Genomic DNA, 60860 nt, shown 5'->3' with positions numbered 1-60860 from the left:
TAAATTTAAAATTTTTTTCTCTTAAATTTAATATTTATTGTAGTGATAATAGCAAATAAATCTTATTTCAATCCACTTTCCACCAATTTTTGGAATTCCACTTGCTCGTATGAACTCATCGGAAATTCATAATTATTGTCGACACCATATTTTGGCCGACCCCCAAAAATCAATAGATTTTGAAATCAAGCCCCAGCACCAAGTCTCCATTCATTTCCGATCTCTCTTTGCCAGTCAATCACATTGCCGATCTCTCTTCAAAGAAATCGAACCAATACTAAGCTTCCATATAGTTTAAATCCTTACCGATCTCTCAAACCAATTATCAAGTATCCTGGTCAGTCAATCACATTTCCGACCTCTTGTCAAAGGAATCGAACCAACATTAGGTCTTCGTGCCACCCAGTCTTTATTTCTGATCTCCCATTCATAAATATTATAGATAGTTGCTTAATAAAGTTAAGGTTTTAATCCGGATTAATGGTGCTTCCGATCTTAAGTGTTCAAATCAGGTTTCCAATTTTAATAATCTTAAGTTCCGTTCAATGTTTGTTCTCGGTTTAGGCCGATCTCATGTTTACAATGTTTTACCGATCTCTCATACATAGATTAATAATTGCTTTCAAGTTATTCTAATATGTTCAGACAATCAGGCGCTTATGCAACTTAGATACTTTCCGATCTCATCCAGTCATTGAACAAAGAAAGAACTTCATTTCATTTCAGAGTAAAAATATACAAGTCATTCGGCCGGAGGATCACCCCCAGCCTGTTCTACATTTTTTTCACCCCCTCTATCACCCTCAGCCTCCTCCTCGCTATCCTCTTCGTCTTGGGGAGCCAGATCCACCATCCAGGAAAAGTCCTCCTCGGGATAACCCTTCTTGAGCTCGGCCAAAAGATCCCCGTGGGTGTTCACATAAGCGCTGGCCTCCCTCGTCACTGCCTCTTCTTCTTTTACTCTAAGTTTTTCAGTGAGGCGAGCGATATCAGCAGCTCGAAGTGCCCGAGCTTCTTCAAGGGCATGAGCCTGCTCGGCCAGTTTATCCTCATAGAACTTCATCCGCCCCTCAATTTCAGCTATGTAGTTTCGGGCTGATGAAAGTTGGGATCGGGCGGAAGTTGCTTCCTGACCCACCTTCTCGATCTCCTGCCTCAAACGGTGAGCCTTCTCCCGGACAATGTATTGGTTCACCAAACTCTCCACGCTCAGGCTCATAGTCCGGGTCAGGATATCATCGAGACTGTTCGGGGTCAGCCTATCCCGATCCTCCTGAAGGCAGATCGAGGCCCCCAAAACCTTAGCCAAGCCGGAATTTTCTCGAACAGTGCGGTTCTTCTCCAGGGAATGGATTAGGGCTTGAGTGCCACGGGAAAGGGTCCTCACAGGAGGTTGGGAATGACCCCCTTCCGCACTCGAAGCAATCGTTGGAGGCGGTGGTTCCTCTTGTCGAGGAGGAGATTGGACCACTTCTACCTCAGGGATCGGCGGTCCCGAGGGTTGGGACGAGCCTCCCTGCATCTCCCTTGGATCGTGCCTTGGCGTCTGAGAGGCCTCAGTGCGCTTCATCTCCCGCACTTTCCTGGAGACCTCTCTCTTCCGCTTTCGGCTCTCTTTTGAAGCCTCGCCTCTAGCCATGCCTGCACAAAGAAAGAGTCAGTGAGTTCGCTAAGGCCCAAAGATCAGAGATATAGAAAGTACCGAGGCCGAGGTCAGAGAGCTGGAGCACGCGTTCTTTGCTGGTAATCAGCTGCATTGTCCAATGATGCAGTTCGGCCGTCACCGCATCTAAATAGGAGAACTTCTGAGTGGCCGCCTGATCTTTTAGCTCCATTACCATTATGCCCTCCTCCCTATTCAGGGTGATGCGCTTCAGAAGTGAGGGGCCCAGATGCAGCCAGCTACGTGGGAAACCCTCAAAACCGTTCGGAATTTTACTCCTCAGGATAAAGAAGCGATTCTTCCAATTCTTCAGTGGGGAGGGCAGATCGGTAAAGAATCCGCAATGCGGCTTTGCCTGAAAGAACCAGTACTCGTCATCCTTTCGACGAGTTAGCCTATGTAGCTCGGCGAACACCTTCGCTGTAGGACTGAGTCCCTTAGCTCGGCAGAGGCCTCTGAAGGCTACCAGGATCCGCCATGAGTTCGGGTGTACTTGGGCTATGCATACTTCATGGAATTTCAGAACTTCCTTGAAGAAGTCATCAAGAGGGAACCGTAGCCCGGCTTTCAGTTGCTCTTCATATACCATGATCATATCACCTTCTTCGAAGAAGTGATCGGCTCGGAGATCGCCATGACACTTGATAAGTTCATATGAATCGGTCCGAAGGTTATATTCTTGGCTGAACGACTGCAGATCGATTTCTTGGAGGATTGACGGCAGCTCGTCCACGGGAAGGTTTTCTCTCCCTGAAGAATGCGTTTGCCTCAAGGGTGCCACTTGACCCCGGGCTCGAACGGAGGTTATAGGAGGTTCGGATCGTTCGCTTGGTCCGACCACTTCAACTTCATCTGACGATCATGAGACATGAACGGAAGGGGGGCTCGCAGCTCTCTGACCCTCGGTGCCGCTCATTTTAAAGAAAAGAGAAAATTTAAACTAAAAGAAAGATCAAAACCCTTACCGGAGTGTAATCGGTGTCGGAAGAACTTGAAGAAAACGAGAGAATTTTGGAATCGCTCGTGAGAGGCTGAAAATGACATAAGGGAGCAACTGGCTGACCCATCCCCTATTTATACCCGTTCGAGCATTTAATGCTCACAGTGTCCCAAGCGGCGCATCGGTTAGCGGGATTCGCTAGCCTTTTCTGACACGTCTCACGAATATTCCGGAAACTCCATAATTAAATAAGGAGAGATCGGCTAGTTAAAGATTGGCAGATTAAGGTAGATGTTTAAGAATTACAGATCGGCTAAGGACTATTCAATTAGGAGTCGGATCGGATAAACACATCAGAGATCGAAAAATAACCAAAGCAATAATAATAAAATGATAATTGTCAAAATAAAATTTCATTTTTAAAAGGTCAGATTACATCATTTGGGCGATCTCAAGAGATCAGATTACATTTCCAAAAGGTCAGATTACATCATTTGGGCAATCTCAAGAGATCGGATTACATTAAAGGTCAGATTACATCATAGGGGCGATCTTTAGAGATCGGCGGTACATCCCATCAAATAAAGACCTATGTCAAAGCCTAGTCTTGTAACACCCCTATTTGTATAGCCTGGTATATTTTACTGCTCCGGTGACCCGTGTCGGTCGGGACAATTAAGGGGATTAAAACCATACTTAAGACAATTAGATAAACCATAAACACAAATAATTAGTAATGTTCAAGTAGTTAAGTATAAATAAGAAAAACAGAACATAAGAAGTTAAACGAGCCGAGAGTCACAGCGATGGGTGACCTTTTCAGAAATGACTGCGAAGTCATTTTAAACTCAAATTTCGAACCGTAAAAAGTGACGCTGCGGTCCTTAGGACCCTTATGAATATAGTGGAAAAGAGAAAATCACGAAAAGAATCAAGCTACCAAATAATTAGGTCAGGGAGCCGAAAGAAATATGGAATTATTTGTAAATCGGGATGAACCGGCGAGGGGCAATTTGGTCAATTGACCCCGAGAGCTGACTCCTGACCTAACTGTCAAATAAAATTTGAGAAAAGAAAATTTCGGGATTAAGAATTAAATTAAAGAACTATTGAAGAATTAAAGAAAAAGAAAAAGAATAAAAATGATATTTATTAAATCATGATGATGACATCATATAAGATGTCAAAAATTAATTTTAATTTTCCAACCTTTTTTGACCAAGTCAATTATGGGCATAAAAATAAAAATTGAAAAGCCAAATTTTATCTCTTCTTATTTTTTTTTTTTTTTTTTTTTTTTTTTCTCTCTTTCCCGTAGCTCCTCATCCCTCCCCCTTTTCTCACTAAATCCTCCATGGCTACTTAATTTCAAGCTTTTAAAGCTTGAATCAACCCCATAAATCCCATAATTTTCCTAAATAAAACTTGTTCTTAGATCTTGGCAAGCCTATTGAGAAGGAAATTTGAAAGAAAATAAAAGGGAAATTGAAGCTTGGGGAAACTTCACAAGAGGTTAGTGACAAATTCTTCAAATTGTCTATTGAATTTTTATTTAAGTAATTGATATAAGTTAGAAATTAACTTTAAATGGAAAGAAAACAATTATTGAGGGACTATATATGAGTTCAACCAGCTAGGGTTTATGTTTGAAATGGGTGATTTGATGCATTAGAATGAGTTTAAAAGTCTTAATTAGTTGAATGATTATAGATTGGAACTTTGAAATTGCTAATGGTAATTAAGTAGTGAGATTAGGGTTTGGAGGCCTAGGGTTTGAGGCAAATTTTGAAAAAATGCATAAATGATGACTTTGACCTATTATGAAGAGAAAAATGGTCAATAATGACCAAAGGAGATGTGTGGGAATTGTTAGAATGAAAGTCAAATTCGTAGGGTAAATGGTCATGCTGCTGGCAGCACGACCAAGCCAACTTTGAAGGACCAAAGCGGAAATTTTACAAGTCCAATTGATATGCCACTAATTGGGGATGAAAATAGACATAAAATGACACAATTTTCATTAAGGAACCATGCCCAAAAACTGACCAAAACCTAGTGAACCAATTGACCAAAGTTGGTTAAGTGCAGGCTGTCATTGCATAAACTGACCAAATGAACAGTATTTATTCATTTGGTCATAACTCAAGCTAGGAAGATCAAAATGACCTGAAATTTTACCAGTAATTAGATAAGATATAGATCTAAAACTTTCATGAAGAATACCAACCCAAATTATGCCATTAACCTAATCAAAGTATTGAGCAAAGTTGAGTTACTGAACCTGCAAAACTGCAGAATTGCCATTTAAACAGTAAAGTTTCAATGGCTATAACTCTCTCTAGAAAACTCCGATTTAGGTGAATCTTGAACCGATAGAAACCTAAGACATAGTAGAACATTTCGTATGAAGGAAATTAGATCAAATTATGGACTTAACTTGATCAAATTATTGAACGAAATTAGATCAAAAATCTGCCAGAACCAAAATTGCAGCATGAACAGTGCACGTAAACAGTAACTGTATTTTGGCTATAACTTGAGCTACAAAACTCCAATTGGGGTGATTCAAAAAGGAGAATAAACTTAAGACAATGGGGAACATTTTCTATGAAGAAAGTTTTGCCAAATTCCAACAATAAAGTGACCACTGGAACAGTGCAACTTAGGACTCCAAAACTGAAATTTACCAAATTTGCCTAAAAGACTTAGGATTTGAGTAAACAACCAAAACCAACAAGTTTAGTGACCAAAATGTGGTATGTGGGTGAAGTTGGAGTTCCCATACCTATCAATCCTTAGAAAGTCAATTATTTGACTTGAATAGTATAGTGAATAGTAACCCAAAACACAAAAATTTCGAGAACGTCGAATTTAACACGTTAGAACTAGGTAAATGTGAAGCTAAATTTATTTTGGGATTTATGTTAAGTTCTAGTACTGAAACATTGTAAAATTGTGTGTTTCAGTTGAAAAGAATACCGGGAAAAAACCCGAGGAACCGAGTCAAGGCCAAGAGGCGACTCGCTTGAGGTTTGTGCACAACGTATACTTTTTATAATCATCTTTTGCATACTGTTTTGAATAATGTGAAATATTGAATTATGGCATTCTTATGATGTTTTGATTTAAATTGTTGAAAGTTATTATGTATATTGAAATGACAATGTTTAGCAAATTGTTAAGATAAGTTTTGAAACCACAGTGTCATGACCATATATTTGAACACCTCACTAGCACGACTAGTGGAGGTAATTAGTTTCGAATTTTGATTCCTTCTCTGGAGAAGTGTTGAGGTGTGCCAGTAGAAGAGGATGTGAATGGATATCCATATATTTGAGCTAGCTAGCCTTGTGATGTGATTTCTCTTTAGCCTCTGGCTATTGAGATTCTATTTGTTTCGAATGGCATGATCTAACTGTGGGTTTTATGAAATGTATTTTGATACTTCGAAATGAACTTGGTTTGCATTAAAATTTCATAATTCATGTTTTGTGTTTAATGCTTATGTTAGTCAAATTTTTGAATAAATGTGATTATATTCTGCATAAAGATTATTTTAGTATGTTGTGCACCACTGAGTCCTAGTACTCAGCGATGGCTTCTATTGCTGTCGCAGATACAGAGACTAGAGGAGCAGCAGACTGAGCTGCTGAGGTGTGAGGAGCTATCAGCTTAAAGTCTTCGGGTATAATTTATACCCTAATTGTAAATATTTCTTTTCATGTATGTATTGCATATAAATGTATGGACGTGCAAATGGGTCTTGACCAGCTTGTACAAAAATTTGTATGAAGTTTGTAATAAAGTTCAGTTTGTATTTCTTTTGATGTAAATTTTGTAAGAATGTACATAAATTGTGTTGTCCCTAATGAAATATGAGTACAACTATTTTATTTAATTTAAATGAAATGTATTGCTAGTATGCTGAGGATTATTGAATTTTGAACTTGAGAAATTTATTGAAATGATTGTGAAATTGATTGAGTTTGATTGTGAAATCGAAGTAGTGGTTGAGAAAAACTTTTAGAAGTGCTTTTTACAGGTATTTAAAGAACTGGTTTCTCAAAATGCAGACAGAACTCTGTCAAAATTTTTATAAAATTTGCGGAAAACTAAAATGGACCAAAAATATTAATTAGATTTACTTTTAATCATATGTTTTAAATACCTATTAGAAAATGCTCACCACTTGTCAAAAGTAAGAAAATTGTTTAAAATCCCTTGTGGGGTACTTAATGAGTTATCGGTAGGTGAAGTTCAGTAGTTCATTAGGTATTCTACGGGATCATGTTATGCCTTACAGAGGGGTAAGGTGTGACAAGTCTCGTGGCTGAATCAAAAGATGTGTTTGATCAGGAGACCAGCCATCGACATCGGATAGATGTACAACTCAGATGGGGGGACTATGACTCTCATGAGGATGAGAGAGGTCATCATCAATGTTATCGCTCGGAACCGAGCCGCTGTCGAGACACCCAATGTGGTGAGAAGCCAAATGAACTTCAAAGGGCGGTCACCAATGATAGGAGGGAAATTAGCAGTCTTCGCGCCCGAAATTGGTTTGCCGATTATATCGGTCGACCGACTCGAGATCGACACGATCGATATTCTCAATCTGGATCGGTAAATTAGTCCGGTTCTCCCACTGTCATCAGAGGTGGCCATAGTGATTTGCTGATCACCGGGGTCGTAAATTTTCAGTTGATAAACAAGGTGAACGGCCGAAAAAAGATCAAAAGCAGCTATCATGGCCGGGATTGTTGCCGGAGCGACTAGAACAGGAAAAGTGAGAAAGAAAGAGGAGAAAATGAAATGCGAAAGGATTTCCCGTCGAAGGTATATATAGAGAAGGTCTGAGCATTTATTGCTAGCAAAAAATGAAGTGGGCGCCTCGAAAACTGAAGGAATAAATGCCTTGACTGAACAAGACCCGGATAAAGGAGAAGACTCTGGAATGAGAGAGATCGGGAGAGGGACCCGGCATGAGAGATCGGAAAAAGATCATATCGGAAAGGTCGGAAGGAATAGGAGATCGGAAAGCAAAGAGAGAATAAGACAACTTCCAATAACTGTCGTCATAATCAGAGCTGAGGTGTTAAAGCGTTGCAGACGAGATCAAATCTCCACCGCACGCCTCATCTGCAAAATCGCCCACATTACTGACAGGTGCCAGAGTATGTCATGACAATTCTGTACATTCCGATCTTCACCGTTGATCTTACTTGTAAGGACAAGCCTAGAGCCCTTGGATCAAAGAGAAGACAACAAGACCGGCGCCTTTTATTCCTGGCCCTTAGATCTCCCTTGATAAGAGGATTATGAACCGTCAGATTAGAAAAGAGAAAGGACAAATATTCCGGATAGGATCTCAGCCATTTATTTTGATTCTCTTCAATTCTCAAGCGTCAGATCATGTCCTTTAAAATCCAAACCTTCCATCTCCCTCAAAGAGAATCCTGACCCTTCATTGGAAGCACACGTTCCCTATAAATACCTGCATGGAAACTGTAGAAGAAGAAGAAGAAAAAAAGGTGGTGAATATAGCGGAAGAGCTTTGAAACTTAATTCAGTTTGTTACTCTGCTATTTTTTTTTGACACTTTCAAAAAATAGAAAAACTTCAGAAACCAGTTTTTTAAAGTATTTTCTTTGAAGGGGATTGAATACTGAAACTCTCTATTTTCAGTTTGTTCATTACTCCGTGATACCATCCCTCAGTTTCAGTTTTTTCTTCATCATCTTTATATCAACCTTTTTAAGATCCATCTCACTCCAATCCGGTCACTGTCACTTCGGTTCAACCGCATTTTAACTTGATATTCTTTATTTCAAGGCGAGCATTAGTCCCCAGACTATTGGTGCGCAGCTCTACCATATTTGTGATTTCGTAGTTAGCTCAATAGATTCAACTCCCCACAGGTGAGCGTCTAAACCATTGTTTTATCAAGCTTTTTTATTTTCCTTTGTCATCAAGTTTACGTCATGTTAAAGAGTTCCATGAGGATAGTTATTCTCTTGAGTTTACCTTTTTGTTCATCAGTTCACGGTACTTATTTTTAGCCTTTCATTAACTTCAAATATAGGAGTTTTGGTCACGAGTAATATATAAGTAGTTTGATAAAATGTTGGTAGCTGTATCTTAACACAAGAGTTTCTTTAAAATAATAAAGTTTGGATAATAAATCAGAGAAAATTATGAAGTCGGACCACTAGGCCAGCTCAGAAGATGACTGTGTATGGTAGGGGGTCAGAGTAAAATCGAATCTCAGACTAGCAAACGAAAGAGATCGAGTATTGCATGCCGAAAGGTACTGGTAAGGCAATCACATAAGAGATCGGTAGAAATTAAGTCTGGTACCCCCTAGCTAGTTAAAAGGTACCAATGAGTTAAAAGAAGCCTTATTCAGGTTCTTAGCGTCTTCGGATGCCAGAACCCTTAGTCTAAGGACCTTGTGATATACGATCGCAATTAAATCCCAAGAGGTCGGGGGAGGGTTCTTACCCGATCCTCATCCAAACAAAAGAACAATATAGGAGATTGAAGGAGAGTTCTTATCCGATATCTTTTTCTCAAAATTCTAAAACTGCATATTAAAAGAGATCGGAGAAGAGTTCTTATCCAATTCTCAACCAAAGTTATAAATATTAAAAGAGATCGGAGGAGAGTTTTTATCCGATTCTCAACCAAAATTATAAATATTAAAAGAGATCGGAGGAGAGTTCTTATCCGGTCTTCAATAATTCCAAATACTCAAAGAGATCAGAGGAGAATTCTTATCCGATTCTCATTCAGATTTTAATAAATACGGGGAGACCGGAGGAGAGTTCTTATCCGAAATTCCCCATCCAAACATTAAACAGACTATCCCTAGAGATCGGGAGAAGCTTTTACCCGGATTCTCTCAAATCCAAACATAGATAACACAATGCGCGAAGCAAACCTCTAAACAAAAATAATTACGCGATATCAACTCACTAAGGGTCGTCTCCTGTACTTATGTATTTGGGTAATCCTAAACAGTGAAAAATTAAACATTCCCTCTTATCAAAGGGATTAACATCTTCATTCTAACCCTCCTAACTATCGATTTAAATTTACAAAGAATATAACATTAGATCTGCTTGCCCTCATAGAGGGACGAGGCGGGGTGCCTAACACCTTCCCCGCCTGTATACGGACCCCGAACCTAAAATCTCTGTTTTCGAAGTGGTTTCATTTTAATTTATTTTCACGAATGGTTTTCTTTAATTTCCCTCAAAATTAAAGTGTCGACTCCTCACTCTTTTCCACTTCGGTGACTGTTCGTTCAGGCGACCGCAAAATACCTTGCTACAATTATTTACATTAAAATTATTACATTGAATTAATATAAATAATTGTATTTATAATACATGTTAATTTTTCATTAACTAAATATAAAATAGTCAAAGTATTTGACACTCTGACTTTAATTTAGCGCAAAATGGAAGAGGGCTTTGTTGAAGCTCTAGTGTTACTTGTTTTCTTTGGTTCTTTGATTTTGAGGCTTTGTATGTAGGATTGGTGGATCTGTTTCATGGGTGTGAGTTTATTTGTAAGGTGTTGGGAGAAGATGGCAACTTAGGATCTCTACCGACATCTTATGTGTTCGCTGACCTAGATCTAAGGGCTCTGCTCTTTTCTCTTTTTGTATTAGCGAAAGCAGATACAAAGTTACCACAAGAGCTTGAGAGTCTTTTGCTGTCAAGTTCCTTTCCTGGTCTTCCAAGAAAGGGATCTTTTGTTTCCTTTGGCTCCAGCAGTTTGACGGTGGTAGTTTCTATGGTTGTGCTTTGTTTTGGTTGGATTCCAACTCTTTCTCGAACCTCTGGGGTTCTAGTTTTGGGGGACCTCCTCTTAGGCTTTCTCAGCCGTAAATGGTCCTCTGGTAATACTTCAATTGACGTTTTCTCCCTCTAGTATTAGCCTGATAGTTACTCTGTTTCTCGCTCAGGATTCCTCTAGAATGTTTCTCGGAGGCGAGTTGAGGCTTCTTCTAGTCAGGGGTTTCAGGTTTCGATCTGAGTGGGGTAAGCTTTTCCTTTTAATAGATTTGGACTAATTTTTTGGGTAAAGTTGAATTTCTTATAGTTGAGTTTATTTTGCTTTGGTCGTGGACATTCTTATGTATGTAGGCCTCTGACCTTTGTCGTTTAATAAAATGCATCATTATTTTTAGAGAAAAAAAAAAAATTAGTGCGACGTTCGTGTTCTTGGTGAGATAGCTAGCGAATACTCCACACTTTTTTGCATTTTTGGCTACTCACAGCCTAGTTACGTGGCTGCTGTGCCCTGCACCTCATCATCCACACGCCATCTATGATTTGCTAGCTAATTTTTTTTATCCTGCAATTACTAATCGGTTGTCTATTCTTTCACAGTTAAACGCTTTCCTTGTCAGCCATTTGCACATTTGCAGACGAAATCTGCTCACCCTTTTAACCTAGCTAATATCCATCTAATTAAGTGCATGATCCATGAACTTAATCTCATCATAGTTTCTTGGTAGCTCATGGCATACTGTGTTCACCAAGAGCAAAAGGATGGAAACCCTGGAATTGAAAAGCATGGACTTTTGTTCACCTAATGATGTTACCAAAACCATAGGACTAGTAATTCAGAAGTCAAATGTCTGTTCTGATAACTCTTTAAAAATTTACAAGTGCAAAAAAAAAAAAAAAAAAACCTTTGACAGACGACCATGGTAGAGCGAAAAGATTACAGCATAAAGAGCAAATATTTGAAGCAAACCACAAATTGGAAGTGGGATTTTCTCTTCACTATATTACAAAACCATGATCCCTCTTGTGTGCTGATTTTGTGAAGTGCAGAGCATTACAAAATCATGATGCCTGAATTTGGTTTTCTTCTCTATAATCTGTTAATTTAAAAGAACATGAAAGAATATCAAGTATAACTGGTCTTAGCTCAAATCTTACTGGCAATACTGGGGACGGACATCCATTGCTTAGCTAAAGCAATTAATTCTCCATTATCCTTCTTCCTTACTTCTACCACCACTGACACTAGCCTTCCCTTCTCTCCTACAACCTTTGCCTCTATCTCTACTTCTTCCTGCCATATTTTCTTAACATGAGAAGAAAAAAAAAATGCTAAAAAAGGAAGAAATGATAGGAATTACATAATTTTTGCTCGCTCTAATCTATCATTTGGCTTCACAGTACAAGGCTACTTTTGTAGCAGATGAAAACAAGCTTGATTATGAGTTCTATACATTAAAAAGGTCTAATTTCAAAACAATTATGAGTTCTATATATTAAATTTCCTCAACAAATTAACAAATCCAAGAAAAACCCAAACAACAACTAAATAATCCCAAATTAATTGGGGAAGAAAAACCCAAAACCTAGAAAAAGAGTTGAAGATAAGAAAGTGTACTTGAATCTTAGCTGGGAAATAAAAAGAAATGTTGAAATCAAGTGATCCTTTAATGTGGCCAGTCAAAGACAATATAGCAGCTGCACCAACATCATCAATCAAAGTAGCCATAGCGCCCACATGCCAATTCCCATCTCCATCCTATAAATCATGTAAAAAATCAAACATCACAACCTCCACAAACGGAACAAACAATAAGAAGATTAATTAAGTTAAAGAAAAATAAAACTAACAGATATGCGATTGGAGACCACGAAATTACAGCGTATAAAACCCCGATGCGCCTGCACAATTTTCAGGCCATGGAGAGAGAACAACTCCAGTTCGTGACTTGAACCCCTGGATAGACCTTGAAGCCATTCACTGGATATCCGTATTCTGTGCTCTTCCATTTTTCTTTGTTGTGGAACTCCATTGAGTCTTGATTATAATAGTGAACATCAGGTTATCCATCCATCGCCGTCGCCGACCGTCCGCCTGAACAATATTAATTTATTCATTTTTTTTAAAATAAATTATTTATTCATTTATTACAGACTCACGGGCGTGTTTGTATGTATGATTTTGCCTTTTTTATATTAGAATTATTGAGAGTCAATTAAAAAAATTATTAATTAAAAATTATAAATAATATTTTTAAATTTTTTAAATAATATTTATAAAAAAATTAGGTTGTAGATAAGCATACTTTTTTTTTTTTTACTTGTACCAATTGTTTTTTTTTTTTTTACTATAAAGTGTTTTTCAGTGAATTTTTATGGGAATTTTTTATTTAACAATTAATTTAGTGATATTAAATTATGTATTTGTAAATAATTTAATGGGAAAACAAGCATCTTGGTTAGCAACAGACAAGACTGAAGCTGCTCAAGATTGGGCTGATGAAAAGGCGTGATAGGATACCTATCAGCTGCATTCTATCAGCTCTAAAATAGGAGCTGTTTAGAATTATTCTATATATTTTTTTATTTTTTGATTAAAATATCCCTACTTTAATATTTACGCAGTGTCCTTCACTGTATTATCTTCTTGATCCTATTTGAATTAAAATACCGATTTCTTTTTAATCTGTCATTTTCCTTATTTTATTTTCTTGCTTCTATTTTCATCAAAGCTGTGATTTCTTTTCAATTTCTGTGCCATCATTGTGTCTCCTTCTTGAGCTTATCAATTAAAATTCTAATTTCTTCTCAAGGCAGGTCCAGGTACCAGATTGCAGACCTCTAACATAAAAACACGTGTTAATCATCATTTTTTTCATAAAATTCATAATTAATTAAAAAAATCATATTATACATTTAAAATTTTATTTATTTTAAAAATTGTACTCAGTTTTTTTTAACAATAAATTTTATCAAAATAAAAATAATGTAATTTTACATATAATAAATTAATTGATAAATATTTTGATTTATTTATATAGAGATATGTATTTTATAGAATAATTTAATTTTTCTTAATTTTTAAAATTATTTATTATAAATTTTATTTTTTTAATAATATTTTATTATTTATTTATTTGGCTCTTATTAACAAACTCGCTTTCTACTTTTCTAGTTCCTCTTTTTGGGTTCCCAAAACTGATTTAAAACTTCGAACTTTAAACACGTATAGCGCTTCTTAAATCCAAAATCCATTCAAATTGGCGATGGAGAGCTCTTTGTAAAAACTTAGAATTTAAACTCCATTTATTTTGTATTTAAAATACTTAAAAAAAAATAATAAAAAATATTTTTTTATTAAAAAATTAAATAATTTTTTAAATTTTAATAACCTTATTAAAATATAAAAAAATATATATATATAATAAAATAATAAAAAAAATACTTTTTTAAAAAATATATTTTTCATGAAAATATTTTCAAAACCAATGGAGCGTCGTTCTGATTTCTTGCTTTCAACTCATAAGATAATGTAATAGGAAGTTCAAGAAATCACAAAATTTAAAGCGGGCATCATATTTCTTACACTTGGTTACGGATCCATGAATGGGGCAGTGGGACAATTGCCCAATTACCTACTATTTCTTTATAATTTATTTTTTTTTTAATTTTAAAGAATTGCCACACTCAATTAGTTTAATTACCCCGTTATCGATATAAAATCATCATATACCATTCATAGTTTTATAAAATTGCTCCCATCAAATTTTAAGCTCTCCTCCTCCTCCTCATCAATGCCAAACGGAACCCAAGTCTTAGTGCACAACTACTGAGCATCAGCCTAAATTACCATTCCTACACTAAAGTTTCATTTTATTTGCAAGCTATTGCATAGCCTAAAAATAACTATGCCCCTATTACTTATGAAACTTATTTATTCTATAAATTTGCAAAATATCTATTTTATATTAAAACTACTATGTATTTATAAATTTAATAACAAAAATTGACGTTGTGGAATAACTATAATATGAAATGATTGTTCCCCTTATTAAATTTGAATAGAAGTTAAGAATAACTATTCAACATGAAAAAACTTTTCCATTTCTATCCTATTCATGCTATTATACGATTCAAATGAAGCCTAATTCCAACATCTGTTTCTACCCACAAGCCAGAAATAGGAGAATAGGATAAGCAGAAGCAGCAACAAATTTCGGTATTTCCTTAATTCCTGTTTCAAGAAGGAATGCTCCAGATTTTATTCTTCAGCTGCCAGCACCTTTTTCAACTCTTTCTTGTTCACCTGGAATTGAAATAAAATGTCGGTTAACTGATTTCTGGTATATGAATGCAAATTGCTGCAATATTTCTGAGAAAAAAAAGAAAAAGATGAAAGTAAAATACCTTCCCCATGGCATTACGAGGTAGTCCGTCCCACAAGAACAATCGAGTAGGTAGCTGGGAAAAGAAGACATGTAGTGACAACTCAAATACAGTTTCATCATTTGATGAATCAAAATAAAAACTGAATGGATAGATAAAACATCAAGTTCATGTTTTGAATCGATACTTAATTACCGACAATAGGAATAAAAGAAAAAAGGGACTAAAACTACCATGAAAAGAGATAGAAATAACTAGAGACCTTGAAAAATAAACTGAGAAGAAATATTCTTTTTGGGGACCCAGAAATTGGCTGTGTTTGGCCAGCTCTGCCAGAGAAAAGTTCTTGCAGCTTACTGCTTAGAAATATTGTGCGGTTGATTAGAGTATTCTACCCTACCAGGGCTTCATCTCATAAGAGACAAAAATCACTTGAAGGGACACACAGCAATCCTTAAGCTTTGAAGAGATCTTAGTTGCACCACAAAAATGTCCCCCCCTCCTCGCCCCCAATTACCAAACAGCCCTTGCCCAATTAAAAAATTATACCAGCAAAAACCTTTTAACTAGGAAACTACACCTGATACAGACAGTATTTCAATTTTCATCATTCATGAATAAAATTAACAATATGCATAAAACTGCCATAATCAACTGGAAGAGGAACTCTTAACAAAATAGATATGTACATGGAGAAAATAGGGAGTTGTCCATGCTGCAATACCTTGTATGGTGCAAGCTTTCCTTTAGCCCACTCACAGAGTTCTTCCAAGATTAGAGCAGGCTTTAACTCTTCCTCTCTTTTTCTTTTTTCTGCTTCCTCTAGCACAACAATTGCACACACAGCATCTCCATAATCTTTGTCCGGCAAACCCAAAACACAGCATTCAGCAACAGCTGGATACTGTACAACAAGTGAAATTTTATGTTCATTTTTTCTTAGAACAGATATTATACTATTTTTCTTCCATATTGCACAAACTATCAAGACAAAAGCTTTGAGAAAACAGAAAACATGACATGCTGCAGTAGAAAAGCCTCCTGACCATGGAATCAGACTATCAGAACAGAAAGAATGAGAAATAATCACCTCCAAAAGGACTGATTCAATTTCTAATGCTGATAATTTGTATCCCCCAACTTTCATGATATCAGCACTTGTTCCTGAAATGTAAAATCAAGGTGTTATGGGTTTCAACAGGAAGGACTATCACACCAGAAGTTGGACCTACTATATTTTCCAGCCATAGTACTTCCATACTGGTACAACTTTGTTGTTCTATGGTTATCAACAAAATCAATAGAAGGCATATCAGCAGTGAAATGAAGGGTGGCCACATCAGCAAGAGGATTTCATTTTATTTTTGGATTGCGGTTGGGCGGGGGTGTGGTGTGAGGTGTAGGGAATTGAGTGTTCTTATTCAATGTCTTTTGATGACACTTGATCAATTTGTTTTTTACAGATAACAGTGTATCTGAACTGAAGAATATTGTACAGGGCATTGTCCATTATGAATCAGATAGGCATGAGCACTACATTGAACATTGTTGTGAAGTTATGACATATGCAGGGCCAAATTATTAGACTACTAGATATTGAAGTTTGCAAGGGCAATAAAAGAATTCCTTCCATAAACTATAAATATGACTGCAATAAAAATGGGGGAAAGGGTCTTGTCCTATGCAAAAGGCATACATAGCAAGAAAGAAAAAATACAACAGATCAATAAGAGCACAAAAAATGAATATAGATTTGCTTACGTCCCAAAATTATGTAGTAACCATCTTCATCTATTTTGCCAGCATCTCCTGTCTTGAAAAAGCCATCATCAGTAAATGATTCACTGGTTACCTGCAAAGTAATTAAAAGGTTAGTGATTCAGTTAGTTGAAATATACCTTGAAGCTAAGGAATTATGATCCTTAATTAGAAGTAGAATAGAATATATCTGTGAGAATATGTAGCATAAACAGGTTAGTTGACATAAAACTTATACATTTCTACCTTAAAAAATGATTAACAAGTGGATATTCATCTACAAGGAAATATTGCTGCCCAAGACATTTAAAGAAAAAAAATTATAGACTAGGGAGACCATCACCTAGGTTTTTTCAGTAGCCTTTTTAAGCAAACAACTTAATTTTGATGTGATTCAACGACATAAATTAGAACCAACAGAAGCTCGAATGATCAATCTTTTATGTTTTTCATCTATCAAATTAGCACCAAAAATGTCCAGACCAAAAATTACTCCTACTATATCCATCACAGGATGGAAAGAAATATTACAACACTTAAGTTGTACGAGTTTCATAGAAGTTTTGAACTTAAAGAAATTTAAAATCTGAAATGGGGTTAAATGGCACAATTATAATTAGGAAACAATGTAATCATGATTAAGTTCCACAAATACAGATGAAGAGCAAATAGAATCATAAATGTCATAGAAGCTAATTCTTCTAAAGTGATAAGCACCAACTTCTTTAGGAGAAGAATGCTGAAGTCTAAACTATTTTATTGATTACAGGTTTCATGTGAAAAAAGAATACACAACCTGCAAAGTACATCATTTTTCTCAGTCATAGTGGTGTGAGATAAATGCGAAGATAGCAATCAGATAACAGAATCCATAGGGAGACCATCACCTAGCCTTTTTAAGCAAACAACTTAATTTTGTTGTGATTCAACCACATAAATTATAACCAACAGAAGATCGAACAATCAATCTTTTATGTTTTTCATCTATCAAATTAGCACAAAAAATGTCCAGACCAAAAATTAGTCCTAGTACATATATCATCACAGGATGGAAATAAGTTGTACAAGTTTCATAGAAGTTTTGAACTTAAAGAAATTTAAAATCTGAAATGGGGTTAAATGGCACAATTATAGTTAGGAAACAATGTGACTTCTTTAGGAGAAGAATGCTGAAGTCTAAACTATTTTATTGATTTACAGGTTTCATGTGAAAAAAGAATACACAACCTGCAAAGCACATCATGTTTCTCAGTCATCGTGGTGTGAGATAAATGCGAAGATAGCAATCAGATAACAGAATCCATCCTCAATGGAACACATTACTAACAAAACATTTTGAGAGCGAGAGAGATAGCAAATGCTAGTCTGCCATACCTTGGGAAGTTTCCAATACTCTTTGAACAATGAAGGGCTTTTAACGCAAAGCTCACCCACCCCTGTTGTATCATTTTCACTTTCATCTTCTACAATCTTGACCTACAGAACATATGGAGAAGTTGCAGAGAAAAAGGCAACAAAGAACTAAAATATAAAACTATTGAATAAAAAATAACAGTGCATAAACCTGCACTCCAGGAAATGGTTTGCCTACAGTGCCTGCCTTTCGCACACCTTTTAAGGGATTTGATATTGCCATGACAAACTACAGATCAAACCATGAAAATAAGAATATCTGAAACAAAATTATAACATACTTCTCCATTATATAAATAAATCACTTACCTCGGTCATGCCATATCTTTCTAGAAGGCGATGCCCTGTGATGGTTTCCCATTGTTCCATGACAGGAAGAGGGAGGGCTGAGGAGCCACACATCTGGGAAAATAGGATAACAAAATTGACTGATGATGAAGAATTCAGCAGTTGGCATTCACAGGGAAAAGCAATGAGATTGTCAATGACAAATTGACAATGTACTGATACTAATAAAATCCCAACAATCAAAAATTTTATTTGCAGAATAAATTATCATATAATCTAGCCAAAATCAATTGATTAAATGCAACCCTGCCAATGCCGCCAGGTGTTTTGAATCAAAATGGGTAATGAACATCATTTTCTGTTCTACTTACCATTAGCCGCAATTGTCCTGCAGCAGAGGCAGAAGCTGCCTGAAGCTCTGGGTCCATTGCTTCATAACCTTGTATCAATCGAGTGTACATGGTTGGAACCTGTATGTCACAAAAACATATGGTTCTATGAAACTTCATGATGACAATTTTACCAGTATATGCATAACATCCATAAATTTAGGATTTAAGTACAAACACCACAAGAAGAAAGTAGGGTGTGCAGTAGAAGATTGTACTAAGGTTTTCCTTTTCACACTTAATATTAATACAACTGACAAGCAATAGCTAGATGCTGCACCTTGTTTTGATTCCATACAGTGAGACAAGAGCCAAACATTTATTTAAAGAAGAGAGCACAAATCACAATAGCTGATGTGCTAAGAGAAGATAAATTTGCAAGTTCAGAGATATCATGAAAAAGAGTAAGAAATTGAATATCTGCATAAGAATACCTAATATAAAGAATATACTTACTCCTGTAAACACTGTTATAGCATCATCAGCTTTTTTCCCTTTTATTTGATATGATTCTCGCCATCTTTGCCAGATTCCCCTCACACTAAATTTTGACATAAATTCAACCTTCAATAATTTAAAAAGATTATTCAAAACAAAATCAATCTCACCTACCAAAAAAACTAAATTTTCCAATAGGAACATGCGTGCATGTGTCTATATTGGAACTAGTAAAAACATTAAAATTACAGTGGAACCGGCATAGATAGGGGCAAATAGAGCATTGAAAAGTCCATGAACATGTATGTTATAAGTTAAGGATCCATTTGACACAAAATCTTCTGCATAATGCACTAAAGAAGCAATGGCATCATCAGTATGAAAAGAATTATCATTGCAGTATAAATAGGTATGATTTCAGGATATGATGCAGTGGTAGACAATGGAGAAACTGATCAGCAGATGTATACTCCCAAGCTTCTGCCAAAATTTTAACCTGAAATTTAGCCAAACTTCAGCATAGTTATTGCTAAAATCAATATTAAAATAGAAAATGAACTCAAGAAGGGCATGTTATCATTCACACATACTATGTTGACAGTATAATTGCATGCCGCTAAAGTAATTAAAATAGTAAGAAAAGTGCTGCATGTCTGCTGCCCTAATTATCCCACCTGACATGACATATGTCTATTGCTATGTTTTTCGCATTGCAAGCTCAAAATTCATGGGTGGATGCGGATTACTGCCAATAGAATGATGCCATGTCAAGTGGGATAATAAAGGTGGCACAAATTTATTGAGCTATGTAGCATATTCCAATAGTAATAAGAAAAAGAGTATCTGGCAGTGTATGCACCATAAGATTTGTATACGATACCATGCATTATTTTACTGTTCAATGCTCGCACCATTAACTCATAAGTTGCACAGACAGCCATATCATAAGGGGTACTAAAACAGAAAGAGATGCTCAAACTAAGGGAGTATGTGGTGGTCAGGCAGTTACCTGTGCAGTAATACTTTCGTGAGTATGGACAACACCTTTAGGTTTACCTGTTGTGCCACTTGTATAAACAATTAGTGCTGGATCTTCATCTGCACCATAAACATGACACAAAAACCTTTAAAAACAAAATGGAAAATTGAGTATATATATATATATATATATATATATATATATATACACACACTACCATCTTAAAATGGTAAAAGATCTATCTTAAATGAGTTCAGAATATTCATAAACAAACCTCTATCTGCATCCATAGCTCCAATTTGTGAAGGATAATGTTCACTTTTTTGCGAAGAAATACTGGGAACAGAAGGAATGAGGGAAAATTGGGCAGCGCATTTAGCAGCAATATTTCGCATCAACTCACTATGATCTTCGGTGCTCAGTACCATAGATATTTCCTATCAATCAAACGAAAATCAGAGATTGGTTCACAGTAAAGGAAAATAACTTAATTAAGATTTTGTGGGATAGAATGAAGCAAAATTGCTCCCGACACACACAGGCCTTTCCCTCCAGTACACGTATACACACATATTTATGAGCCTCAAAAGGGTTGCTTAACAGTGCACCGAAGTGGTTTTATGTACAATAACCTAAGAGTAGGTGTAGCAATTCCACAATAAAAAGAGAGAGGAGAAGGGAAGCAGGGGGTGTGTTTGCTGGAACAAAAAGCATTTCATACATACTGAGTCATTCATCACATGCAAAAGCTCAGTCTCAGGGTAGCTGAGTGCGAGTGGAACTGCAACACCTCCACTAAACCAAGTTGCTAGCACTCCAGCAACAAACTCAACTGAAGGTTTAGCCACAATTCCTATTCGAGCTCCACCTAGATGTCCATTTCCTCTGATACCATCAACCTACAAAGAAGAATTTTAGTCTTGCTAGCTTCACAAAGACAAAGGGTTAACTAAACCCCCAAGCGAAGAAATCCATTTAAGAATAATAGACTTGAATCATTAACAAATAATTAAATCGTGTAAAATTCTTCCCACAAAGCTTCAAATTCAACTGAAGGTAACAATGCTAATAACAGATCATACAGTTTCCTCTACAGATTCACAAAAACAAATCAATGAGTTAATTTCAACTCACAGTCTTTAATCCAGCGTTACACAATATATTAGAAATGTTCCAAGCAGATGAGATGAGTTGTGCGTAAGTGTAATTCTTCTGGTCAGCCCTGATAGCAATGCTATCTGCAGCTGCATTCCCCTGTCTATACACCGCTTTGACTACCTCCATAAATGTACCAGAACGAGGCGCTGCAAATCTAATATAAGGTCAGAGGGGAATCAAATTAAATTTTAATCATAACTATTAAAATTCGCTTCCTCATTTGCACTGTACAATGGGATAGGATTACTTTCTAAAAATTCATAGAAGAAGAAGAAAAAAATCGAATGCTTCGTAGATTCATCCGAGATAATCTAAGATATATATACTAAAAAACTAAACCGCGTTCATAAGCCAGTCATTTCTTCAAACAGAAGAGCCACAAAAACCCAAAACGAGGAAAACATAAGCAGAGAATTCCAAATTCAATAGGCGCATAAGGGATGTGTCTTACAAGTGTAAAAACGATAAGCAAAGAAGCGAAAGGCAAGAGTCGATAGAGATGAAGAAGACAAGGATGGAGGTTTAAAAAGGGTGAAACAGAGATAGGGGTAGTAATGAAGGCATCGGTGACAGGTAGATGTGTGATTGTAATTGACAGAGAGGTAGGTGTTCTTCAAGTGTTTGTTGAAAGCTTTAAATGAGGAGTACATTATTTAGGAAATTTTAGGTGGAGAAGAGAAGTTTCGAAACGACAGAAAATATTAGTTATATGCGGTTGGAAGTCGGTGACCTTCGCAAGCCGCAGTTACGGTTGGGGGATTGTCCTCCGGTTTTTAACTTTTTTCTCATCACCGATGCTACAAATTGGAATGATCTTGTTAATGCGAGCGTGGGAGAGGCAGGTGATGACGGCAGTCAGTGGATTTTCATGGGCATCCGATCCTACTAAATTTTAGTAAGACGGATTAAAGCAGTTTATAATTGAATTTTGAATGGATTTAATTTAAAATTTAATATTTATAAAAAGTTTGAGCAGAATTTAAATTTTATGTATTAAATTTTTATTATCTGAATTTATTTATAAAAATATTTAATTAAATATAAAATATATTTTAAATAATAATTATTATAAATTTTTATATATTTTATTTTATATAAAATAAAATTAAAATATTTTATTAAATTATTAAATTTTTAAAATATAAATTATTGATAAAAATAATTTTTATATAGATTATTAATTAAAATATATAAAATTAAATGAATTTAGATATTTATTGGATAATAATAATTGTATTTGAGACGGATCCAGATAATTGAGAATAAATTTTAATCGAATTTAGCATTAATTCAGATTTTGAAAATATTAATCAAATTTGAGTTCGAGCAGGATGATTTTCGCAAGTATTTTATCTATTACCATCCTTAGATGTGATCTTTAGACGAGAAAAACACACTGCCAAATGTCCCTGTAGAGGTAAAAAATAGATCTTTTTATTTTTATTTTTATATATAAATAACTTTCAAAAATAAAATTAATTTCACTTGTCATCACTTAATATAAATGATTATCAGAAATATTTCATACTTTTAATTTTAATTTGTATCATAAGAATTTTTAAATTTAATTTAAATATTATTAAAATTATTGTGACTTATTATATTAATTTATAAATTAATTTATAACTAAATTTTATCATATCATAATGGTCCATCAATTTTAATTTACATTAAAAAATTTTAAATTTTTGTTTACTATATTTTTCTTTAAAATTTTAATAAAAATATTCATATTATATTATTTTAATATAATTTAAAGTTAAAAAAATATTAATGGTGTATTTATTTAAATTAAATAAAGAAGAATGAAATTTAATTATAGGTTAATTTGTAAATTAATAATAATAACTTATAAAAATTTTAATAATATTAAATTAAAATTAAAAGATTTTAATAATAAAATTTGTTTTTTTTACATAAATATTAAACACACAAATAAGTCAGTGATGGCATTGAATTTCAATTCACTTTTGCGCAACTCATTTCAACTGTAGAACAGCGGGACCATACATGGCTTTTAACATCAAAGAGAACCGGCTAGCAGTCCCCATATTTTTAATATTTGAGACATTTATAAAAATTAATTAATAAAATCTATTTTTTTTATAAAAAAGAAAATTAAATAATTTTTTTATTATAATTTTATTAAAATATAAAAATATTTATATATGAATGGAGTTTTATGAATAGAGATTACAAATTCACCTAGACATTACTTGATCTTGGGGAGGAACATTTACTTGTACATTATGATACTGTCTTCCTTGTCGTTGAGCGAGTATCCCATTCCATCCCATCATCAAAATCCACTGTTAACTAATTTTATTCATTTTTGGTATTTTTCAAACCCTTTAATATTTCTGAACAAAATGGATTGCATTTAATTAGAAAAAAAATTAGAGTGAGTATCTAGAGCAGGATCAAGTCCTCTGTTTCTCAGCTCTCTAAACTCTTGACAAAGGGAACAAAATGGGCAGAAGAAGTGAGAGATGACATCAGTGTAAGGAGCTTCCACCAGATTGTAAATCCTCCAACAATTTTGCTCTGTACTTGGAACCCATAATCCATTGAAAGCACAGGGTAGGCATCATTATCACGTAAATAAAACTCCCCAAAGGACAAGCTGTAATCACAGTATATGTTAATATTAAGCCTGCCAGTAGAATAAATCCAAATGTTTGTGTTTCTTGATCATTTTACCAAACTTTTTAACTTTGGACAATTAATTTAATTATATGTGGGTAAGCCTGGGTAACAGGAAACTTACTCAACTCTCTCTCATCCAATACTTCTACAATCTGCCCAAATGTTACACAAGGGAAAAATGCTGTCATAATAGCTGCCAAGGCAAACAACAAATTGATAAGGTTAGCTCCCATGTGCTATCCCAGTAAATTAAACACATGACTGTTGGATCAAACCGTCAGTTCATTTGCTCAAGCCTAAGTACTTAAGCTAGAAGCATTAAGCCCTATAGAAGTTGAAATTAAGGAAGCTGATACGAAAGGTTATGAAAACCAAAGAACTTCTCTAATTGGCAATGAAATTACCATTTGTTTGATATTCATGACAGTCGAATAATCCTGTTGTCCAAGGATGTCCAAGAACCATGTTATTTCCAAGCACCACAGGAGCTGTAGTGGAATAACCTTGATGAAGAATCCCAGGTTGAATATTATCCTGAACTTGATGCCAAGTTTGTGGTGCAACTTCTGCGGGCTGAGGAGCCGATTGCTGCGACTTTCTATCAATCTGACAGGTTTCAGGCCTGCCCATTTGTGATCGGTTGAGATTCCAAGGCCTGATGAACTCCAATTGTTGATGCCCAAGTACAGAGTCCAAACTATTTACATAGAAAAACTTTATCTATATATATTTGATTTCCATTTTTGGACTTGATATGGTCCTGTAGTTAGATTTAATATGGTTATTAGTTCAGTTATTGATAAAGAACATAGTCTGCTAAAATAATAAAATAGATCGACTTTCTTATCTTAGTTATAAATTGATCAAATCAGTTTACGTGCATTAAAAAGAGGTTAACCTTTTTATTTATAATAATTTTTGAACTTATAAATTGTGCTTATAAACTTTTTTTTATTTTCATTTTGATACTTATAAGTTAATTTTGATAAAATATTTTACTGTATCATTCTCATTTAATTTTCAAAAATTTATCATAAATCTCATTTAATGGATTTCTTATCATTTTAATAATAAATATATTTTTAAATTATTTTTTTACCAAACACATTAACTATTTATCAGTAATTTATAAGTACCTTAACCAAACATATAATTATTTAAAATTTTAAATGTTTATAAGTTGATTTTTACAAGTTAAGTTAAACACTCTCTTAGTATATTCAATTCAATTTCTATAAGCTTGATCTTTAAAAAGAAGAAAAATTATTGTCATTTTGGACTTTTTTTTTTTCACTGGAAAGGCACAAATAAAATTCAAATCACAACTGCCTCTAGAATGTGTTCTCTTCAAATTAGTCTGTTCTTGGCCTCCTTCTTTGACCATCTTTAACTCGTGATGAAAAGGAAAAAGCTCAAAATTTTATTCTAAGATATGGAAAAAAAAAATCCATACAAATTGATTATTTTATGTTAAACTTGACAAATACATATATGACTGCACAAATTAAAACCTTTTTCTGACCATTAAAATAAAACTTATCCGTAGAGTAATACACTGTAATGAGGGTAATGGAGTTGATAACAAGAGATTTCACATAAACTTCCTGAAACTATAGATGCATATTTCCAATCAGAAGAATAGAATGAATCACTTCAGCAGTTCCTACTGTAAATGACAAAATTAAGTGTGGCTTGTACCAAGAAAACACTGAAAAATCAGCAGCTCTGCTCTTTTTAATTACTTGAAAAACATGAATTTACTTAGACATGGCTTGATTTGGAGGGGGAACATTTAGTTGTTCATCATCAGCCTGTCTTCCCTGTTGCTGAGCCAGGATTCCTTTCCAACCTACATTCAACATTCACAAAATTAACACAGTAAATTTTTCAAAATTGAGTGCTGTAATGCAGTGCTGATTCAAACTACAAAGAAGAAACAAAAATTCCCTTTTTCTTGAATTTTCCGTATTTTTCTTTTTATCTCTTCTACATTAAAAACTTCAGAAGGGAATAGGATAGGGTTTGAACTTGTAGTCTTTACAGAATGATAATGGTAGCAATCAGAGCTCATTGTTCCCTGCAATTAGACAAAATCCCTGGCCATTCTTTTGGATACGGTTGAATACATTAGAGACCAACATGACTGATACGTACTGAGAAGTGAGAAGGATAGTACCTAAAGCAGGGTCAAGTCCTCTGTTTTTAAGCTCTCTGAACTCCTGGCAAAGGGAACAACATGGACAAAATATATGAGATACCACATCTGTGTAGGGAGCTTCTTCCAAATTAAACTTCTTTCTCAGCTTAGTTCTGTACTCAGTGCTCAAAATCCATTGAGAGTATGAAGCAAGCATCAAAAAGAAGTAACAGGAACTCCTACCCCTACAAGCTGCATTCACTAGTTAACATCGTTTTTACAAAATGGGAAGAAAAAATAAAAAAAAAATGATAGGCTATATAGAGAAACTTACTAGACTTTCCTTCGTCCAACACTTCTGATATTTGTCCGAACGTTGCACAAGGAACAAATGCTGTAGCAATGGCTGACAAAACATATAAGAAATGTCAAGAAATCACTGAAGTTAAAAGCTTAAGCTTATAGGGGAGAACTCCAAGAAACAAGAAAGACAATGGTCTTGTTGATGTTCAGAAAGAGAGAAAAGGGAAATCTTTAATTTTCTGAGTTGGAGATTTACAATTTGTTTGATCTTGACGACAATCAAACAATCCAGAAGTCCAGGGACGTCCAATCACTAGATCTACATCTAATAAGCTAGTGGAAGAATCTTGGGGCGTCTCAGAATGATTGCTTGATGAAGCTTGAGGCTGAGTTGTTGTTGTAGTGATTGCAGGCTGATCTGATGGTAATGTTTCTTTGATCTCCTCAGTGATTTCATGCCTACCCATATGATCAACTAAAGAAATAAATGAACTCCTGAGCTATCTTCAATATTCCAGGACTTGTTTCAAAACAGCGTCCTTATCAACGAACCTGGAATAGAAAAGTCCAACTCAAGCCATATAGGGTGTAGACGAATTACAGTGCGATAGGAAAATTAAGAAGCCGCCGAAGAAGGAAAGAGGATTACAAATGATCTATAGCAAAGAATAGCCATCCCAACAAGTTTCCAAGTTTTAGTTGTTTTGCTGGAAATACTAATAAAATATATAAATTAACATATTGGACGGTTGCTTATAGTGCCTTGTCCCGTGTGGTTGGGTAGAAGACTAGAAATTCAAACTCTCTCCTTAAAAAATTTCTGCAGTCAAAATTATATATATACATATAGAACGCCAAATGTCAAATGACATACCCGCTCCATTGTTGAATGTTAGACCAACCTCATGCAAAAACTTCTAGAGGCCAACCAGAAGCATATCTGTTGCGCACCGCAAAAATATATAAATTACTAAGAAATAAAATAAACATACAAAATACTTACCTGATTCACCCTCTCAATATAATGATACATCCATAACCATGTCATTTTCCATTATTAACAAGTAATAAATCATCAATTACAAGCTCAAAACTATACTACTCATAAATTCAATTACAGCCAAGAGAATCCATACTAGTAAATACATTAGTTAGTCCCTCTCAGTCTTATCTAGACATAACTCGATATATTTACTATTACAATACTACACCACTTGTCTTCAACTATATGGGCAAGATCCCTCTCACCAATGAACAAGAATCGTTTTCTCTTAAATTCATTTTCTTTTTCTAGGCCGAAGCTTCTCTCCACTGCAATAAGCAACAACCCCTCATCAACGACCAGAACCAACATCCCCACTTCAAGAATATTTGAATCCACGCCTTTTAATATCCTTTTATATTATCCGGTGCAGGTTTAACAATTTTGGGGAAACTATTGATTTAAAAAAAAATATTAATATCAAGCAGCAAATAGAAAACGGTTTTTCCCTGGAAATAAAAAAGAAAATGGAAAAATAATTTTCAAAAACTATTAATAATCCCATTGCCAGACAAAATCCCTAGTAAGATGCAATAAGGAAGATGTAGTATTACAGATGTGTAATGGAACATCAAGTCCCTTGGTGTGTTGTTGATTTAACAATCATGGAGATTATTACCCCAACAAAGGTATAGAAAGACACACAAGTAACATACATTATCACCTTTAGAAGCAGCACAGCAATCAAAGCTAAAACAAAGTGCAGCGAAAATATTTCAACCTTCACTCTAGATCTTGTGTGAGAGAGGAAACTAATCTTTATCATGGTCACCCTCTAGATTCACTTCTACTGAACTTTCTCCGGAAATGGTTTATCTTTATTGCAACTATCACCGAAATATCGTTGTATATTTTTTCTACCAATTGGAAGTATGCATGTCTCCAGGGAGTCTTGAAGTACAGAGTGCTGCACAGTCCCACAAATCCAGCCATAAAACCCACTCCCAAGCCACAGTAAAACCAAAGTATCTCAAACTCATCCTTGTTACTTTCTTTAACAGGCTTGCCGTGTTCAGGCGGCTCCATCTCTTGGCAACTTTCTAGAGGAGATCCACATAATCCGCTGTTGCCAATGTAAATGGATTTGTCATCCAGGGTTTGGAGTTGATTCCCATGAGGAATGGGTCCGGATAAGTTATTGAATGACAAATTCAGGTAACTTAAAAAGTTCAAAGCAGAAATGCTTGGAGGAATTAAGCCTGAAAGTTCATTTCCAGATAAATCGAGTGATTCTAATGACTTCAACTTGCCAATCTGTGGAGGAATTTGGCCCTTGAAATTGTTTCTAGACAGATTCAGGTTTTGTATCAAGGAGAGATTCACTAGCTCATTTGGTATCTCTCCAAAAATATTATTTTCTGAAACATCAATGGAGAAGAGAAATACAAGTGTTTTGTTATATACAAGTGCTCTTCCTTTTATGTAGGCCAAAACATGATCTTGATATGCTGTCCAGCGGTTAGGCATTTGAAAAAGGACAGGGAAAGCAAAAGAAGATAACCAATAATCAACAAAATCCGGATCATCAACAATCATCGAAGTGAAATTGCCAAAACAAGGAGGAATAGTTCCTGTCACCTTATTCTTTGCCAAGTTCAGTATGCGAAGAGAAGCAAGGCCACAAAGCTGTGGTGGAATCTCCCCTTCAAACATGTTAGAATGGATACTAAGTATGGCAAGTGAAGATAGATTTTCACCTATCCAAGGAGGAATTGCACCTGTTAATGCATTTTCACTGAGATCAAGAGTCAATAGATTTCCCAGATTCTGCAGAGATGTAGGGATATTTCCCTCCAAATTGTTGTTCTCCATGTGCAAGGATCCGAGGTTCTTTAAAGAACCCAAAGAAACTGGAATGTGACCACTCAAGTTGTTATTTCCCACATCAAACACCTGTAAAAATTCCATTTCCTGCCAGCATTGAGGAAGAGCTCCTGAGAGTTGATTCCTTGAAAGATCAAGATAACTTAGTTGTGCCATCTTGCACAAAGAAGTTGGAATGCTACCATTCAAATTGTTGTTGGAGAGAGAGAAAAATCTCAAAATTGGCATCATTTTGCCAATTTCTTGTGGAATTTGGCCCGAAAGAAAGTTGTTGGAGATATCTAATACTTCCACATCTGTAGGAAAAGCAGTCACAGGACCCTCAAACTTGTTGGAATTCAAGTATATGACCCTTGTAGAACCTTCCAAAGATTTTCTCTTCAACTTCGGCAAGTGCTTTGTAATTTGATTGTGAGAGAGATCCAACCACTGGATATTGGAGGAAATGTTTTCAAACCAATCCGGGATGGTATCAGATATGCTTGTATTATAGAGGTCAAGAAATTCCAACGAATGATTCCTTTGTGATATAAGCCACTGTGGAAACTTTGGCCCCACTTTGCAGGATGACAAATAAATGGATTGAAGCTGAAAAGGAGCTACCCATGTTGGTTCAATGTCAAAAACAAGTGAATTCCCATACATAACCAATCGAGTCAAGCTCTTAAGTTGCGAGAAGTGAAGCTTGGAGACTATACAATCCAATGAGTTGTCATGGATATCTAAAACATCTAGGTTGGAAAGCTGTCCAAGACTTTCTGGGATACTCCCATTCAAGAAATTGTTGCTGATCTCTAAAATTTCTAGCTTGGAAAGCTGTCCCAGACTTGCTGGTATGCTTCCATTCAGACAATTGTAATTGAGAAATAATCCTTTCAAGCTTGATATTCTTCCAATTGATTCAGGGATTGGACCCAGAAAGCAGTTATGAGAAAGATCTAGATATTCTAGATGTTTAAATTGTCTCAACATATCCGGAAGACTACCTCTGAAATTATTATCAGAAAGATCCATTTTCCTTAAACTACTCTGGATGCAACCAGATGAGTTGCCAAAAAGTTTACCAATATCACCGCTGAAAGAGTTGGAACCCAAGTCCAGCTCAAGCAAATTACAAAAATTATTCATCAATGACTCTAGTATTTCATCCTCCAGGTCATTATCATGCAAATGAAGGAATTCAAGAAGACTATAATCACCCAGCTCGCGCAGGGAGCCTCGCAATGCACTTCCACTCAGATCAAGATTTTGAATGTTGCTAATATTAGAAAACCAATGTGGAATCGTGGAATTGAAGTCATTGGAACTGAGATCAAGAATGGCAAGAGATGTGAAATTAACATGTACAAAGCGAGGAAAAGAGTGAAGAGAACAAGAAGACATGTGTAGCTCCACTAGAGAAGGAAGCATATTTAGCGAGCTTAACCAGTCATCAACCTTAGAGAGATGCAAATCAGACAGATCTAGATATTTCAAGGAAGTAAGGGTAGAAGCAAAGAAGAGGCTATCAACTATCAATTCTGAATTGTAGCTGAGATCAAGAAACTGCAAGCTTGAAAGGTTACCAAGGAAATGGGGAAGCGTTCCCATGAATTCTGCTGCAGAAAGGTTTAGATAATTTAACATTTTGAAGGAACCTAGAAATGCTGGAATTCCAATTTCTGAGAAATTGTTCATACTCAGGTCTAGATAATTGAGGCGTGTCAAATTAAGTAAAGAATGGCTGATCTCACCTCCAAGGAGGGATTTCTTTAATTTCCACCGGTCTCTGCTTCCCTGAGGATTTCGAAGGTCAAGCTTCACAACATGCCCATTTCTGTTGCTACAGCTGATTCCCTCCCATGAACAACAGTCTTCTCCAACCCAAGACACCAATCTGTTTGAAGGGTCGGTGAGGCCTTGTTTAAACTTGAGAAGGGCATCTCTCTCATTCTTAATACAGCTGGCATTTGAATCAGCTCCAAAACTCTGAATCACAAGAATCACCAGAAGGAGCAACATCTGAACTCAGAAGAACACAACTTGTCTAGTTCAAGGAAAGTAAATTAAATTGGAGCTCTGGCGATGTTGATTTACCACCTCAGGGCTCAAATGCATATACTTGAGTCGCGGGGTAGTTGGGGTACTTGGCACGCCAAGAGTGAGGGAAATCGCACTGTCCCCACCCGACAGCAATTTTTTTTTACTTCACCATCCTTGCGTTGCGAATTGGGATTTGTGTAGCGACTCCAAACGTTTGCATGCTGTCAGCGACTTGGTCATGGACAAGGTTTTATTCAACAGTCAACAGTCAATCACTGTATCTCCACTTGGCTGCTGTAGCCATTCTTTCATGTTGACAATTAACAATCAATCCACGCCAAGCAGACAGTACTTTAGCAGCCTAGCTACTTTAGTTCCCAACACAAAGTTCCAAGCCAATGAAGAATTAAGATCACCACCAATCAAAACGAAGACATCATCCATTTGCGCCACCTTCTCCACCAAGAGGAAGGACTAGTTCCTTGTGGTTGTGGGGCAAGAGGTGTAGGAATCTCCAGCATAGTTTCCTTTTAATGGAACACCTCCAACAAGGTTCAAAGCCATGATGTGCATATTAGTCTTCTGCATTGTAAGCCCATATTCAACCAGCAGCACCTGCAACTAGAAGCCATCTCTAAGACCCAATGTTTCAAAACAAGCTTATTTCTTTATCGAAAAAAAAAAATACAGTAAATTACAATTTGACCCCTGATATTTAACAAAAATCAGTTCTAAATCATCTTATTTTCGATTTGGTTCATCACTTTCGTGATTTTTTTTAAAAAATTAAAAAAATTAATTTTTAATAAAATCTATAAACAAAACCTACCAACAATAAATAATGTAAAAAAAAAAAATGATTGGTTGGAATTTTTTAATTTCTTTTAATTTAATTATTTATATAACATATCTAAAAACTAAGAAAATAACGTTAATGCACATGATATGTCAATTGTCAAGATAATTATTTAACAAATACCAGGCATCAATAAATAAAAATTAAATAAAAAATAATTGAAAATAATTATTATAAAGATTAGTAAAAATATAAAATTAATTATTATAAAACAAAATAAAAAATTTTATTTGATTCTTCCTAAAATAAATTTAAGTAGTTATTATAATAAATTTATTTTTCACTTTTTATAATGAAAATGGCGTATTTTGTTATTATATGTAGATTAAATATAAGTTATAGTAAAATCTGAAAATATATATAATAATATATATATATTAAACTTATTACTTAAATTATTTTTCTCTTTTCTAGCCAGTATCATAGATATATAATGCATTATAAAATTAATTTATAATATTACTTTTTGAAAAATAAATATTTTCATTCACATATGGCGTCACTTTAAAATGTAGGGTGGAAAGATGGAAAAACAAAAGAGAGACCAAAAATTATATTTCTTTTCCATCATTCTTTCCACCTTACTCTCTCCCCTGCATTTCTCCTACTGTCAACTGTTCTTCCTTTTCTTCCCTTAGTTCCTCTCAGTAATTTGGTTTCCATTCATCATTTTCCACTTACTTTCCTTGTGTCCAATTCTTTCACAAGCTATGGGTAACATGTTTCAGATTCAATGTGGTGATGCCTTGATTGGTCGTTGCTGGGATTGCATTACTGGGCAAGCTTTTTACGTATGCCAGCTTCAAGATAATCTTAAAGCTCTTAACACTGCGAGTGATCAGTTAAGAGATTTGAGGAATGATGTGATGCGCATGATCATCAATGAGCAAAGACCACAAACAGTGCAGCTGGATCAAGTTGGGGGATGGCTTTCAAGGGTGGATGCTGTGATAGCTGAAGTAAATACTCTGCTTAGCAAAAGTACACAAGAAACACAGAAAATGTGTCTCGCGGGCTGTTGCTCCAGGAACTGCTACTCCAGCTACATTTTTGGGAAAAGTGTTGCTGGAACTCTTGAACATGTGGTTGGTTTGATGGCCGAAGGTGATTTCAAAGAAGTAGTTATCAGGGCCCCTGCTTTCCAACTTCAAGATGATCTCGAAGCCTTAAAGACTGCAAGACAAGAATTATGGGCTTTGAAGGAGGATGTGAAGAGGAAGGTTGCTCTAGAGGAAGGACAACAAAAGAAGGCGCTGCAACAAGTTCAATTGTGGCTTACTATGGCTGAAGTGATGGTAACTGAAGCAGAGGAACTGGAAAGAGATGGTCCACAACAAATTCAGAAATTGCTAGTAGGAGACATTTCCAATTATATGTTCGTGGGAAGGGTTGCCAAGAAATTAGAAGATCTGATTGCTTTGAAAGCCAAAGGAGATTTTAAGGAACTGGTTGAGAGGACACTTCCAGATCCGGTGGTTGTAAGAAATTATAAGCCAACGGTGGGTACTGAAACTACTTTAGGAGAGGCATGGAGCTGTCTCATGGAAGATGAAGTGGGAATTGTTGGCATATACGGCATGGGGGGAGTCGGAAAAACTACTCTCCTAACCCAAATCAACAACATGTTTGCCACAACACCTAATAATTTTGATCTTGTGATTTGGGCTGTGGTTTCTAAAGATTTGAAACCTGAGAAGATTCAAGAACAGATATGGAAAAATATTGGCTTTTTTGATGAGAAATGGGAAAGGAAAAGCCTTCGTGAGAAAGGGGATGACATATTCCATGTATTGAGTAGAAAGAAGTTTGTATTATTGTTGGATGACATATGGCAGCGAGTTGACCTTGGAGAGATTGGGGTTGCTCTGCCTACAAGACAAAACAAGTCCAAGATAGTATTCACTACACGATCTCGCAGAGTAGGCAGGCAAATGGACGCTGAAAAGATGATAAAAGTGAAGCCTTTAGAATGGGAAAAAGCTTGGGCGTTGTTTCAGCTGAAGGTTGGGTGTATTGATCCTAATTTTCTTCCTCTGGCTCAAGATGTTGCTAAAAAATGTCGAGGATTGCCAATCGCACTCATTACTATCGGTCATGCCATGGCCAGTCGAAATACAGTGGAAGAATGGAAGCATGCTTTGGAGGTCCTAAGAAGCTCTGCATCAAGCTCACAAGGCATGGAGGACGAGGTATTTCAAGAAATGGAGGTTGAAGTATTTTCATTATTGAAGTTTAGTTATGATAGTCTGCGTAGTGATAAAGTTAAATCTTGTTTCTTATATTGTTCCTTGTTTCCGGAAGATTTCAAAATTATCAAAGATGAGTTAGCAGATTATTGGATTTACGAGAATTTTTGTTCTCGCAATGAGGCATATTCTATAATTGGCTCTCTTGTTGGGGTATGTTTATTGGAAGAGGAAGGCCAATGTGTGAAAATGCATGATGTGATTCGTGATATGGCTGTATGGATAGCATGCAAATGTGAAAAAGAAAAGCACAAGTTTTTTGTGAAAGCGGGTTCCCAGTTGATTGAAGTGCCAGATGTTGGAGAATGGGAAGGATCAAGACGGATGTCACTGATGGCAAACTCCTTCAAGGGAATCCATATATTTCCTAGATGTCCTGATCTTTTCACTTTGTTTCTCAGTGCTAATCATGGCTTGTGCGAGATCAATGACAATTTCTTTCAGTTTATGGATGCACTAACTGTTCTAGACCTGTCAAGCACTGGCATAAATGAATTGCCAAAGGGAATATCAAAATTGAACTCATTGCAATATCTAAATCTGTCACGGACGTGTATAAAGCAACTGCCAGTGGGAATATCGAAATTGAATTCACTGCAATATCTTAATCTGTCACGGACATGCGTAAAGCAACTGCCAGTTGAGTTGAAGATGTTGGTGAATCTGAAACATTTGAACTTGGAGTATAATATCCAACTAAATGTGATTCCAAGGGGAGTCATATCTAGTTTATCATCATTGCAAGTTTTGAGAATGTTCAACATTGGTTTGTCGAAGTACAGAAAAGGGGAAGATAATATACTGGGGGAAGATATTATGCTAATAGAGGAGCTACAATGTTTGGAACACTTGAATGAATTGAACAGCACAGTAGGAAGTGTCTCAGCCCTCCAGAGTTTTATCAGCGCCCACACATTACTCAACTGTACTCGAGGCCTAAGGCTTGAACTGTTTCAAGGTCCACAATCTCTCAACGTGTGGTGGTTAGCAAATATGAAGAATCTAGGTGTCCTACAAATTTTTGGTGATATAGATTCAGAAGAGTTGGATGTTGATGTTGTAATGGAAGAGACAGAAACACATAATGCAGCTGGAGGTCTAGGTAGCTCAGTGATCTCAAGGGAGGCATGCTTTAATAGCCTTCATACATTGATTGTATCAGGTAACCTCAGATTGCGGGATCTGACATGGCTTATTCTAGCTCCAAATTTGACGAATTTGAGTGTCTTTGTCAACAAGCATATAGAAGAGATAATAAGTGTTAAAAAGTTTGATGATGTTGAAGTTCTGGACGAAAATTCTAACCCATTTTTAAAACTCCAAGTGCTCTCCTTGAATAAATTGCCAGTATTGAAAAGCATATATCCCAAAGCCTTGTCCTTTCCCTTTCTAGAACAAATTGAAGTATATAAATGCCCACAACTTAAGAAGCTGCCATTAAACTCGAGCAGTGCAAAGGGATGCAAAGTTGTGATTGAAGCAGAGGAAAAATGGTGGAAAGATGTTGAATGGGAGGATGATTCTACTAAAACCACCTTCCTACCGTGCTTTGTGCCTTCTCACCGTCGCTATTGATTTTGACATTTGCCTGATTTCTGTATAGGTAATTGGTTTTTATGAGCATTTCAGTTTTTTTTTATTTATAACCAATTTGTTTTAGATAATGCAATTCCAAACAAATTGAATGGTTGATGACCCCTGCAAAGTAGTACTATTGAATGATTTCAATGTAATTAAGCTTTTGTCATAGTTATTCTGGAATAGAATGCAGTACTGGGGCATATTTTTAAGAGGAAAAGTTTTTTGTGGCAGATAAAGAGCTGGCTAATTGAGGAGCGGTGTGTTATGGCCAAATGCTGCTCTGCTGCATCTATCTTTGGAAGCTGCAATGGTGGAGTTGTTGCTCTTATTTTGTTGGTGAATTCTGATGGATTATCTCAAGTATCAGAACTAGACTGCAATTTTCTCAAAAAAATAAAAAAAAGGGACTAGACTGCAATTATTGTGCCTTTCCTGTTACTGCATTTGTAGCTTTGCTTTGGTTTTATTTTGAAATATTCAGTTTTGGAACTTTTTTCAATTTATTCCCGTCTGGAAACTGTTTTGTGTTTCATCTATTTGTTTTCCTATGTAGCTGAGAGGCCAAACCAGATTTTTCAATTAACTATCAATACAATGCAAATTGTGAGGAATTTAAAGAGGCTGTGAGGATTTATAATGTCTGGGTATGAAATTTAGAAATAAGCAAGAATTTAAAGAGGTTGTGAGGAATTAAAATATAAAATGCAGATTTGAAATTCTAATGAGAACCAACCTTTTAAAAAAGTTCATACTAAATGCAGGAAAAGGTATGGGTGGAGACTACATGTACATCTCCTGTGTCCTAAGATAGTCCTGTAATCCAGATTAAAGCTTGTGAATTATAACACCCATGTGAACAGATTTTCAAGGAATATTAAGTGAATGGGAGTCCAATCCAGCAACACATATGTGGAAAGGTTTTCAAGTATTATCACTTAATACATAGCTCATTCTAAATGCATAAAAAGACTCTGGGTGGAGAGTGAGAACCTCTATTGTTGATGCAAGAAAGGTGTTGATGGACAGTATGGGTATCTCATATGTCCCAAAATGATCTACAGCCCAAATTAAAGCTTGTGAATTACAATACAAATGGGGAAAGATTTAAGTGGTTGAGAGAACAATCCAACTACACACGTGAAAAATTATAAAGAATTATCACTCAAAACATGGCTAATGTTAAATGTAAGAAGTATATGTGGAAACTCTGGGTATTTAAAGTATCCGCAAGACTCACCAGACTGCATTTCTGGCCCATACTCTTTTCCTATTTCAGCAATAGACTCATAGTCTGCAACTTCCAAAGAGTTGAGATTGTAGGTTTATATTCAAAACATGATCTCAAAATAAGATACGATTAACCTAATCGGCTAGGTATCATGCAGCCTCACAACAGAGACATTATAGGGTCATGGAGGCTTACTGCAATAAGAATGAGAAAGAGAGGAAGAGTTGAAGCGATGCCCATGTGATGTGCTGACAAATGAGCATAAACTAACGAATGATGCAGACATGAGGATGACAGCAATAATCACTTCTGCCAAACTTTTAGCCCAAAAGAGGAGCACAATGCCTAAAGTCTTAAAAAAAAAAAATTCAACATTGACTACAAACTTTCCATTTTCTAATAATCAAAGTACAGTCCAAATATGGCATCAAGTAAATAAAGAAAGATAAAGCTCAACTGATCAACAATGGATTGAAATTGAATAAAATAATAAAATAATGGCATAATTTATTCTTATTTCTACTCATCACAATAATTATTTTTATAATTTTTTATAATTTATCTTATTATCTCTCGTCTCTTTTACTTAACTGAGATAAAAAAATAATGAGTCAAATTATGAAAAAAATTTTCAAGAATTATCACTCTTAACACTGGCTAATGTTAAATGTAAGAAGTATAGGTGGAAACTGTGGGTATTTATTCAGCATTTCTGCCCCATGCTCTTTTTCTATTTTAGCAATAGAACTCGCACTTTACAATTTCCGAAGAGTTGCGATTGTAGGTTTACATTCAGTACATGACCTCAAAATAATATGCCTATCACTCTTTTTCGTGTAATCCCTTAACAGCAAGTTCAATTTGCAACATCTTCTAGGTCCAGTTAGGGCTTTAATGAAATCTTATTTATGAAAAAAAAAAAAAAGAAGAAGAAGAAGAAGCAATTGTGCAGCCTAACAGCAGAGAGATTATAGGGTCGAGGAGGCTTACTACACTAAGAATGAGAAAGAAAAGGAGAGTTGAATCAGTGCCCGCGTCCATGTGATGTGCTTAAAAATGATTATGAAGAATGATGCAGAAATGAGAATGACAGCAATTATCATTTCTGCCAAACTTTTAGCCTACAATGCCTAAAGTCTTCTTAAATAATAATAATAATATCATTTTTCAAATATTATTTGGTCATTCATAAAATTTAGAAACCCTCAAAAAAATCATAAAATTTAGAAGTAAATAAATTTTAGGTTTTTCAATAAGGTCCAGTTGAAATAATGTGCAAGTATAAATAATACTTCAGTTTTTTTGGTTCATTACTAAGCAACACTCTGATTACAACACAATCCTTCCAACGATCTCTCACCACTACACCCCCATGCCGACAATTAACGATTCTTCCACACCAAGCAGTACTTTTAGCAGCCTAGCTACTTTAGATCCCAGCACAAAGCTACAAGCCAATTAAGAATTAGGATCAATATCAGTCAAAAGGAAGACATCATCCATTGCGCCACCTTCTCCACCAAGAGGAAGGGGTAGCTCCTTGTGGGGCAGGAGGTGTAAGAATCTCCAGCATAGTTTCCTTCTCTTTTGGGGTTAATGGAACACCTCTAACAAGGTTCAATGCCATGATGTGCACATTAGTCTTTTGCCTGTGCTTGTTGTAAGCCCATATTCCACCAGCAGCACCTGCAACTAGAAGCTATCTCCAATACCCACGTTTTAATATAACCTCATTTCAATAGAAAAAAATTTGGATAAATTACAATTTGACCACTGATGATTAACAAAAACCACTCCTAAATGCTCTCATTTTCAATAAATTAAATATGGTTTGCGATAATACATCATCGCCATTTTTGCATTCTATGTGGTTTGAGCTTTGCTTGTGATTTTCAGGATTGTTTTACTGAGAAAGAGAGAGAGAGGCTACTGTTTCTCCATTTTGAAATTATTTTGTTCTGCTAATCTTTATTTTGGGAGAGAGAGAGAGAGAGAGAGAGGGAGTAGGGAGAGCGGGAAGCAAATAGAGAGAGAAGGAGAGAGAGAGAGAATGGGGGAAGAGAGGGGGTTGTCTATAGAGACAAATACAGAGAGGGGGTGGCAGAGAAAGAGGAGATTTAGGTTTATTTTGGACATTTCACTAGTCATTAATGTCCAATCTAGACATAATGACTATACTATTAACAAAATCAAAATTGAGAGACAATTGGGGGCCATATTGAAAGTTATCAAAGTAATTAACTCACTGTTAATAATAAGTCTAGGCTCATAAACTAACCGGTGATAGCCACAAGGCTGCAGTCTGCAGATCAAACTTTGGGGCATAAAGTACTGTTTCCCCAAAATCATCCTCAAGCTTTTTGTAGATCTCTTTGTCAGTCTTCCCAGCTTGAATCTCATCACGAATCAGCTACATCCCAAAAATAATCAACATGCACACATTTAAGAATATAAATAGGAAGATAACAGAGAAATATTGAAAAAGCAGAATTTCAATTAGCAACAGATGGCAAGAATTATATAAGCTTGTTCATCTCATCTCACGTTCAAAAATTAGAGAACTATTAAAATAGTAAATAAATTAATCAAGTTCAAGCCCAAATCAGAAACCATTGAAAAATGTGTTGTCATCTGATTATTCTCAAGAACTCTAGTATCAACACATCTATGGTGCATGGGGTACTAGCATCATGCAGATAAAAATAGTTTCTACCCAAGTTGCTAATTAAGTAGCTTAAAACATTTTAAATTCCTTGAGGCCAGTAATGTTTCTCTCCACACGTAGTAAGAGCCACTTGAAACCATAAGTGGAGGTTTGTAATTTCAAATGGAATCACTTTCTCATGCAGTAATTGTTTGAAGACTATAACCTTGACGAGAATCGATCATCATCTTCTAATAAACAAAAAGCTTTTAAAGCAAGATCCTACAGCAGGATTTTGAACTGGTGTGAGCTTAAAGCCCCATTAAAGGGGAAAATAATTGCCCATCAACTTATGGAATGAAAACAGGATTTGCGTCATCAAACATCAGGTGGATTTGAGAACTAAACCATCCTTGTTATCAACAGGAGGATAAATGGCAAGGGTTCCCAGGACAACCTCAAATGCTGAACCATTAGGATTGATCACAAGAGTCAAAATGGTTACGCCAGAATGGAAACAGGCAATCATTTAACTACCTCAAACTTCATACATGTCGCTTAAATGCAAGCCCCTCAAAAGTTCTCACACCACATGCTGTTTTCATTTTGAAGAGTTAAAACAAATAACAAAGGAAGAACAAAACCTCAACAAGCATTAGAACCCAGGCACTGAGAAATGGTTTCACAAATTTCATAGCAATAACAAGCACTAAGAAATACATACCATCTCACATTACACTCATTTGCATAAAGCAGTGGATCATAATACTAGATATTATACCTTCCTGAGGAGAATAGCAATATCTGCTTGAGAATCTTCAATGGACTGACTCCCACACTCCGTGCACCGAACGTTATGGCTAATATTTCTTGCCCGAGCGTCCACAACCTGCGCCTTCTTCACATCATCTTCTTTACTTCCCATTGTCAGCAGGTATCATCCAATTCAAAAGAAACTGAAAGATTAAGGGGAAAAATAACACTTTAGATTAATATCAGTGAATTGCGTTGTCAGTGAGACATTTTAACAAACACCTAATACAGCTTCAAACGCAAAACAACCGATGGAGAGAACCTGGGATTCATCCTTATTGTTAATTAATAAAGGTTTACCGTTCTCTGAATTTCTCTTGTCCAACAAATTCTCTCGGCTACCAAAGAAAGGAGCATCGAGAGCACCCCGAATGCTAACCGGGTAGGCTGTAGGCTATAGGAAGGCTGATAAAGTGATTTCTTCTTGATGCTGGATCGGGTGTGCAGACCGAGCGCCCTCGTCTAATTCGTCGCGAGCCAATAGGATGGGCACAACAGCTTCTATTTATTTATTTTAATTAAGCGGTGTGGTTCCATCATCATTTATTTTTATACATTTTTAATTCTTCAATTTTATAAAAAAAATATTTATTTTTTTTAATTTTACATAAAAAAAAGAGCTGCTATTTGATTAGTTGAGGTTATGAAAGGCATGATATTCATCATGAAATTCTCCTTTCAATACAATCAGTTGAGATTTTATAAAATAAAGTTTTTTTAAATAAGAGTTTTCATAGTTTTTAAAATTTCATAATTTTGCTTGTTTTATATTTGAAAAAAGAGAATTTTCTTTTTTAAATATTTAAAAATTTTAAAGATGCGACTTTTTATCTCATCAAATTAATGAGTTAAAAAATAAAAATTTTCAAAGATTTTTAATTTAAAAAACCTTCCAGTCTTCTAAATACAATATTAATATTTTTAAACTTTGAAAAATTTTCCATGAAAAATTTTCCATCACTTTATAAAACCTACTCAACAAAAGGCTAAAGGAGGAAAATACATTCTTTATAATCTGAACTGAAACTCTAATTAAGAAGGTGAGGAGCAAATCCAATTGCTAATCATATTAACCCATGGGTTAATGCCAAAAATTTTGATGGATATTTCTTGAACCTTCAAGAGGAGTTTCTTAGACTGCGATTTTCTACTACTTAACTGGATACAAGCGATAGAAAACTTCTTTTGCATGTTGGTTGATTTTGAGATAATAGACCATGCTATAGGAACAATATTTGATTCCCGACACATACAGAAGCAGAGGGGACTTTGTCATATCACATATGTGTGCCACATTGCTTCAATAATTTCCATAGGAAGAAGAAACACCCCTGTGCTCGTAAAATGTACCGGTAAAACAGGATTCCCAGATGATGCATTTGTGTTTTCTAAATTCTCCTGCTAGCCAAATTTCTCTAAATAAGCCAGAACCGATGCAAGGGACGATCAACAACCAACAGATATACCTGCACTTGCCAAGCAATGAACAGAATCAGGATGCTTTCCGGAATTTTCAGTTGACACTGTTGTGCCCACATTTTCATGCGCTTATTAATGAAGTTGAAAACTCTAATGTGGACAAAAAGCCTTAGAGATGGATGCCCGCCCACTTTCATTTTATAATTATTTGTAAATCCTCAGATAATTCGTCAAGCAGTATCTAACCCTAATTTCAGGTTAAAGAGCTCAGTAAAAGCTAACCAAAACATATATATATATATATATATATATATATATATAAAAGAAAAGATATACCTTTATTCTGATGGCTGAAGTTCAATCTCAATTTCTTGGAGTGATTTTCCTTTTGTTTCCAACACATTCTTCTTCACAAAGATCACTGCCAGTAAAGAAAAGCTAGCAAACGCCGAATCCAAGACTAGTGGCCCAATTTGTTCCAGCAAATGCAGAAACAGAAAACCAACAAAGAAATTTATAACCTGTTAGACATGCGCAAGGTTTTATCAGCATTATAATGCCAGTAGTTCTTAAAGTTTTGACAGGATAAAAAAGGCTGAATATATAAATTTACTCCTGAATTTTGTCAAAAAATCATAGTGGCACCCTTAACTTTTTAAAACATCTCATCTCACACCTCAACTTAATATAACCTTGTGATATTTCTACCTTGACGACCTTGTTATCCTATATAAATTACTTCATATTCACTCCTTCATCTTTACAGAGATGGTACAATCTATAAAATCCTAGAACCAAATCTCACTTTTGCAATGGCTTTTGCATTGACTCTCATCAAGGTCTCCTCCTCTCAAACCAAGCGACTTCCCCTCATCGATGCAACTCTAGGCATACCTTAGCTCATAGGAGAGGTTTTGGTCAATTAGGCAAAAAGTTATTGAGGATCAAATCCCAATTGTCACTCCAGTAGAAGTTGTTGGAGTGGTTCGAGGGAGTGATAGCATTTTTGTTTCAGAAAATGATCTAAGCTCTGGCCAGTGGTTCTATGTTGATGTTCCAACAATTGCTTGTGCTTGCAAGCTTCCCAAGAATTTTATCTATGAGGAAGACATCAATGAAAATGTCAGTTTAGGATGCCCATACCCTGTTCCCAAGGATGTCAGGATACACTGTTTAGACATGCCACAAGACCATCCAAATTATACATTGGTGTTCCCTATCTGCTGCTGTTACATTTATGCCTTTCAAGAGACTAAGGCCAAAAAGAAGGCCGACATAGCAAGTCTATAGTGTTAAAAATATACATTTTCTTATCAACTTCCTATCCTAAACGATAATGGTCTATACTTTAAACGGCTACTCTTCCATCATCTTCATTTCTCAGCCTCCAATTTCGTAACAAGTAGCTATTCTTCGCTTATCTTCTTCCTAAAAGGCATTCTCTTGCATCTACCATTTAGGTTTTGGCTTTCGTGATGGAAGGTAGAGAGAGATGATGCCATTGGTTGCTTTTTATGTTTAGGTGCCAATTACAATAGCTTCACACCCTACGAGATTAAGTGCAGAGTTACTAGGCCCAAAGAGGCTTCTGACTTCTCTAGCAAATTCTTCTTCCTTCATAAGAGAACCTAACATGTATGAATATATTTTCGAAAATACCCCTCACTGTAAAATGACTCACGAACAAAGTCATCGGATGGAATTCTTTTCCCTTTTTGTTTGAATATATTTTCTTCCTTAAGGATGGAAAAGTGATCTTTAAAAGAGGGAGGGAGTTTACTGTTAATTTTTTCATTTTTCAATGCCATGTCATCTTTTTTTTTTTTTTTACTCTCCACTACCTCAATAGAGCTCTCTTCACACTAGTTGCTTACTAGGATTGCAGGAGTATAATTCCACTTTATCAAAGTTGAGGTGTGAGATGGGGCATTTTGAAAGTTAAGGGTATCAGCATAACTTGTAACTACATACTCATGTTTCTCAGTGTTGCAAGAGTTTTGCAGTCGTCAGGCAATTGTCACTGAAGTGGAAAGTGAGTAATCTCCATTTTAATTTTTAAAAAATTTAAAGAATACATTTTTTTATCATTTTGTGAAAAAAATTAGAAAAAAATGTTTTCCACTTCTAGTCTAAAGATTCAGGGTTCAGCATCTGTATATGTATGGGGAAGGTGTTAAGCATCTCACATTATCCCTCAATGAGGGTAGGTAGATTTAAGAGTGTTCTCTCTATAATTTAATGCCAATAATTTTATTAGAGTTTAAATTTCTTATATTTGCTATACAAAAGATGGAATGCATAAACATAGGAATGCTCAATGTCTCACTATTACAGTAAACCAAACATCAAAGTAAGTGAGATGACCCTAAAAGTGAATTTTGACTTTATTTAATTATTTAATTAAATTTCTCCCTTCTCAAAACTAGGACTCTAATATTGAAGAGTTATCATTTAGTTCTTAGAGATTTATAATGAGTAACGATGATTCTCAGCTTACTCATCAGTAATCTCACCATCAGTGCCCAAACAATAGAGGGTGTCATGTGTGAAGTAAAGATTTTATAAAAACATGAAAACAAAAAAATTGCTAAAATTGAATTAAGATGGGATTGAATTTTTACTCCCTTCAATTGAGCATTCAATTCAAAAGGGAATGTGTTGATTAAAACCTAGAGAATTTAATTTATTAATGAAGACTCTCAATCAATGAATTATGGTCCCATCATCGATATAATCGACTGTTATTCTCCACCCACCTTGACTGAATTTAAATTATTGATATATTTATAACCTACAGATTTATAGAAGGTCGTTTTCAAGGCAACATGCAGAAAATGCCATTTTGATTTGCACAACTATTCACGTATTTTATTATGTTAAAAATATTCTAACTAGCTTCTAAATTCCAAAATAGATTTCAAGCAAATAAACATTTTATGTTCTACTAAACCGATTGTTAATCTATTCATACATTTGATTAAAGACATTTGTCATATTTAGTGTTGAAATCAATGCTTATGTAAAAATTTAGATTAATTATGAAAAGATAAACGAAACAATGAAGGGATACTTTAGGTTAATAAATTCAAGGAAGGACTACCCTTAAATTAAAGTATGTAAAAACTGAACGCCGGGAAGGGTTCAAAGAAGTACTCTCCCTTGTACCTATGATAGTAAGTTTGAATGAAAAGGATTTTAAGGATTCTAAGGACTTTCTTTTGAATCCAAAAGTATAAAAGGTATGTAAGAATTTTAAAGGTTCAGCGAAGGATTCTCCCATGAACCGAAAATGGAGGAATGTTGTAAAAATTGGTATAGGTTCAAGGAAAGACTTTCCCTTGACATAAGGACATGCTGAGATTGCAAAATTTTTAAAGATAAAATTAGAGAAAATCCAAGGAAGGACTCTCCCTTGATGCAAAAGTAAAAGAATATTACATTTAGTAAAACACTTGACATAGGCTTAAGGAAAGACTTTCCCTCGAACCTAAGGATGTGAAAAAGTTACATATTTTGTAAATAAACATTTAGGGAGGGTTCAAGGAAATGACTCTTCCTCGAACCCCATACCATAAAAGATTGCATTTTAAAATATTATTTTATCGTAAGGTCATTTTAAGAAATGAGAGGAATAAGTATGCCATCCTTCGGGGATGATAACATGACCATTTGTTATTGCTCAAATATATCAAGAATCATTAAAACAAATTAGAATATCGAATCAACAATTCCATCAAGTAACACTAGTTTTATAAAACTCTATAAACCGTCATACCATGGATGTTGTCTCCGAAATCTTTCATAAGAGAAAAAAATGATATATTTACAATGTAAGACCAAAAAGTAATATTTATGGAATTGAAAAAAATGTTTCAATCAACAATGAAATATTCATAGAATAAAGTATTTCAACAAAAATGTAATATTTATAGAATAAAAATGTTTCAACAAAAAAGTAAAATTTGTGGAATGAAAAGTATTTCTATCCTTGTCAATCTTAATCTTATATACCTAAGAGTTCAGCAGGATGAAATGCTAGAGAAAATGCTTCATGTAAACAATCAATGGAAATGTGGAAGGAAAGAGATCGGATTCAAGCCCACATATGGCCCAAAGTGCTTCACTCATAATTGCATGACTGGGCTATATACATATTTTACAAAGGGAGCATGGTAAATAACCTCAAAGAAATTTTTACCTTCAATGAAATCTAAGAAATAATAGGATAGCTGACTCTTCTTGATTTCTCATGCTTACAAGGAAATGGAGATATGGGGAGAGCTCTATCAGCCCAACCTTTTGATGGAACAAGTTGTCGTGCGGTCCTTTTGGAGAAGGTTGAGGTCAATTTTTCAATAAGGACTGTGGGGGCCCTTAAGAGAGCTCTCGCTTTGAGAATGGGGAGACTGCTCAAAAACCGACTTCCAAAACAACTCTCTCTATCCACTTCCTCTCTACTCTTCAAAACTCCCCTCTCAAAAACCCCCCTCTTAATAGTAAAACTTTGGGCATTTATAAGGAGTGAAAAACCTAAAATGGAAGGTCAAGATTCAATATAGAAAGGAAATGTTGAGATTTAAAAGGACAGATCTAAGGGTTAAGAATTAAAGAGATTAATAATCAAGGATCTAGATTAACTCATGAGTCTTTTGTCCTTATTTCTTTGATCCAAAGGACAGGGTTTATATCTTATAAGTTAGATCAAAGGTTGGAACTCAATAGTATAGAATTTGTCTTTATTGCTTTTGATCCTAAGGTCAAGAATTTATCCTTAAAAGTAGCATCAATGGTAAAGATTGAAAATGTACCAGAATACTTTAACTAACTCAATCTGATGGTGAAAATTTAATTTGTGAAACCTAGGGCTATGATTCAATGGTGTACTTTATCCGATGGCCAAGTGATGATGTTCCTGTTTTTTGAAGTTCTGCCTTGCTCGATCTCTTTATCCGATCTTTCTTCATCCGATCTCTTTATTCGATTTTTTGTGGTTGGCCAAAGTGTACTTGAGATTGCCCAGGGTCAGGCCTTCTATTAGTTGAAATTGGAAGTATTAGCCCTGTTTGGGTCGGAACTTAATTGAGAGAGCTCAATCTTGGTCGACCTCTTTTGTCATTAGTTCGCTGCCAAGTTCAAGTCCTTAAGCTCAAGGAATAAAAATCTTCAACATTTGTCCCAATGTATCTCTCGGAGATTGGAAAAGCATTAAATATTTTTATATCCAGAAGTCTCTTCGAAACTCTCAAATATTAATGCCCAGGTCTATATATATCTGCGGGCGATTGTCATTTCATACTTTTTCTCTCCTTTATTCTCTCTCAAATCCTTCTGGCGAGTACTTCCTCGATTCTAGCATTTCCAGCGACGTGACTTCAATTTCAGTAAAGGTATAGTCCTTAATTCTCTTCATTTTCTGTTTATTTTTTTTTCTCCTTGCTTCGCTGGAAATGAGTGGTAGCAACAGCCAGAGAGCGACGAGTCCACCTTCCGTTAATGTTTCGTGGATTTTCGACGAGGGTGAGGGTGTGGGAACTAGAGGCCAAACTATTGTTAAGATGCCAACAGAATCGACCTTAAACAAGTCTTTTGGTCTGAGCAAAGAACAAGCTCCAAACCCAAAAAAAGAATCTCTCCTGATGGATGAAGTGAAGTCAGTTTTGAGACTTTTCGAACTGACCCAAATAAGCCAGGAGTTCTACCTCTCGGATGATGCATACGAGCTCATTAGGTGCCACGAGGATTTTTGAGCTGACCGAAGTTTTAAAGAGGGGGACCAGATTGTCGTGTATGAGGAGTAATTGAAGGCGCGGCTACGGTTCCCCTTGGAGCAATTTTATAAGGACGTATTGAATTACCACCATGTCAGCACTGCCCAATTGCACCCGAACTGCTAGCAAACCTTGATAGCTTTTTGAGGCTTGTGCTGAGCTAAGGGCCTAGTGCCTAGGTGAAGGTATTTGCCAAGCTACATCACCTCACAAAATGGAAGAATGACGAGTACTGGTTTTCCCAGGCGAAACTGAACTGTGGGCTTTTCATTGAGCTCCTGTCCTCCTTGAAGAATTGGAAGGATTGATTCTTCATTCTACAGAGTCGGGATCCCCATGGTTTTGAGGGTGTTCCATGAGCTGGAAATACCTAGCTGAAAGGCCTCGGGATGATATTGCTCTGAACTGGGATGAGAAGGCGATTGTCACAGAATTAAAGAGCCAAGCAAACACTCATTGATATCTATGCGCCGACGTCATCGGGGCCGAGCTAAAATGGTGGCTAACGAATGTGGTCACCCAAGAGAATGTTCCACTATAACTTTTTGATCTCGGACCCGAAAGTGGTAAATTCCTTGTATCTCACTCTCTCGATTAGTATGAACTCACTAACTATTCCTCGTGTGCAGATATGATGTGAACCAAGGCCGAGAAGGCAGCCAAGAAGAGAAAAAGAGAGCTTGCTAAGAGAGTTCTCGAGAAGAAGGAAGCTGCTGCTGCTGCCGTTGCTATTGCTAGGGCCAAGGAACTTGAAGCCCAAAAAAGAGCTCGAGTCAAAGAGATGAGCTCCACAGCTCGGGCTCAAGACGGGCCAAAAAAGATCAGCCTTCGCTTCAACCGCCGGTCTCTGCTACTTCTAAGAGCGGTTCATCCGGGCTAGCAGTCTCATCTGGGCAACCGATCTCTAGAGGTGCTCAAGTTCTGCTAAGGTCCCTAGAAAGGAACCGATCTGTGAAAGGGAACATAGACTTGGCTCGAGTCACTAGTGCAACCATATGCTTCCCCAAGGACTGAACTCATATGGGCCCCAAAAGTATCGATGACCTCCTCAACCAATCTATGAGCATAAGTTTGGAGGCAGTTTCTACCAAACACATGGTGAAAGAGAAGGTGAATTTTCTGAGGAGAGAGATGTCAAAGGAGGTAAACAAGATCGTCACTTGCAAGGGCCACTTAACAGCTGCTAATGCTCAGGTTGAAGCATTGAGCAACAGGTGAAGTCTTCTGAGGAGCTTATAGCTCAGCTACAAAAGGAGCTGGAAGATGCCAAGGCAAGCCAGGCTATTGATTTGGCTAAGTTCTTTGTAGAACTCAAGGCAAAGGAGGACGAAGCCATTGAAAAGGAAGCTGGTGTGTATGTGCAAGCTCACAACAACCTACTTGCCGAGCTGCTGAAGCAATATCCTAACGAGGATTTCTCCTGGCTCGAGAACCTCGCCCCGGGTGCTAGTGTGGAGAGTGAGAGTGAGAGTGAGGAGGGGGGACTAGTGTAAATAATGGTCGGACTGGCGGAGATCCACTAGCCGAATAATTGTAATTACTTGAAAATAATAAAGTTGATGATCTTTTAAAGTCGATCTTTTATTGAGTAACCGTTACACTTTTCCACTTTTCTAGAATGAGTTTAGATCTTTATGGAGATCGCATAATTAAAATTCTATCAAAACTTAGATGATCATAAAATTGAAATTTAATTAAAACTTAAATGACAATGAAATTAGAACATAAATGAGCATAGAAATTAAAATTCAATCATAACTTAAATAAGCATATGAAATTTAATTAAGACTTTCATGATCATAAGAAATAAAATTGAAACTTGATTAAAACTTAATTGAACAATGCAATTAAGACTTAGAAATTGAAACTTAATTACATCTTAAATGAGCATGTAAAAGAAAACAACAATCCAATTAATAAAATTGCATTTATATATTAATTAAACTTCATTTATTATTTTTACAGGGCAAATCAAAATATAGGTTTTTTTTTTACCCGGACAAAATATGGTGTCTACCCTTAGCATAACTCAACAAAGTGGTAGAGAATAGTTCTATTCAACAACAAGGGAATTATATGCACAAATCAATAACAAAAGAAAAATCCGAGATTATATTCAATGTTATATATAAAAATACAGTATGGTATATTAGGCGTTTGTATAAATGGTAGTTACAGCACTGCAACTCTTTTCTCAATTTGGGATTGAATGTTGCCTTTCAACCCACACAAATGATCCAGGACAATGAATCTAAAATGCAATGCATAAAGGGGATACCAAATTAGTCTAAGGTTGATATAAAAAGTGATAAATGAAGTAATATCTATGTCAATCTAAAGTTCATTAGAGTTGTAAAACTGAATTTTATGCGTGTAAAATTTTGTCACTCATGGCAGAAAGAAATTAGGAAAGTGAAACCATAACAGGAAGACTAGCACAAGACAATTACCCAATGAAAGGCCATGCAAACTGCCATTGCCTTTGCCCTAATTCGACTTGGCAATATTTCTGACAGAAGTAGACTAGGGACAGGACCAGCACCAAGAGCAAATGTCAAGACAAACCTGTATTATCAATTCCATTTTTCAAATAACAGATATTACTGTGCAAGCTAGCAAGAGAAAGAGAATAACAAGAGAGCAGAGAGGCTTCAAACACTACTTATTCAGTTTGACAACCTTTGCACAAAAGACTTTTTTTCCAATGACTTCTAACACATTTTGCAACTTCCTTATATTTAGTGATCAAATATTAGAATGGTCCATTCACTAAAGCATTTTATGCATACAACTTTGGTCAGCCAAGTTATCTAATCAATATTAGAATGATGTCTCGTTCCAACATATTCAATCATACAATTCTTATAATTCATGATACCAAATAGATAACAAATAGATAGTGGGTTATCTTAAATTAATGATCAACTCTCGTAAGCTTAGTTGATTACTTGGTTCATGTAGGTTCATATACATTGTTATCTTTTTTGTACATTTTATGGAGGATTGAGTACTCACATTAACATGCCTCCAACAGACAGATATATTGCTGCAGTGCTCGGCATAAAAGAACTAGCTGCAATAGCTTGAAGACCCATTGACACTGCCTGTACAGCAAAATGCAGAAAGTTAAAAACCAACACAATGTTGGCATTTTATTTTGCATAGTGAAAAATCTGGCATAAATGAACATCATAAATCACTGATGCGAGCTATTTGCATCTGTAGGAAGACATATGCAGAAGCAAATACAGAACTGACATTCAAACATATCATTGTATCTGCTGTAGTTCCAACAAAGTTATGCCACGACTTACAACCTCATCTTCCTATTGTTAATTTCCTATGTTTCTTATTGGCCAAGAAAATTTTTGTTGCTCATGAACTTAAGACCCATTTATTTTCTGTTTAAGGCCATCACAAACATGTATAAACAGAGATAGCTTTATAATTCCATTAGATAAGAACTTATTCTGGAAATTTTCAAGGGCATGATAAAAAAAAGGGGCCTAGGTTAAATACTAGTCCACAAAAAATCATATTGTGTGTTTGTAACTGTAAGAGTGTACAATTAAAAAAGTACTATGGTTATAATGCATTTATTTTAGGTTAAAAATTTACTGATGGTAATTTGCATACAACAGACTTAACATGAAAAGAAATAAAAATGCCAAAACTTTTTACCAGAAAATTTTGTTCCTTACCGTTGCAGAAAAACTCCCTATAAGAAGCACCTTTCTTCCTAGTTTATCCATCAAAAGCATTGCAACTATTGAACCTGATGAAATATAAACTGATTAGAAGAAACAGTCAAACCATGATTTATAAATAAAAATGTCTGGGGATAAAAACTTTCTATACCCAACAAGTTGCAAATTCCAACACATATGTTTGCAAAATCGGAAGGAACACCAGTGCTTTTAAAGACTGTTGATGAGTAATAGAATATGGCATTTGTGCCAGATAGCTGTTGTAAGGCAAAAAGTGCAGACCCAATGAAAACCACTGCAAATAGGCAAGTCAAAAGTAATTATCTGGAAGGAAACTGATCTTTAAATTCAACACAAATAAAAAAAAAATGTTTACCTTTAAAATGCCGACCATAGAGCAACTCTGATAACTTTACTTTGTCAGCATCATCTCCTCGGTCTAAATTTGACAATTCAGCCATTGCAGATTTAACATGTGATCCTCCTAAAAGCTTCTCTAACTCAATTTCAGCCTCTGCATCTCTTCCCCTCTGAGGCATTTCCAGAAAAATATTTTAGAAACACTTTGATAAATATACCTTCAAGGTTTCATCACATCAATGGTTAAATAAGCCATACTATATAAAACAATTGAGCTAGATCATTTAACATCTGGTCTATTATGGGCTTTTTAGCAATGTTGATGACACCCGAAAAAATACTTGCAAACATTCTAGTATAAATTGATTTCTGAATGTTTTGAACAAAAAGAAAGGAAGTAGGAGGGAAATCCTGCTTCACGTGCATTCTGCACATGTTCTGATCCTTTTTATTTTTGTCACAAGCACTGAGGAGCAAACATATTATCTTCTAATATTACTATGCTGATCTATAATATATTTCATCCTAGATGGATCACCTAATCACTTTCATCACAATCAACTAAGCTCCAAATCAAATCAGAAAACCTGATTTTAAATTAAGTATGCCAAATAACCATTTACTCTCAAAATTTAAGCCATCAAGTGCTTGAGCCAACATTACATTTAAGCATCTCTTTGATGATAAAGTCTAATCAGTAACTATTCTTTTACAATGAATGCATTTCCATCATGAAATTTACCTTGGATTGTATGCAGCTTCTCATCCTAAAAAGAAAATTTAAACTGCTTTTTTAAGCAATTTTATGTTTTCTGTGGTTATACATATGTTATACATCCATGCTAGGAGTCAAAATTCACTAGGACCTCACTCAGCTCAACAAACGCCCCATACTATGATGGATGCATGATGAAATTTTTGTTGAATACTGCAGGTAGACTTTTATCCCTATATAGAAAAGTTAAAGTGTTGTTTGAAGCAACTGTGTGTGTGGCAACATATATGTAGATACATCCATACTTGGAACCTAAAGAGCCAGTAGGACCATATGAAGTTCAACCATGAACCCTCGCTAATGCAAACCCATGCACAAGGAAAAAAAAATCATTGTTTAAGATGCAAATGATCTAATGCTGAGACCAGGTAACCTTTAAAAGCCAATGAGGACTCTCAGCACAAAACTCCATGAAAAAAGCAAGTGCTGTAGCAGGAACGACAGAGACCCAAAAACAAATGCGCCACCTGAACAAAATAATTATTGTTTTAAGTACAGTCAAAATCAGTGTGTCCCAAATTCTCAGTAAGTATGCATGATCGTTTATTTTTCAATCTCTTGTCAACATATCTTACCAACCCAAAGTTTTTTTGGCTGGAATTCCAATAAATAGAGACCCCATAATTCCAAGACCTGTTGCAATTTGTGTCAAGCTACCATAAGTACCCCTTACATGAGCTGGTGAAACCTGCTTGTTCATGGCAAGTAATGAGAATCCTTAGATAAATCAACAGAAAGAAAATATATTTTGAGGGGGATAAAAGATGCAAGAGGCCTCACTGTTAACTGAAAACATTAAAAAAAAAAATAAAACAGAAAAACTTGTCTCATACCTCTGACACATAAAGAGCTGTAACAGGTGGACCAATACCCATTCCAGTTCCAACAAACAACCTTCCCAGAAGCATACCCCACAGATCTTTTGTTGTTGCACTGCAATATTATATTTGAATAGCTCCATAAGTATAAAAGGAAAACATATTAGTAATTGAATACTAAACATACAGGAGTATTTGAAGCTAGGAATTTATCAGGCATATAATCTAAAATAAAGGAAAGAAACATATTAATCCAGCTCCTGAAAAGGATTCTTCCTTTATTCTGCATATTTCTAAGTAATAAAACTTTGAGACTTGAAGATTTTGGAGCTAAACAAGGAAAAAGACACAGACGTGCAGCATTAATTATTGGGTAAGAATGAATTTCAAACATTATCTTCCAAGATGATATGCATAATACAACTCAACTCAACTCAACTAAGCCTTTATCCCAAAAATTTGGGGTCAGCTATATGGATTCGCTTTTTCCACTCTGAACGATTTTGGGTTAAATCCTCAGAAATGTGTAATGCTTCTAAGTCATGTTGTACTACTCTCCTCCAAGTTAATTTAGGTCTACCCCTTTTTTTCTTTCTATCCTCTAACCTAATGTGCTCTACTTGTCTAACTGGAGCCTCCGTATGTCTACGCTTCACATGACCAAACCACCTCAATCTCCCTTCTCTCAATCTTCAATTGGCACCACTCCTACCTTTTCTCTGATACTCTCATTACGGACTTTATCTAGTCTAGTATGGCCACTCATCCACCTTAACATTCTCATCTCTGCAACTCTTATCTTAGATGCATACGACTCTTTCAGTGCCCAACACTCACTACCATATAACATAGCCGGTCGTATGGCTGTACAGTAAAATTTTCCTTTTAATTTATTGGGAATCTTACGATCACATAAAACTCCCGTGGCATGTCTCCACTTCAACCATCCAGCTTTAATCCTATGACTAACATCCTCCTCACATCCCCCATCTACTTGAAGGACTGAGCCTAGATATTTAAAGTGATTACTTTGGGACAGTACCACCCCATTCAAACTAACTCCTTCCCTATCACCAGTTTGGCCTTCACTGAACTTGCAATGCATGTATTCTGTCTTCGTTCTACTTAACTTAAAACCCTTTGACTCTAGAGTACTTCTCCAAAGTTCTAGCTTCCTATTGATTCCTTCTCGTGTCTCATCTATCAGAACAATATCATCCGCAAACATCATGCACCAAGGAATACTCTCTTGTATATGTTTCGTCAGTTCATCTAAAACTAATGTAAACAGGTAAGGGCTTATGGCTGATCCTTGGTGTAATCCAATTGAGATCGGAAAATCACTTGTGTCCCCTCCCACTGTGCGCACAATAGTAGTTGCTCCTTCATACATATCTTTCAATACTTGTATGTACCTAATAGATACCCTCTTTTGTTCTAACACATTCCATAAGATCTCTCTTGGAACACTATCATAAGCCTTCTCCAAATCAATAAAAACCATGTGTAGATCTTTCTTCACATCTCTATATTTCTCCATCAAGCTTCTAATGAGAAAGATCGCTTCCATAGTTGAACGACCGGGCATGAAACCAAATTGATTAAGAGAGATAGAAGTATCATGACGTAGTCGATGCTCCACAACTCTCTCCCACAACTTCATAGTATGGCTCATGAGTTTAATTCCCTATAGTTTGAGCAACTCTGTATGTCTCCCTTATTTTTAAAAATAAGTACTAAAATATTTTTCCTCCATTCATCAGGCATTTTCTTTGAGTTTAGAATCTTATTAAATAATTTAGTTAACCATGCCACTCCCATATCTCCCAAATACTTCCACACTTCAATTGGTATTTCATCGGGTCCACAGGCTTTACCCACTTTCATTCTCTTAAGTGCTTCCTTTACTTCTAAAGATCGAATCCTTCTAGTATAATTTACATTCTTTTCTATTGTTCTATAATCTATATTCACGCTATTACCATTTTGACTATTATTAAAGAGATCATTAAAATAATTTCTCCATCTTTCTTTAATGTCCTCATCTTTCACCAACACTTTTCCTTCTTTATCCTTAATGCACCTAACTTGATTGAGATCTTGACATTTTCTTTCTCTACTCCTTGCTAATCTATAAATATCTTTCTCCCCTTCTTTAGTTCCAAGTTTCTCATATAACTTTTCAAAGGCCTGTGCTCTTGCTTGACTAACTGCCTTTTTTGCCTCTTTCTTTGCTATCTTGTACTGTTCATATGCTTCATTATTATCACATTTAGGTAATTTCTTATACCATTCCCTTTTTCTTTTTACTGCCTTTTGTACTTCCTCATTCCACCACCATCTCTCTTTTGAGGGTGGTCCATGTCCTTTAGACTCTCCAAGTACTTTTCTAGCTACTTCTCTAATCTTTGATGCCATCTGTATCCACATATCATTGGCCTCCATATCTAGCTTCCATACTTCGGACTCGAGAAGCTCATTTTTGAACTTCACTTGCTTTACTCCTTTGAACTCCCACCACTTTGTTCGAGCTACACAATTTCTTCTAACCTTACTTGAATTGTTCCTAAACTTGACATCCAAGACCACCAACCTATGTTGACTTGTTAAAGCCTCTCCTGGAATGACCTTGCAATCCTTGCAAAGAGCTCTATTTGTCTTCCTGGTTAAGAGGAAGTCGATTTGGCTTCTATGTTGCCCACTTTTGAAAGTCACTAAATGTGACTCTCTTTTTATAAAGTAGGTATTTGCTAGTATTAGGTCGTATGCCATAGCAAAATCCATGATGTTTTTTCCCTCCTCATTTCGACTGCCAAAACCAAAACCTCCATGAACATTCTCATAACCTTGCCTATCACTTCCTACATGTCCATTCAAATCTCCACCAATGAAAACATTCTCTTCATTCGGTATGCTTTGCATTAAATCATCCATATCTTCCCAAAACCTTTGTTTACTCTCACTGTCTAGTCCTATTTGTGGGGCATAAGCACTAACTATATTTATTGTTTCTCCTTCTAGTACTAGCTTTACTAGTATAATTCTATCTCCTACTCTTTTCACAGCTACTACTGCGTCTTTCAATGTTCTGTCTATGATTATACCCACTCCGTTCTTATTTCTCTCCTTTCCGGTAAACCACAGTTTGTACCCTGAATTACCCACTTTCTTACTTTTCTCTCCTACCCATTTAGTCTCCTGAATGCAAGCAATATTCACCCTTCTCCTTTCCAAGGTATCCACAAGCTCCATTAATTTTCCTGTAAGTGATCCAACATTCCAAGTACCAACCCTGATCCTCCTATCCTGCTCCTTCCTAATTGGTCTCCTTCTATGATATCTTCTATTGTTTTATATATCTATCTTGTGTTCTGTTCCACTATTTATTCTACTATCTGTCCTATGGACTAACTTCTTTACCCACACCCGTCCATGATGTGGGAACCCTTGCTCACTTAACACCACACCCGGGCGCCGGCATGGCGCGTCGCTTTCGGTGAACGCCCTACACCCTTGCATATTTATCACTACACCCGGGCTCCGATGTAGCGCGTCGTTAGTAGAGGACGCCCCAACGTTTATATCATTTGAATCCATATCATAGGGTGTGACGAAATTTTTACGCTGGTTGTCACCTACCGCAACCCTCCTCCTTTACCCGGGCTTGGGACCGGCTAAGCGCAAACTACTTAGGCGGATTTATGATATGCATAATACATTGGCACCTAATTGTCACTAATGAAACTTAAAGAACGCAAACAAATCCCATTCTAAACAATTTGATGTTATACTTGTAGATGCTGGCCCCTGATGTTACATACTATAGGAGAAGGAAGAGAAATGGGTAGAGAGTTGGGTGGAATGTATTTTGGAGGGAAATATGGTTGTGAGGTAGTTAGGATTGACTGAGGATGTTGAGTGTAACAGAAATAGTTGAATATCAATTACTCTACTCTATATAAGTAGAGATCCTTATCTGTAACAGATTCATTCATTCTCTAAATTAATAACCGAATACTTTCTCTTCTCTCTAGTTTTTATTTCTCTTCTCATCAAGTTTATTCTCATCTCATCTTAGTGTGTTCTTCCTAAGCAATCTCTGATCCAGAGATTGTCTCTGGACTGATACTTAACACCGGGTTTTATAATTAAGAAAATATACATCTTTTCATAAAAATTTCTCGTTAAATAAGAATTATCTGTCTATTTAACTGAAAGAACTCCACTAATTTTCTACAAATACATGGATTGAACATCCTCAGAACAACCAATAAATATCAAAATACAGATGACAGACATGAGCCCATAAGTGAATACCTCATTGAAGTCCCAATTATCATTGGTAAAGCACACAACTGCAAAGCCCTACGTCGACCAACCCCATCTGCAATCCAGCCACTGAATATAGATCCGACGAAAGCACCACCTAGGCATGTACTTACAACTAAACCTACATTGGATTTAAAATAACACATTAGAATAATTTTTCAAATAGATATAAAAACAAAATGCAGAGTCCATTGCACAGTGTACCTTTAGCCATGGTATTCCCACTAAAGCTAAGGTCCAAAGAAATACTTTCTAGTGTCTCATTGACTACACTGTATTAGCACAGGCCAAAAAAAAAAAAAACACCTACCACTTGTGAAATCTCGAAACATGAAAATGAAAGCAAATAAAGATTGAATTTTAAAATGGCATACCAAAGATGGTAGCCAAACACGAAAGAAGAAAGAGTTGCCACCAATACATGCACCAAAGAATGCCTCCAAGAAGGGTTTCCAGTATCGTTGCCTGTTCCACTAAGCAAATGTTCTACAGTCCAAAGCATAAATCAGACCAATTGTGAGTTTATATAAAGGAACTACTGAATTGGTTTATACAAATAAAGAAATGCAATTCATGTAGTGCATATTAAACCTCCTTCATATGTTGTGAATATTAAATGGAAAAGAGAAATGTTGTTTGTGCTGCTAGATCTATGATATAACCCAGCCAAAACTAAGTAAAAAAATCAAACAAAACCAGTGTGGCAATCAAAGAAGCTAGCATAACAGTCAAGAAGTCAGAAGCTTGGTTAAGAAGGTCAACACAGTTAAGAAGTCATGGCAGCCTGGTTAGGATGAGCGTCAACTCTCGAAAAGACACCCACACAATAGCAATGGACAGCTTGCTTGCCTAAGATACCAGAGCAACGCCCAAGCAAGCTTTGATATGGATAGATAACCATAAAGGCAGGTTTATAGGTGTGAATCATGGGATAGGAGCCGAATATGCTGAGAGATTCATACCAATAAATTCAAACGGCTCTCTACAGTTTTTAGTCCATAAATATCAAGGACAAGACTCAAATCAGGTATGCTTTCTATACTACTTAAATTTTCTATCTAAACTCTGTTTTCATAAGCTCTCTAACTAATTTCTAACTTGAGCATCGAAGTGATTGGCCATTAAGCCAACGACCTCACATTTTCTTTGTATTACAAGTTGACTTGGCATCTGGTCAAAGAGACCCATGGCAACATCAATCTATTAGCTCGTTGATGGTCATTTTATATCATGGAGAGAAGTGATTTCAATCCAATGTTTCAAAAAATTGAACTGAATTTATCCTGCCCATAATGGAAGCAATAAGGCTATGCTTGGTAAGACGTAGCGAAATATAATTTAATCAAATATTTCGGAAAATATTTATTGAGATTCAATGAAATATATATTACAGTCCATTACGTATAAACAAAGGTCTTTAATGGTTTCCTCCCCACTTAAGGACAAAAAAAAAAAACAAATGATTTGTATTTTGTACACAACTGCTTTATTAATTAATGAAGCAATCCAAAGCAAATAATAATAATAATAATAATAATAATAATAATAATAATAATAATAATAATAATAATAATAATAATAATAATAATAATAAAGCAAATGACACTAAAACATAGACAAAACATATAGTGATATAGAAAATCCTCATGCTAAGCAACTTGCACAAATTTTATTTCATGTTAATGCATTCATATCAGGTTCACCTACAGTATCTTTTTAGATTGGAAGGACAAAACACACTACCAAATCATCAGATTAAAATAATAATTAAAATCAAGGTCACCCAAACAACTTGTGATTTTGCACCGAATAAAGCTATAATTGGGAAGATAAGCTTCAATAAAGCAAAATAAATATTGCCTATCTAGTTAAAGTTCGAGCTCTTTAAATTAACAGGTGACTAAGCATATAATGTTAACGGACTTGAACTTTAAGAACAAACCTGTGCTTTGTTCTGCATCATAGGCATTTAAGAGGTCTCTCGTGTGCCTCGAGGAAGCAACATCCACATGGCGCTCTCTCATAGTAAACTTATCAAACGCCTTTCCAGAATTCACAAGGGGGTTACACAGCAACCAACTGCAACGCCATCAGATCAACTAATATTAGATATTTAATTATTAATTAAATTCCTAATACATCTACATAATAATCATCACAAAAACAGTCCTCCGGGAATTCATTAACACACACACACTCTCAATTTTAGATCTGACGCAACCAAAATCTACAGCTCTGGCTATGATTTTTGCGGTTGCATTGTCCAATTCTGTATGTATATAAAATAATAACAGTAATTAAACTGTACATTACATAATCAATATTAGTTTACCAGGAGAGAAGAAGAAAAGGAAGAAGAGGTGAATGACGGAGAGGTGACTAAAATGCGCCAGTGTGTAGATGATATTTTTGTTGATTAACAGAGCTCATAATTATTAATAATTAGAAGAAGTTTCAGCTTCATTCAGCTAACAAAAAATGAAACGGAAATCTGAAGCGAGGATTTCGTAACCGCTTCTCATAAGAAGGAGAAGAAAGAAACCTCCAGAATAAAAGGAGAGAAAGAAGAACAGTACTAACGTGCGCAGCAGGTGGTGGTTAACGGTTATAGGACAGGTTTAGACAGTAAAGAGGAAGCGAAGAGGGAGAAGAGAGGTAGGAGACGCTAGCCACGTAACTCCGGTCATTGTGCGTTGTCATTTGCTGCGTCTCAGATGGAGTTGGATCGAGTCTTTTTATGTGGCGACACGTGGCAGAAAAAGAAAACAGAATCATCAAGACCCCACAAGCATATTTCAGTTATAAAAAACAAAATCGACAAATTATAGATTTTGATCATCATTTAGGAGCTAACCGTTTAATTTAATTTTTAATTAATAGCTATACAAAATTAAAAAAATTAAATTTTTTTAAAAAATAAATTATAGTTTCCAAATGGTTGATTTTGTAAAAGGAAATTCAACAAAATCTCAATGTAAATTATATCTTATTAAATATTTTAATAATTAAGTACTTATTTGTTAAGAAAATCTTAATCTATCATTTCGTTAAAAAAATTTAATTTAAAGTTCGAGAAATGGCATTGACAGCATTTTAAATTTATAACTGGCGAGATGTTATTGTGGATTGCG

At 35.6% G+C, this 60860-nt stretch overlaps 8 protein-coding genes across 11 annotated transcripts; 1 reads left to right on the top strand and 7 right to left on the bottom strand.

Moving 5' to 3' along the window:
* Positions 1 to 11234: 11234 nt before the first annotated feature.
* LOC110639924 (uncharacterized) lies at positions 11235 to 12585 on the bottom strand. The gene is made up of 3 exons (XM_021791049.2): positions 12254 to 12585; positions 12021 to 12161; positions 11235 to 11696 (listed from the first exon to the last, which is right to left on the bottom strand). The coding sequence occupies exons 1-3, from the start codon at positions 12410 to 12412 to the stop codon at positions 11550 to 11552; spliced, it is 447 nt and encodes a 148-aa protein (XP_021646741.2). The 5' UTR covers positions 12413 to 12585; the 3' UTR covers positions 11235 to 11549.
* A 1843-nt stretch (positions 12586 to 14428) lies between these two features.
* On the bottom strand, positions 14429 to 22046 carry LOC110639934 (probable CoA ligase CCL8). 2 transcript variants are annotated; one of them, XM_058150039.1, is made up of 17 exons: positions 21663 to 22046; positions 21188 to 21357; positions 20779 to 20952; positions 20328 to 20490; positions 20084 to 20172; positions 19502 to 19570; positions 19324 to 19377; positions 19093 to 19200; positions 18619 to 18717; positions 18269 to 18361; positions 18111 to 18188; positions 17921 to 18022; positions 16550 to 16640; positions 15879 to 15952; positions 15513 to 15692; positions 14810 to 14863; positions 14429 to 14708 (listed from the first exon to the last, which is right to left on the bottom strand). In XM_058150039.1, exons 1-17 carry the CDS (start codon positions 21859 to 21861, stop codon positions 14664 to 14666), a joined length of 1842 nt encoding a protein of 613 aa, XP_058006022.1. In that variant the 5' UTR covers positions 21862 to 22046; the 3' UTR covers positions 14429 to 14663. The 2 variants fall into 2 exon arrangements, with proteins under 2 accessions (XP_058006022.1, XP_058006025.1); XM_058150042.1 differs by having other exon boundaries at positions 21188 to 21365; positions 21663 to 21803.
* Positions 22047 to 23329: 1283 nt separating this feature from the next.
* On the bottom strand, positions 23330 to 24865 carry LOC110639937 (protein PLANT CADMIUM RESISTANCE 8). Its single transcript, XM_058149778.1, is given in 5 exon segments — positions 23330 to 23507; positions 23624 to 23741; positions 23743 to 23834; positions 23979 to 24050; positions 24262 to 24865. Coding segments are annotated over 5 exon segments (603 nt in total). The 5' UTR covers positions 24488 to 24865; the 3' UTR covers positions 23330 to 23412.
* Positions 24866 to 25349: 484 nt separating this feature from the next.
* Positions 25350 to 27689, bottom strand: LOC110639936 (protein PLANT CADMIUM RESISTANCE 8). Of its 3 annotated transcripts, none has more exons than XM_058150035.1 (4): positions 27172 to 27689; positions 26554 to 26849; positions 26329 to 26400; positions 25350 to 26246 (listed from the first exon to the last, which is right to left on the bottom strand). In XM_058150035.1, the coding sequence occupies exons 2-4, from the start codon at positions 26762 to 26764 to the stop codon at positions 25918 to 25920; spliced, it is 612 nt and encodes a 203-aa protein (XP_058006018.1). In that variant the 5' UTR covers positions 26765 to 26849; positions 27172 to 27689; the 3' UTR covers positions 25350 to 25917. The 3 variants fall into 3 exon arrangements, with proteins under 3 accessions (XP_058006018.1, XP_058006020.1, XP_058006015.1); XM_058150037.1 differs by lacking the exon at positions 27172 to 27689 and having other exon boundaries at positions 25350 to 25706; positions 26034 to 26246; positions 26554 to 27156; XM_058150032.1 differs by lacking the exon at positions 27172 to 27689 and having other exon boundaries at positions 26554 to 27161.
* Positions 27690 to 27843: 154 nt separating this feature from the next.
* LOC110639935 (receptor-like protein EIX1) lies at positions 27844 to 31762 on the bottom strand. The gene has a single exon (XM_021791061.2). The coding sequence runs from the start codon at positions 31162 to 31164 to the stop codon at positions 28108 to 28110; it is 3057 nt and encodes a 1018-aa protein (XP_021646753.2). The 5' UTR covers positions 31165 to 31762; the 3' UTR covers positions 27844 to 28107.
* Positions 31763 to 32565: 803 nt separating this feature from the next.
* LOC110639946 (probable disease resistance protein At5g63020) lies at positions 32566 to 35888 on the top strand. The gene has a single exon (XM_021791083.2). The coding sequence runs from the start codon at positions 32752 to 32754 to the stop codon at positions 35860 to 35862; it is 3111 nt and encodes a 1036-aa protein (XP_021646775.2). The 5' UTR covers positions 32566 to 32751; the 3' UTR covers positions 35863 to 35888.
* A 2438-nt stretch (positions 35889 to 38326) lies between these two features.
* Positions 38327 to 41058, bottom strand: LOC110645933 (cytochrome c-type biogenesis CcmH-like mitochondrial protein). Its single transcript, XM_021799210.2, has 4 exons — positions 40854 to 41058; positions 40522 to 40696; positions 39375 to 39506; positions 38327 to 38795 (listed from the first exon to the last, which is right to left on the bottom strand). The coding sequence occupies exons 2-4, from the start codon at positions 40663 to 40665 to the stop codon at positions 38592 to 38594; spliced, it is 480 nt and encodes a 159-aa protein (XP_021654902.2). The 5' UTR covers positions 40666 to 40696; positions 40854 to 41058; the 3' UTR covers positions 38327 to 38591.
* Positions 41059 to 41546: 488 nt separating this feature from the next.
* Positions 41547 to 59753, bottom strand: LOC110645948 (probable plastidic glucose transporter 3). The gene is made up of 14 exons (XM_021799223.2): positions 59672 to 59753; positions 58104 to 58215; positions 57934 to 58001; positions 57718 to 57850; positions 53416 to 53515; positions 53158 to 53270; positions 52956 to 53049; positions 51824 to 51977; positions 51599 to 51742; positions 51442 to 51515; positions 50756 to 50844; positions 50191 to 50305; positions 42309 to 42493; positions 41547 to 42019 (listed from the first exon to the last, which is right to left on the bottom strand). The coding sequence occupies exons 1-13, from the start codon at positions 59751 to 59753 to the stop codon at positions 42311 to 42313; spliced, it is 1461 nt and encodes a 486-aa protein (XP_021654915.2). The 3' UTR covers positions 41547 to 42019; positions 42309 to 42310.
* Between the last annotated feature and the right edge of the window lie 1107 nt (positions 59754 to 60860).

The sequence above is a fragment of the Hevea brasiliensis genome, chromosome 1 (assembly GCF_030052815.1).
Source record: "Hevea brasiliensis isolate MT/VB/25A 57/8 chromosome 1, ASM3005281v1, whole genome shotgun sequence".
NCBI lineage: Eukaryota > Viridiplantae > Streptophyta > Magnoliopsida > Malpighiales > Euphorbiaceae > Hevea > Hevea brasiliensis.
Note: the sequence above shows the minus strand (reverse complement) of the source record. Positions and strands in the feature narration are given on the sequence as shown.

Coding starts and splice junctions, on each gene's coding strand:
- LOC110639924 (XM_021791049.2), bottom strand. CDS start 12,412: ATGGAAGAGCACAGAATACGGATATCCAGTGAATGGCTTCAAGGTCTA. Junction 12,162..12,253: donor TGGTCTCCAATCGCATATCT/GTTAGTTTTATT, acceptor CATGATTTATAG/GATGGAGATGGGAATTGGCA. Junction 11,697..12,020: donor ATTTCCCAGCTAAGATTCAA/GTACACTTTCTT, acceptor AAAATATGGCAG/GAAGAAGTAGAGATAGAGGC.
- LOC110639934 (XM_058150039.1), bottom strand. CDS start 21,861: ATGTACTCCTCATTTAAAGCTTTCAACAAACACTTGAAGAACACCTAC. Junction 20,173..20,327: donor AGCTATGGATGCAGATAGAG/GTTTGTTTATGA, acceptor TTTATGGTGCAG/ATGAAGATCCAGCACTAATT. Junction 18,362..18,618: donor CAGGACAATTGCGGCTAATG/GTAAGTAGAACA, acceptor CTATTTTCCCAG/ATGTGTGGCTCCTCAGCCCT.
- LOC110639936 (XM_058150035.1), bottom strand. CDS start 26,764: ATGGGTAGGCATGAAATCACTGAGGAGATCAAAGAAACATTACCATCA. Junction 26,401..26,553: donor TCGTCAAGATCAAACAAATT/GTAAATCTCCAA, acceptor ATGTTTTGTCAG/CCATTGCTACAGCATTTGTT. Junction 26,247..26,328: donor GTTGGACGAAGGAAAGTCTA/GTAAGTTTCTCT, acceptor TAGTGAATGCAG/CTTGTAGGGGTAGGAGTTCC.
- LOC110639935 (XM_021791061.2), bottom strand. CDS start 31,164: ATGTTGCTCCTTCTGGTGATTCTTGTGATTCAGAGTTTTGGAGCTGAT.
- LOC110639946 (XM_021791083.2), top strand. CDS start 32,752: ATGGGTAACATGTTTCAGATTCAATGTGGTGATGCCTTGATTGGTCGT.
- LOC110645933 (XM_021799210.2), bottom strand. CDS start 40,665: ATGGGAAGTAAAGAAGATGATGTGAAGAAGGCGCAGGTTGTGGACGCT. Junction 39,507..40,521: donor TTGCTATTCTCCTCAGGAAG/GTATAATATCTA, acceptor TTTGGGATGTAG/CTGATTCGTGATGAGATTCA. Junction 38,796..39,374: donor CAGCCTTGTGGCTATCACCG/GTTAGTTTATGA, acceptor TATTGGAGATAG/CTTCTAGTTGCAGGTGCTGC.
- LOC110645948 (XM_021799223.2), bottom strand. CDS start 59,753: ATGAGAGAGCGCCATGTGGATGTTGCTTCCTCGAGGCACACGAGAGAC. Junction 53,516..57,717: donor ATAATTGGGACTTCAATGAG/GTATTCACTTAT, acceptor ATAATATTGCAG/TGCAACAACAAAAGATCTGT. Junction 53,050..53,157: donor GCCAAAAAAACTTTGGGTTG/GTAAGATATGTT, acceptor TATTTTGTTCAG/GTGGCGCATTTGTTTTTGGG.